The sequence below is a fragment of the Antechinus flavipes genome, chromosome 2 (genome assembly GCF_016432865.1).
Source record: "Antechinus flavipes isolate AdamAnt ecotype Samford, QLD, Australia chromosome 2, AdamAnt_v2, whole genome shotgun sequence".
NCBI lineage: Eukaryota > Metazoa > Chordata > Mammalia > Dasyuromorphia > Dasyuridae > Antechinus > Antechinus flavipes.
The window spans coordinates 675,316,997-675,387,298 of NC_067399.1; the positions used below are offsets into that span (position 1 = coordinate 675,316,997).

Here is a 70,302-nt window from a genome sequence, read left to right on the forward strand (position 1 = left end):
CAAGAATTCACCAGCTGTAAGTGCAGGTGGGGAAAAGTGAGATTCGAGGGTTAAGACAAGAGGAAAAAATGCAAGAAAAGGGAGAAAGAATAAGCTGGGAGCGAGGCAATGAGGAACAAAGATGGGGACTGCCCCACATGGTCAGCGCCAATTTGCTATTCATCCAGGATGAACTGGTCCAGGTCCAGGGTTGCCCTCTCAAAGCCCTGGAATCTGGGAGTAATGGTGGTATGGAAAACTCAGGGTTAGGGATCCTGCCTTTGTCTTATTGGGAGGGAGGCAAATCAATCTAAGAACCAGTAAAGATGTCTGTCCAGAAGGAGTTCTAAGTGGTCTGGATCGAGGTTCTCAACTAGATGCCCCATATCACCAAGATCTCCAGCTCCAACTGCCCATCACCTCCCTGCCTTGGCTACCACCAGCATGGAGGGACTTGGATGCTACTCCATTCAACCAGCATTTATTAAGCACCCACTATGTGTAAAGCCCAGAGAAACCCTTGCTAAGTGTGAGACACTGTGCTAAGTGATGGGGATGCAGTGCCTACTTTCCCTTGGAGATTTGCCTCAAGGAAAGCAGCTCCCCAGCTTCCTCATCATATGAAGGGGAGAGAATTGAGTGATGAACCATTAAAATTGTCTCAGCACAAGTCCACAGTAGGACCAGAGCCCTCTAGAGTTGGAGGGAACCTCGGAGGCCAGCTGGCCTGCACCTCCCCAGCTTTACCCCTACCTGGACACCTGTAACTGGTCCTGAGTTAGACAGGAGGTAAGCATGAGGTAAGCATGGGCCTTAGATCATCCAACTGGGATCAACGAACGGCCACCAGGGCCGATCCCAGCCTCGTCTTTGAGACTGTCCCGACAGCCTCTCCCAAGCTCTGAGCAAAACTTTCCAGCTCCGCTCACTGTCCTCCCAGCGCCTTTAATGCTGGATTCCATGCTCTCCTCTGGTCTGGTCCTCCAGTCTTCCAGACTAGAAGTGGCCATCCTAGAGCCCCCCCAGTCCCCTCAGGGGCTGAGATTGAAGCCAGGACCCCAGACTTCAAGTCTGCTTCTCCCCCCTCTCACCAGCTCGGTCTCTCCATCCAGGCAAAGCTTTCTTTCTGCCTCCCAGAATGCCTCCCACCCCTGCAGACCTCCAACAGCCCACTCACTTCCTGCCCAGGATCCCAGGCCAAAGGATCTATTTTGAATAAGCATTTCTTGGGTCTAAGTAAGCAATAGACTGTTCCGTTCAGCCTGGCCTCTCCCGGATTACTCACCCCTCAAATTAATCCCTAGGAGGCTAGGGGAGCAAACGCTATCTTTTGGGGAGAGCCTTGCTTGCATTGATTGGAGAAAGGGAAATGAACTTTGGAAAGGGTAATTCAAGGTAAAGGGAATCTTCATGGGAGAGTTTTTCGGGGCACTAAAGTAGCTGGCCTAGCTGAGTCCTAGCTTTAGAAGGGATTGGGAAGAGGGGAACAGGAGGTGCAGGGCTCCAAGAAGGACTCCAGCTACCTGTATGTGGTTCACACCCCAAGAAGTTGGACTGAAGGAACTGAGAACTCTGCAAAATGAGATAACTCGCTTCAGGTGTTGGAAAGGTTCTTGTGGGGGGGACAGATGTCACTTGCTCCAGATAGCAGAAGCAGGGACAAGGAGGGATGGTTACAGAGAGGGGGACTTCCACCGAATGACTGTGAAAACTTCCTGATGAGAGCTCTGGCCTTCGCCATAGGAAGGGGGGAGTCGTCATTTCTGGTAGCACAATGCGTTCCATCACAGGGGCAACCAAGTGACACAATGGATAGAATGCCAAGCCTGGCGTCAGGAAGACTGATCTTGGTGAGTCCAAATACCCCGTGCAAGTTACTTGAATTGGAGAAGGAAATGACAAAGCAATGTTCAAATTTCAAAGAAAATTCCAAATGGAGACATGAAGACTCAACCATGGCTGAAACAAGTAAACTATGACAATTCCAATTATATTCCAGGATTTCACAATCCAGCTATTTTCCACTTGATGAGTATCCCCTCTATTTCAAATTCTTTGCTATGACAAAAAGGAATTAGTACAGATAAGTTCCTTCCCTTTCTCCTTGATCTCTTTGGGATACAGAATTAGTATTGGTATTGCTAGGTCAAAGAGTATACATGCTTTTAGAGCCCTCTGGACATAATTCCAAATGTTTCTCCAGAAAATTCGCAATTTCACCAACAATGTATGAGTATCCCAATTTGTCCATCCCCTCCTGCATTTGTCATTTTCTTTTTCTGTCATATTAGCCAATCTGATAGGTGTGAGGTGGTACCTCAGGGTTGTTTTCATTTGCATTTCTCTAATCAATAGCAATTTTAGAGAATCGTTTATATGGCCACTGATAGCTTTAATTTCTTCTACTGCTCATATCATTTAACTATTTATCAACTGGGGAATGGTTTATATTTTTATAAATTTGACTCAGTTCCCTACATATTTGAGAAAGGAAGGAAAATAAAAGGAATATTGTGTGGTATGAAACATCCCACAGACCCCAGAGAAGATATGAGAAGATATCTCGCTTTTTTGCAGAGATGAGGTGCCATGGGTCTGAAATATGACAAACCCTGTCAGACTCTCATGACCCCAATTGAGTTGAGTGGAATTTACTTGTTTATTTGTTTGTTTTGCTAAAATGCTTCTCCCTCCTTATCCTTCTTCTGTAACCTTTATTATAAGAAGAGGCTATCTAAGTAGAGAAGGGCAGAAAAATCTATTCGTAAATGAATATGATATAAAAACAAGACATAACTGATTTAAAAAAAAAGTTTATAAATAATCTTTTTTAAAGTTTCTGTCATAGTTGCCCAAGTGAAAGGAGATGGATTTGGGGCTTGCTCTAGGGGCCTGGCAGTAGAATGGAAGCCCTCATCCCAAATTGGTACTGCCTGCCTCCCTCCCCATTTATCTTATATTTGTTTTGAATTGGTTCAGTAACTACAGAGAAGTTCATGTTGCTTGTTCAGTCATGTCTGATCTTCATGACCCCATTTAGGTTTTTCTTGGCAAAGATCCTGGTTTGCCATTTCTTTCTCCAGCCCATTTTACAGATAAGTAATCTGAGGCAAACAAGTGACTTGTTCAAGGTCATAAAGTGAATATCTAAGGCTGGATTTAAATTCAGGAAAAGGAGCCTTCCTGACTCCAGGCCTGTCACATCAATCCACTGCAGCACTATCTAATGACACACACACAAGAATAGAAGTCCCTTAAAAGCAGGCCTTCTTTCATTCCTTGTCCTTGTCTCTCCAGTACCAAGAACACCATAAATGTCTTTTGATTGATTGTCAAGAATGACTATAAAATGATAGGAATTGAAGTTACCAGGAAAATCGGAAACCCCGAGTCCAAGCTTCTCCTCTTTCATTTGGGGAAACTGGATGGGACTCATCCAAAGCTAGATCCAGACAGGAAGGAGCAGATAGGACCCCGCCTCCCAGTTCATGACTCTCCACATCACCATAGCTGATGGACGCTCAGGAGAGACGTAGTTGGATTTAGGGATTGCACCAGAATGGGACAAGGAAGAGAAGGCAGGGATTGCAGGATTCTGAGCCTGAGCAGCCATGATGACTGGAGAAATGGAGCAGCCTAAAGCGGGGCAGACAAAGTAATGATGAGTCCAGTTTTAGTCATATTTAAGGAGGAGTGGAAGATCCCACAGATCTGCCTAACAGGTGGGTGGAGATGCAGAGAAAGAGACAGGGTTTGAGAAACAGCCAAGGAGAGGTGACATCTGAGTGAGAGAAGATGAGGCTACAAGGGAAAGAGGAGAGAGTGGAACCAAAAGACAAAGCCTGGGCCTTCCTGCAAGCACAGATTTAGGGAGTGAGAGACTAAGTAGAGAAGCCAGAGAAGTAGGAGGAAAATCAAAATAATGCTAAGAAATGAGAGGTGTTCCCAAGAGCCAAGAGATGAGAGACATTTCTAAGAGATGAGAAAAGTTCCCAGAGGAGAAGAAAGGCAACTATGACAAACACCAAAGAGAAAAAAGCTAAGGGATAAGAGAAAAAGACACTGAGTTTGGTCATCTGGAGATCTCAGGGAAGCTGGGGGAAAAGATCCAAAATCAGACTGCAAGAGGATGAGAAGTATATGGGAGATAAGCAGGTCATGAAGGCATGAGACCGTCAGAGGACCTGGGTTCAAATCCCACCTCTGATCTTGTTGGCCAGATTCTTTCACCGCTCTGCTCTCAGTTTCTTTATCTATAAAAGGAGGGAATTGAACTAGATGGTCCCTGAAGGAGCTTCCAGCTCTGTCAGTGATTCCAAGTCAGCCACATCTGGCAGCAAAGGAGAGAAAAATAGACCTGAAGCTCAGCCAGGACGAAGGGAGAGCTTGGTTTGTACTACAGACAGGGAAGACCTGAATGTGTCAGTAAGGAGAGTAGTGGGCACTTGGGTTCTATGAGTGTCTAGGAATCCAAGAGGTTATGATAAGAGAATGGGAAAATCTTACCCGCAGACTGCTTCCCCAGTCTCCTGGAAATCACAGAATTTCAGAGTTGGAAAGGACCTAAGCCATCATGGGAGTATTGTCATGGTAGAATGCCAGCCTTTGAGTCAGAAAGACTTGAGTTTGAGTTTTGCCTCAGACACTTACTAGCTGTGCTGCCCTAGACAAGCCACTTAAACCCTTTGGTCTGTTTCTTCATCTAGGTATCTGGATGGAACAATAATAGTAATAGCACTTACCTCTCTTTGCTTGTTTTAAGGCTCGGAATAGATGACATCTGTAGATATAGACCTCACAATGCTATGGTGCAAATTGTGAACAAGATTTCACTCTGATAATCCAACTCACGGCCATCCAGCCTTCGCTTGGAGATCTCAAGGAAGGAGAACCCCATGCCTCCCAAGGTCCCCCTTTCCCCTTTCCACATTTGCTTCCCTATATTTTGTTCCCCTGTGCTTACATCCTATCCTTTGGTTCCAAATAGAACAAATGAATCTTTCCTCAGAATGGGACAACCTTAAAATCCTTGAAGCCTCCTGCCTTAGCCTTTGATCCTTTCTGTGTCTCCCTTTCAGCTTTCTCATCTTTCCTCAGAGGCCTCTACCAATGACATTCTCACCTCTGAATTTAAAAGGGTGGGCAGTGGGCAAAGAATGGGAGGCAGCAGGGGCAAATCCAAGAGCGGGGCTGTCCTAAATCATAGAGGATTCCCATGAGTGACCTGTCACTCAATCAGGGGGACCCTTCCCCTTTCCCCCAAGTCTTTTGCTTAGAGGGTGGAGGGAAATACTGGCTGTTGAAAGTCTGGTTTTCTATACCCTAACTAAACCTGCTTGTGTGTGTCTGCAGCAGCATCTGCATCCCAGATGTGAATCTACCATTGATCTCTCCTGAATGGCTGCTTGCCCCCATGATGCATCTTTAATTAGAACAGGCAAGAGAAAATCAGTAATGAAAATACTTTATTTCAGGTATCAGTCTGACTTCAGGTGGTAGAAACATATATATTAGATACATATTCTATGTTATAGAATAAAATGAAATTTTCATTTTCATTAAATTTTCACCATGTGCCAGGCTTTGGGAAATACAACTTCAAAAACAAATAGTCCCTGCCCACAAAGAACTTAGACTCTAATGTAATATTACATTATATATCGGGCCGGGAACCAGGGAATTCATGAGATTGTGAATGGAGTCACTAGGAGGGACCTGGGTCATTTGGAGGAATGGGATCTTCCATCTTCTTACTGCTCTCAGAGTGAGGTGGGAAGGTAAGGAGAAGGGGGCAAAGAAAGGGTACTCTAGGGGTACCATGACCTGACCATGAGTGAAGAGCAGATTAATACTTCACACTATTCAGACACAGTAATAACGGAGGGCGTTAGGGAAATATAGGCACTATGCAAAGGAAAATGACATCTATTTGCAAGAAAAAGCTACTAGTTGATGAGATTCACAGATACTGAATGGCAGCTCCAGAGATGAGGCTTTTTCATCCCATTGCCAACAAACTTTCCTGGGCACTGAGTTCGCTTACAGACTCTCCCCTGGAAGAAATCTCGGAACCTATCTAGTCCAATGCAATTCTGAACAGCAAACCCCATCGATTGATCCACCGATTGAGCGATAGATTGATTGATAATCAACTATTAGATGTCTATATGTCAGACACAGGGCTGGATAATGGGAATCCAAATTCAAAAATGAAGCCATCCCTGCCCTCAAAGAGTTTCTATTATATTGAATCGTCTTTTAGCCTGTACTTGAAGATCTCCAGTGTTGGCCCATCCATCCCCTCCAGCACGCTGCTCCTGATCCTTTCCTGGGAAAGTTTTCCTCATGGTCAACCCCTGCCTCCACAAAACACCCTGGCATAGAGCCCTCTGGAGAAAGGAACTCGCCTCTTTCCAGACCATTCCAGTTTTACATAGGATGGAAGGGGAAAAGCATTTATTAAGCATTTACTGTATGCCAGGCACTGTGCTAAATGCTTCACAAATATAGTGAGGTAAGTGCTATTATTATTCTCATCATCCCTACTTGAGGAAACCGAGGCAGGCAGAAGTGAAGTGACTTGATAAAGGTCACACAGATGGGAAGTGTCTGAAGCTAGATTTGAGAGTTCAAACCTCCTTGGGGGCCTTGGGGATCCTGGGAGCAGCAGCTGCTTCCACGGGTAGTACATTAGGAGATGTCTTTGCACCTCAAGACTAATAGAAACCCCTCTGCCAGCGCCTTCCCTCGCCTTCCGGTGCCCGGTGCCGGGGCCACGTCAGACGAGCGTAGTCCCTCGTTCCCATGGCAGCGTTTCATCCTCCCACCCCGCCCCCGGCGCCCCGGTTCTCTCCCCACGGAGCTCGGGTCCCTGCAGGCTGCCCTTTGAAGTCGCAGAGCTCAGCCATCAGCTCTTTCTTCGCTCCCGTCACACACCCCCACACGGCGCTGCTCCTTTCCCAGCCTCCCCGGCTCCTCTCCTCTCGGTTTCTCCTGCAATCCAACCCCCCACGCCGTCCCACAGCCTTCCCTCCTCGCACACCTTGGCTCTCCCCGAGATCCTTTGCTTCCCGCACGACAGATCCGGTCCCCCGGGCCTCTGTGCCGTGGAACGGCGGGCCAAGGAGCCAGGGCTAGGTCAGGACTGGGGGAGTGGAAAGCTCACGCTTCGGGGCGCGCTCCTCAGCAGCGGGCCCAGAGACCGGCCGAACTGGCCCCGGCCGGCCTCCGCCGCCTCCCCGGGACCAAGCTTCTCTGGCTTCCCGGCCTGGGCTGTCTCAGCCTTGAACTTTGCAACACAAGTCTCAGGCAGGAGCCACGGAGACTCTGGGGCCCTCGCAGAAGTCATCACAGCGTTGAAGGCCCCTGCAAACATTTGGTGCTCGATAAATGGGAACAGAGGGAGGAGGGACCTCAGAGAACATCAAGGCAGCCCCCCTCCCTCCTCATTTCACAGATGAAGAAATAGTCCCAGAGAAGGGAAGTGACTTTCCAGGGTCACAGGGATTTGAAGACAAATTTTCCTGACTCCAAGCCTAGCAGCCATCCACTGTGTCATGCTGACTCTCAGGATGAAATAGTGACATTTACAGATATATAATGGCAGAGTTAGAAGGGACCTTAGTCCAACACTTTTATTTGACAGATGAACAAATTTAACTCTGGACAATTTAAGTGACTTTTCTAAGGTCATTCAGCCAGCTAGTGACAGAGCCAACAAGCAAACCCTGATCTCCTGAATCCTGGTCCAGCATTTATTTTGTCCCATATTTCACTGCCTTAGTTTAGCACTCTGACTGGATTTTATGCTTGAGAATAAATGGATAGATGGATGGAATAGAAAGAGAAATGAAAGAGAAAGAAAGGAAAGGAAGGAAGGAAGGAAGGAAGGAAGGAAGGAAGGAAGGAAGGAAGGAAGGAAGGAAGGAAGAAAGAAAGAAAGAAAGAAAAGAAAGAAAGAAAGAAAGAAAGAAAGAAAGAAAGAAAGAAAGAAAGAAAGAAAGAAAGAAAGAAAGAAAGAAAGAAAAAGAAAGAGAGGGAGGGAGGGAGGGAGAAAGGGAGGGAGGAAGGAAGGAAGGAAGGAAGGAAGGAAAGAAAGAAGGAAGGAAGGAAGGAAGGAAAGAAAGAAAGAAAAGAAAGAAAGAAAGAAGGAAGGAAGGAAGGAAGGAAGGAAGGAAGGAAGGAAGGAAGGAAGGAAGAAGGAAGGAAGGAAGGAAGGAAGAAGGAAGGAAGGAAGGAAAGGAGGAAAGAAGGAAAGGAGGAAAGGAGGAAAGAAAGATGAAAGGAGGAAGGAGGAAAAAGAAAGAAAGGAAAACAAATAGATGAATAGACAGGTGGATAGATAGATAATAGAGACAGACGGATGGATAAGATAAATGAATGAGTAGACAGATGGATAGGATGGATAGATAAATGAATAGATAAATGGATAAATAGATGGAATAGATAATATAAACAGAAAGATAGACAGTCTGTAGAGAGATGGATGAATGGCTAGATGGATAGATAGACTGACACACAAATAGAAGAACAGAGACAAACAGAATGATAGGTTAGAGGATGGGAAAGAGAAAGATATGAACATACAGCTCAGGGGCTAGGGCTGCTAAAACAGGAAATAAATGTGTACGTGAGGATTCCCATTTCATGAAACAGTTTAGGTTTTCCTATGTCCCCAAAGGACTGGATTCCTTGGAGCTAAAAAGATGAAGGACTGGCCCTTCTCAAACCTGCAGCACACGCTTCATAGTCATAGGCTCCTTGTTTTCCCATTTGACATGACACAGGGATCAAGGGAGTTGGAGTTGGAGAATCTGGCTTTGAATCCCAGCTCTGGGGTGACCCTGGCTAAGTCAGAGCCTCTTGGGCTCTCAGTTCTGTCCGGAAAATGAAGCGAGGCCCCACTCTAAGGTCTCCATCAGCACTCAGGCCGGAATGGTCCCATGTTCGGCCCCTCCCCTCCTCAGGGAGCACGGGGAAGCGGCCAGGCTGAGCCCACCTCCTCCACCTTCCCAGGCAGCCTTCATCCCCAACGCTGCTCGCGGTTCTTCAGATCGAGCTCCTCTGGTGCATTTAAAATGCGTCCGGCGGGTTTTCTTTCCGCTGGTGACGAACACTGTCCTGTCAGCCGAGGCCGGCTCTCCCTTTCCCCGCAGCCCCGCGCTACCAGACAGTTCCTCCGAGGCTGGGCCGGCGCCGACCGCCGGGGCTGAGCTGCCCCCAATATTCACCCTTCCTGCTATCGGCTTCTGCGCAGCCCGCAGAAGGTGTCGGGGGGCACAGGCGCTTCCGTAAAGGCATCCGCTCCATCACCCCGAGAAAGCTTTCTTCCTGCCCCTCCCCCAAGAAAAATCAAAACTACTTCCCTGAGACTGCTCGCTCCCCCCTTGCCTGTGGGCAGGCATCCCGCAAGCACCAGCTCCATTCCGGCTGCCCCGTTGCTTAGCAGACAGCATCCTCCTCTCTCCACTCTTCCCCCCTTCTCTCCCTCCTGTTTTACCAGAGAGCTGAATGCCTCAGCTGCAAGGGCTCCCGGAATCTTCTAATCTAACTCCCTCTCCTCTGACAGAGAGAGAAACTGAGGCACTCAGAGGGGGAGATACTTGCCCACATCCAGACAGCACATAAGGAGCGGACGTACCCCCACCTCAAGAAACCAAGCACATAAAACAAGCGTCATTCTGTCCGTTTTGCTTTGGGAGGGCTTGTTTCGTTTTTGTTTCGTCTCGTTGAAAAAAATCAGAAACACAAACATCACATCGGACGGTACAGTATAAATACAGATTCTAGTGCAAAGGAAGGAAAAATAGAAACTTTTTCTCGGCTCATTCACTGTCCAGCAGAATCAGCGCCACAGATTATAAATAGACGAGGCAGACGGATGCTCTACGAAGCCCCTTCTGGAAGCGGGCGAGCCCGGCTCAGCGATCCCTTCTAGTACGGGGCCCAGGTGGTCCCGGGTTCGACCTCCGCGGAGCGACCTCCGACAAGGAGCAGCAGCTCAGGCCGTCCCGGGTACCGGGTTCCAATCCTCAGAGGATTGGCGTTCAAGGTCAAGTCTACACCGTTCTCTCGGCTTAGTTAGACACTGATATTTACAGAGAGATTTCTTTTTTTATATATGTGCATCTCGAGCTCTATATATAACCTTGCATCCTTCTCGTTGGAAATGAATGCGCTCAGGCTGTCAGAATACCCGACATCCCAACTCTCGGAGCTTCTAACTAGGCAACATCTCTCCCTCACAGCGGGACCCTCCGGTTTGTTCACCTGCCCCCCCGGGGAGGGCTCAGTTCCACGGGCCCGGGGTCGGGGCGTTTCCCGCGGAGAAGCCCGAGTTCAGGGTCCCCAGTAACTTATCCCAGTGGGTGAAATAGGGGGCGTAGTTGCAATTGATCTTCCTGTGGTGCATGTCGTGGTGGGACACCCCGCCGTACCAGCCGTAGGGCACCAGGCGGTGAGTGGACCAGGGGAAGTCGTAGCCGCAGTGGTCCTCCACGGACAGCCAGATGTTGACCACGTTGAAGATCATGGTGGTGAGGGGGTGGCAGCCCAGCAGCGTGGGGTTCAGGGAGCTGAAGAAGCCCAGGAAGGAGAGCTCCCAGACGCTCAGGTACTGCGTGGCCAGCGCGAAGGGCGCCGTGTTCTTGTGGTGGACCTTGTGGAAGGTCTGGTAGAGCCAGGGCACCTTGTGGTGCAGCACGTGCCAGACGAAGAACTCGGCATCGAAGAGCAGCAGGCACGCCGTCACGTGGGACAGGAGCTCGCAGAGGCCCGGGGCCGCGGCCGGCCAGCTGGGCGGGCCCCAGTGCCAGCGGAGCACGGTCACCGGGAGGATGAAGACGACGTGCTGGTAGAGCGTGTGCAGCAGGCAGAGCAGGAGCTGGCCCGCCGACGGGTAGAAGTTCGGGTGGATCTTGTACTTCCTCAGCGCGGGCGCGCGGGCGCCCACCAAGTCCAGGACCACGAAGGGCAGGCAGAAGGCGGTGTAGGTGGCGCCGGAGAACAGCACCGGGAAGAAGGGAGACTGCAGCAGCCCCTCTCGGGCCCTGACCACGTCCCACAGGGGCTGCAGCAGGCGCACGGGGGAAGCGTCCAGAGCCCGGTACCCGGGCAGCTCCGCGCTGCCGTTGCTCATGCTGAGCCCCGCCATGAGGGGGGAGGAAACGGCAGGGCCGGGCCGGGCCGCGCTGGACCGGACCGGACTGGAGGGGACCGAGCCGAGCCGAGCCGAGCTGCCGAGCCTGTCTGGGCTGTCTGGGAGCTAGCTCTCTCCGTTAAGAAGCGCTCCTGGTCCCTCCCATCCATGATGTCACTTGCTCTCACTTTTCCTACCTCACTGCTGAGAGTGGGGGTGGGGGACGAGGGGGAGGCAAGGAGGAGGGAAGAGGGGGAGGACTTTTTCCCTAATTTTTACAAAAGCAACAGGCCTCCCGCTTGGCACATCCTCTCAGAGTCCCAAGGGCTCCCTCAAGGGTTGGAGAGGTGCCTGAACAAGGCAGAAATGCGAAGCGGAGGGGGGAGACAAATGATAGCCATGTGCTCACCGCTGAGAAGCGATGGGGACAGGGAGAGAACGAGCCTTGGAATACGCCGGCAGGGCCCTGGATGGCAGCCTCCTCCGGAGCCCGGTCTCCAGCTGGCCACAGAGCTCGGGATGACGGGGATTTGTCCGCCACGCGCTTTGGCCAGTTCCTCCTCGGAGCTGGGAACAGCTAAGAGACGCAGGCAGAGCAGCTGTTCCTCCACTCCAATGGCTGCGCTGGCTCTGCCTCTCTGAGTTCTCATCTCTGGAGAATCCAGCTTCCTTGAGTGCTCTTCTCCAATCCAGTCTCTCTGAGCACCTCTCCAATCCGGCCTCCCTGAGTACCCCTCTGCAATCCAGCCTCCCTGAGTGCCCCTCTCCAATCCAGCCTCCCTGAGTGCTCCTCTGCAATCCAGCCTCCCTGAGTGCCCCTCTGCAATCCAGCCTCCCTGAGCACCTCTCCAATCCAGCCTCCCTGAGTGCCCCTCTCCAATCCAGCCTCCCTGAGTGCCCCTCTGCAATCCAGCCTCCCTGAGCGCCCCTCTCCAGTCCCTCAGAACAGCCCCTCAGCTTCGTTACCAAATGAATTTTCCACGATTTTGGCTAGAGCCAAGCTCGAGGAGATGCAGCACTTCTGCAAAAGGAAGGGGGATTCTCGGACCCCTGCCCGCAAAAGAATCTGGCCAGCTTGTTTGGCAAACAGAGGAAAAAGTCTAGAGGGGAATCGGGGGTTTGGCTGAGGCACTCACCTGTTGCACCGCATCCCGGGAATGGAGGCGAGCCAACAAATATTGGCGGAGCATCCAGTATGTGCCGGACAAAGAAGTGAAAACCATCCCTGCCTTTGATGAGGGAGAGGGGCGGCGGGGAGTGGGGGAGGGAAAAGGGACACGGAGGAGACGCGAAATATAAGTAAACGGATTGTTATTTACATTTTTACATTTGCATAGAGAAATCGGTGGCCTTGATGGAGTAATCACCCTGGATGCCGATTTGGAACTGTGTGAGAAAAGGGGACTTAACCATTCCTTATCTTTGACTATCCCACACTATCCCACCAGGAGGCATGAAGCTCAAAGGAATATAATATAGAAACGAGAGTCCCGCATATTTCTAAATATTAAAAAAAAAAAAAAAAAAAACAGGAGAGGCAGCTAGGTGGTGCAGGGAATAGAGCACCAGCCCTGAAGTCCAGAGGACCTGAGTTCTAATCCGATCTCAGACACTTAAGACTTCCTAGCTGTGTCACTCTGGGCAAGTCATTTAACTCCAATTGCCTCAGCCAAAACACACACACGAACACAAATAAAATAAAATTAAATTAAATTAAAAAACAGGAAAACCAAGTAGGCACCCACTAATCAGAGAAAGACAGAATAAACTGAAAGACAGAGGCAGGGGAGTATTATTGCTATTAGAAATGATGACTGGGGAGTTCAAAGAAACATGAGATTTCAATGAACTGATGAGGGATAAAGTAAGCTGGATCAAAACATAAGTAAATATATATGTATATATATACACATATATTTACGCATATATACAGTGATTGCAACAATATAAATGAGTAGACTGAGAAACTAATTGTGATCCTGGAGAACAGATAATAAAAAGAACCCTGCCTCCTCTCAGTAGGGAAGCCATGGACTACAGGGGCAGAAGAGTGGTCACATCATCAGCTAATCACTGCATTGGGTGTTTACACTTAGCTGTTATTTCTCCGTTGCTAAGGAGAGCTTTTAAGAAGAGAAGAAAGGGAATATTTCCAGGATGTAAAAACATCACTTTAAAACCAAAAACCAAAGTCAACCAGTTCACTTCATTTGGAATTGAGAATCAGGTTTGGCACTGGAAAAACCATCAAAGCAAGTTCTGGACTGAATCCTTGTGCTCTTAATAGCAACCCACAATAGAATCCCTCCCCAGGGTCCAGAACGCTCCAAAAACAAAGTGGTTCCATAGTCATAATTTGCATGGATGGAAGTGTTAGCCTGAGACAGGGTCCCAGACTATGGTTAGCGATGAGGAAGGTGCAAGTCAGTGCCCTCAGAGACAGACTATTTTTCCAGTTTGATCCCAGGACAGGTTTTTCCCCAAGGCTCGAGGCTACCACTCAGTGGTGCCTCCCAGAATTGCCATCTGATTAGAGCAGCTTTGGTATTGCTCAAGAAGTTCAGGCTGCCCTGTAGCCTCACCCACAACTGCAGGGAGGGAGTCTCAGGAAGTCGGTCAGTCAAGAAATGGTTATTAAGAGCCCGCGCTGGGCCAGGCTCTGAGGATGCCAAAAGAGGCAGAAGATAATCCCACTCTCCATCTAACAGAGCAGAAAATAAGTAAACACATCTGTACAAACAAGTTCTATGCAGGATGAATAGGAAATAAGTGAGAGAAGGCACTAGAGGGAAAGCTTCCAGTGAAAGGTGGGATTTTGACTAGGAACTAAAGAGGAAGAGCATTCTAGGCATGGGAGGCAATCAGAAAAAAAAAAACCTAGAACCAAAAAATGAAGTCGTCTTGTTCATTGAACAATCAGGAGGTCAGTGTCAGTGAATTGAAGAATACATGGAGGGGTGTAAGGTGTAAGCAGACTGGAGAGGAAGGAGGGAGGTTATAAAGGCTTTGAATGACAAGCAGAGGGTTTTGTATTTGATCCAGGAAGTAATAGGGAGTCACTGGAGTTTCTTGAGTAGGGCACTGCAATGACACAGTCAGATCTACTCTTTGGGAAACTCACTTTAGTGACTGAATGGAGGATGGACTAGAGTGAGAAGAAACTTGAGGAGGGCTGATGCCCCCAGCATCTATTACAATAGTCCAGGTAAGTGGTGCTGAGGGCCTGCACTAGAGTAGGAACAGTGTCAGAGGAGAGAAGGGGGTGTATTCAGGAGATGATATTTCAAAGATGAAAGTGACAGGTTGGGATCACATTGGACGTGAAGGGTGACACAGTGAGGGATTCAGGATGATTCTGAGGCTGTGGAGTCTAAGGGACTTGGGAGGATGGTGGCACCCTGTACCCTAACAGGGAAGGTCAGAAGTGAGGGCAGTTTAGAAAGAAAGATAATGAGCTCTTTTTGAGAAATATGGAGTTTAAAATGGTGACATTTGAAAGGCACTTGAAGATGCAAGAGTGGAGGTCAATCTAAGGGAGGAGGTGGAGGGAAGGAGGGGAAAAGTTGAAACAGGTTTTTGCAAAGATCAATGTTGAAAAATTACCCATGAATATGTTTTGTATATAAAAAGCCATAAAAAAAGATTACATTTATACTCTTTCTTAGCAGCTTTTTCCCATTGTGGTCTTATATTGAACTTGCAGTTTACTAAAACCTCTTTATTCTGATGAACTCTATATCCCCCTGAAATTGTAAAGTTGGTTTTTATTGGTTTTTCAAATATAAGATTGCATTTATTCTTATTTTTAAAAAAAGACTGGAAGTCAGCAGAGAGCTTAGGGCAGGAGAAGTAAATTTGTCAGCATAGAAATGATGACTAAATCCATGGGAGCTCATGAGAATTAAGCTTAGAACTGAAATTAGGGTCAGTCTATGACCAAAACTTGGAGGTGTAAGAGCACTTAAAATTAAGTTTCCACAGAACTATTAAGTTTCAACTCTCCAAATCCCTGAGCAGATAAATTTCCACGGAATATTATAAGCCTTGCAATAATGAGTATCACTCTGATGAGTGATGATGAGTATACATACACACACACACACACACACACACACACACACACACACACACACACACATAGCTTTTTATTGACAAAGCATATGCATGGATAATTTTTCAACATTGACCCTTCCAAATACTTCTGTTCCAACTTTTCCTCTCCTTCCCCCCACCCCCTCCCCTAGATGGCAGGTAGTCCCATACATGTTAAATATGTTAAAGTATATGTTAAATACAATATATGTGTACCTATTTATACAGTTCTCTTGTTGCACAAGAAAAATCAGATTTAGAAAGAAGTTTTAAAAATAACCTGGGAAGAAAAACAAAACTGCAAACAAGCAACAACAGAAAGAGTGCAAATGCTATGTTGTGGTTCACACTCACTTCCCAGTGTTCTTTCGCTGGGTGTAGCTGGTTCTGTTCATCACTGATCAGTTGGAACTGAATTGGATCCTCTCGTTGCCGAAGGTAACCACTTCCATCAGAATTGATCCTCATACAGTATTATTGTTGAAATGGATAATGATCTCCTAGTCCTGCTCATTTCACTCAGCCTTAGTTCATGTAAGTCTCTCCAGGCCTTTCTGAAATCTTCCTGCTGGTCATTTCTTATAGAACAATAATATTCCATAACATTCATATGCCACAATTTACTCAGCCATTCTCCAATTGATGGGCATCCATTCGTTTTCCAGTTTCTAGCCACTACAAAAAGGGCTGCCACAAACATTTTGGCACATACAGGTCCTTTCCCTGCTTTAATATCTCTTTGGGGTATAAGCTCAGTAGTAACACTTCTGGATCAAAGGGTATGCACAGTTTGATAACTTTTTGAGTATAGTTCCAAATTGCTCTCCAGACTGGGATCGATTCACAACTCCATCAACAATGTGTCAGTGTCCCAGTTTTCCCACATTCCCTCCAACATTCATCATTATCTTTTCCTGTCATCTTAACCAATCCGAGAGGTGTGTGGTAGTATCTCAGAGTTGTCTTAATTTGCATTTCTCTGATCAGTAATGATTTAGAACACCCTTTCATATGAATAGAAATAGTTTCTATTTCATCATCTGAAAATTGTTCATATCATTTGATCATTTATCAATTGGAGAATGACTTGATTTCTTATAAATTAGAGGCAATTCTCTATGTATTTTGGATATGAGGCCTTTATCAGAACCCTTAACTATAAAAATTTCCCCCTGTTTATTGCTTCCCTTCTAATCTTGCCTGCATTGGTTTTGTTTGTACAAAAGATTTTTAATTTGAGATAATCAAAGTTTTCTATTTTGTGCTCAGTAATGATCTCTAGTTCTTCTTTGGTCACAAATTCCCTTCCTTCTTCACAGGTCTGAGAGGTAAACTATCCTATGTTCTTCTAATTTATTTATAATCTCATTCTTTATGCCAAAATCATGAACCCACTTTGATCTTATCTTGGTGTACGGTGTTAAGGGTGAGTCAACGCCTAGTTTCTGCCATACTATTTTCCAGTTTTCCCAACAGTTTTTGTCAAATAGTGAATTCTTATCCCAAGAGCTGGGGTCTTTGAGTTTGTCAAACACTAGATCGCTATAGTTATTGACTCTTTTGTTCTGTGAACCTAACCTATTCCACTGATCAACTAGTCTATTTTTTTGGCTCCAAGTTTTTGATAAAGATGTCTAGGCTAGAAGCTGGTTTAAATTGATCAGATTCAAAGACCTGGAAAAGGCTTTCTTTACTGTGTTTAATAAGTCTCATTTATATAAGCTGACACTCCCCACATAGAATTGGAGCCTCATTAACACAACATGGGATGTACAATGAGGGAGGGGAACATGTTTAGGAGTAGCATGTAAGAAATGATGTAACCCTAAGAGAAACTAACCAATCCATTCTTTGCAGGGAGGGTATTGCGATGAGCTAATAGTATAAAGCTTTTCTGCTTCTATATCTAGTTCTTCCTCTTCCCATTAGAAGGGCAGAGCCCATTTCTGGCCAGAAATGTCTGATTCCTCTGACTTTCTCTGTCAATAAACTTTCTTTATTAACTGACTTTCAGAGTTGACCTGTTTCTAAATGGGGATGGGGAAGAGGAGTCTGATGGGAACTGAAAACATCTGCATGTCAATGTGGCTTTATTCAGTCTGGCATGAAATGTTACTGATTCACATCTTATGACCATCTATGTTGATCAATGAACCAGTGCAGTAGGAGGAGAGGAATAATCTTTCTGGGATTTTTAATAATTTCTGAAATTATTCACTTTTATATTCTCCTGATACTTACATATCTCTTTGTTGACCCCTTCTTCCATTATGAGACTAAGTTTCTTAAAGGCAGGATTTAGCATAATTATGTTTCTAGTCTGTTTTTCTTATCATCTTGGTACAGGTTTGGAAAGCCAGAGGACCTGGGTTTATTCACTTTTATTCAAAACATTAAAGACCTAAAAAGTGCTGAGTTCTATGCTCTATGCTCTGGACAGTCACAAAAGGAAAGCCATGGGCCCCATGCCAAGCATGGGTGGGGAGATGCAGAGTTGAGTGAGTGTCATGTAAGGGAAGGAGTAGGAAGGGTAATTCCAGAGGCCTGAGTGTGAATCCCAACAAACAGGTTCATGGATTCTACGAATAGAAGGAACCTCAGTGGGCATCTTGTCCATCTGTCCTTGAACAAGAATCCCCTCTAGGACTTACCCAAACAAAAGGCTATCCAGGCTATCCAGCCCTTGCTTAAAGACCTTTACATATATAAAGCAGCCTGGGTTCCCTAAGTCTTCTACATCCCTTCTACCAGTTCTCATATGGTATAAGGTCCTTCCTCATTTTGGTTTCCTCCACTGGACACTCTTCAAGTCATCAAAGTCCTTCCTAAAGACCAGAACTGAAGACAAGACCCTAAAATTGACAGGATCAAGATAGGGAATACAGTAATGGTAAATCCTATTATTCTAGATCCTATTTTTTTTGATGCACTCTGTGATTGCCTTTATTTTTAAAACTTGCCAGGTCATCCCATTAGCTCACATTTAATCTACAGCCCACTTAGCTCCCAATCTTTGTCTCTCCACCTTGCATTTGTGAAATTGGGTTGTAGAACCCGCGGCTTTCCACTTATTTCTATTAAATTTCAGCCTCTTCATTTCAGTCAATCCATCAATCAATAGTCAGTAAGGGCCTACTACTGCATACCAAAGCAACTGGCCCATGATGAGCTGTTTGAATTTTACCCTGTCCATCCAGTTCATTTTGTCCCTCCCCCAGAAAATATGCCAACTGGGTGTTTAAGCAGCACAACAATAAAATGGTCAAGGTGTAAGACCAAGGACAGGTCTCTGGGGACCCCCGCTAGAGAGCATCTTCTAAGTTGTCATTAGTAGTGAACACTTAAACCATTAAGCCATTACATCATGTCTCGAATTGGCCTTTTACTTAGTTCTGAAGATGGCCAAGTATAGTCTGTCTTCAGCTTTCCCTCAAAAAGGGTGACCAGAAGAGACTTTGCCAAATGATTTGCTGAGATTTAGGCAAATTCCATCAACAGCAGCAATCCCCTCGATCTCCAAAATGGGACTGCATTTGCTTAGCCTGTAAAATGAGGTGAGGGGTCTAAAGCAGGACTTAGCATCATGGACCCCAATGGCAAACTGGTTAAACCTAGGGCTCCTTCTCACAAAAAGATTTTAATTGCAAAGCATGTTGAAATATAGTCATCAAAATATATTTTAAGAATAAATCCCTGGACCCTGGATTGAGAAGCACTGGATTAAATGATCACTCAGGTCTCCTTCAGATATAAATCTAATTTAACTCTTTACAAACTGCTAACTCATTAGAGTTGATAGATTATTGATCTGATCTTACAAGAAGATGTTTTGGGCCAGAACCTGAAACAAGGTACTGAGTAGAACTAATTGATACAATGCTTGTGTTCACACCTTTACTCATTGGAGTTCACAAATAGGGGAGATTCACAAAGTTAACTATGTAACTTTGTGAATTCACACCTCCCTTGAAGCTCTTAGGACCAGAGAGCACTATGGGAGAAAACCCATACTCCCTCTCTCTCATATCCCACAATTCCTCTCTCTCTCATATAAAAGAAACAGAGGCTCTCGGACAGATTTCAGCGGAATTCCATGAAGAGTGGAGCTGGCTGGTGGCTGAAGAAAGCAGAGGCAGAAGCAAAGGACAATCTGCAAGAGCTCTTGGAACCAAGCAGAGAGATAGGCCTCAACTAACCAGGCTATTTTGGAAGGAGAAAATAAACGTTTGTACTTTTATCACCTGGCTGTATTTGGGGTAATTATTGATCTGAACTGATACTAAGGCTGCCTCCAGAAAATCTCTTCGAGAAACCTTCTCCCCCAGAAAGAACTATCATATATTTTAAAGAAGAACAAGAACACTACACCATTCAACACGCCACATTAAATGCATCCTATGAGCAAGTCACTGTCCGAGGTGCTGGGCTGACAAAGTGGTCTCAACCTCCAGAAGTTTATGTTGGACTGTGAGATAAAACATGGCAGCAACCTCATTCAGGCCTCCCAACAGCCTGGTGAGTAGGTATTCTCATTTTACAGATTAAACCATACCCAGGAGAGGTGAAATGATTCACTAAGATTACCTATCTAGCGAGCAACTGAGGCAACTGAACTCAGGTCATCCAGACCTGAATCCCCTTCACTAAGATATATACTCATATTCAAACGGATCCGTGGTCATAGCAGTATATGTCTCCCCGCATCCCACAGTTTTGCCACCAGGCCCCCAGCCCTGACTGCCCATCCTGCCCAGGACAAGCGGTCACCGAAAGTCAGAAGCAGCAGCAAGATCAGCCTTTCCTACAACCCTTGGCCTTATAGAGTAGGATCTAGTTGAGCTCCACGCTGAAAACAGCCAACGATCATCACTGGACTTCCTTCCCTGGCTTAAAAGCTGCTGAATTTCATCCGTAAGTAACAGGAGAGGTCAGCGTAGAGCCAACTGGACTCGTGTGCCTGCTTGTGGTGCCAGTCCATTGAGCAATGGTGGGGAGTAGGAGTGAGTTCTGGCTCTGCAGAGTGGCCACAAGACCATGTGTAGCTTTATGGGAGAATGGAAGGGCTCTGAACATCCCACCTACACCCCCATGCCAGGCTTCCCAAGACCCCCAGCAGAGGATGAACGCCATCATCTCATCCTTTCCTCTAAATTTCTTCCCATGGACAGACCAAGAAGCTTTGAAAACAAAGTCTACACTGCCCCCGTGTGGCCAACCAGCAGCCTGGCTCCCAACCTCAGGATTTCATCATTCCTGCTCATTGAACTGCATTTCCATGCATGACCAGAGCAGCAAACCTTAGCCTGGGGCTGGTGGGGGGACAGGGGATAGGAAGATAGACCTGCTGGTTGGATTCATGCAAGATGGGTATCAGAACTAAGGCATCCAGTACCTCTGCGAGGATGCCTTGGTTTCCCCTCCTCCACCAGCCCCAGAATAAAAGCCAGGGCTGAGAGGGATCACAGAAAGCTCCAGATAAGAACCTGCAGCTGCCCATCTCATAGCTCTGTGACCAGAGGCCACAGGAAGTCCAGTCCCTCCAGGAGCTCGTCCATGAGATAATTACGGGGGAGGGACTTCTACTATTTCAGGATCTAAAATTTAGCTCCAGTTCACCCCCATTTTACAGATGAGAAAACTGAAGCCAAGCCATTGGTGCTCAATGACACAAAAGTAGTAGATGCCAAATGTAGAATTTGAACCCAAGTACTCTGATCACTGACCCATGCTACTTCTCATTATCTCTGCTCTTTTCAATCAGGTCACCTCACTGAGTTCAAAGGTTTCCAAAGGCCCAGAAGCATATATTGGATTTAACATATATTTTACCATGTTTAACATATATTGAATGACTTGCTATCTAGGGGATAGGGTAGGAGGAAGGGGGAAATTGGAACACAAGGTTTTGAAAGGGTTAATGTCGAAAAATTATCCATGCATAGCTTTTAAAAATTAAAAAACTTTAATAAAATAAAAATAAATGTTTTACCCCAAATATCCCAGAGAAAACCAAAAACATTTTGCCCAATTTTGAATCCTGTTCCAGATTTCTAATAACTGTTCCCATTTCTATATTTTCCCATCATTCAACCTTAGGAGGAAAGTAACAAAATATCATTTGCCCCATCTTACAAATGAGAAAACTGCATCTCAAAAGGGAAGGGACTTAGCCAGGCTGACACTGCTGATATTCATTGAAGACAGAAAGGAAACCCCGGTAATCCAGTAGTCAGTTTTAGTGTTAATTTAAAAATCTGCCTCTAGTACCAGTCTTTGAAGCAGAGAGAATGACTGGGGGATGAGGAGACACTAACCCTGAACCCTGGGTTCAAATGCCCCTCTGATGTTCACTACTTTGTGTGATTCCCTGGGTCTCCAGTTCCTCATCTATTAATTGAGTGGATTAGATCAGTGATTCTCAAAGTGAGATCCCGAGAATCTGGGAGTCTCTGAAACCCTTTCAGAGGGTCTACAAATTCAAAATTAGTTTTTATTTCTAATATGATAGATAGCAATAAATATAACCCAATTAGACCAAAACTTTTCGATCAGATCCTCAATCATTTTTAATAGTTTAAAGATCCTGAGAACAAGTTTGGAGACACTTGACTAGATCTTTCTGATGACAAGACTCAAGCTGAGTAGGAAAAAATACACATTTAATGATCCAGAATAATCTAGAGTCAATTTAATGAGTAACTGGAAGGAGCTACCATCCTAGCAGAGAAAAAGAAATGTGTTCCTTTAGAAACATCATGTCTTCAGGAGTATTGGGGGAGTTAAATAAGAAATAGGGGTGGATTGGATTGATTCTGAGGGTTTGAGGAGGCGAAAGAGGGGAGGGTTAGAAATGCAATAAGGTAGGAAGGAGGATAACTTGTTCTTTCTTACAAATGGGGTGAATGAGAAGAACTACTAGGGGAACAGGCATTTGATGAACCCCTCTGAAAGAGAGGAAGGAGGATTGAACATGAATATACTCACAGCCTGAGAAACTTAATAGGAAACCAAGCAGGAATGGGGAAGAAGGGTTAGTGTTAAGAGACTGGGGAATAAATAAGTACCAGCAAAACAAACTTTCTAATCCTGAGGCAGGAAATTTAAAAAGGGCAGGGGAAGGAAAACAATGACTTAGGCTGTCCAGGGCTTCCTACCTGTCACTGGGGAAATGGATGAACAAGTTATCATAGAGGGAATATAATGAAATATTGTACCCTAAGAAATGGGGATAGAAAACTAGACAGAGAATCTTGGGAAGCAGAAACTGATGAGAATGAAATTAGGAGAACCAGGGTAACAAAGAATAAAAGGACAGCAACATTGTAAAGCTTTGAAAGCCTTTCCAACCTGATCAAAGCAATGGCCAGCAGACCTGTGAGGTGATGGATACAAAGTGGAAAAACATACATCTTTAAGAAGGCCATTTATTTCCTTTATTTTCCTCGATTATCCTAATTTGTTACAAGGTTTCTTTTTTCTCTAGGTGTCTCTGTGTGTAGTTGGGGGAGAAAGTGGCTTAACAATAGAAATATCCCCCAAAAGGCCTTTGAAATAAAAAATAAATAAATTTAAAAGACAGAAGAGAGCAGACTTTTTTTTTTTTCAATCTACACAGAAGTGATCAGAAGTAAGCACAGATGAGCAGGATAGTTGGAGAGCATGGAACTTATCTTATACTTCTTTTTTTTCCAAAGCCAGTATTATAAAATTCATTTTCAGATCCAGTTCTCTTTGTGTATTCTGCAGTGGGTTTAGAAATGTTCATTTTTTTGGAAACTTCAGAATAAAACCCCCGGGAGGGGTTCCTATGTGGCTAAAAGTTGCCTCATTCCAGCATGGAGGCAGGGAGGGGCTGCCATGGCCACCATACCTCAAACACTCACCTCCAAGCCCTTCCTCCCTCATTTGCCACTCCTTTGGAGCCCCGGCATAGAGGGGAGACAGCTGTCCAGCAGTCCTACCTTCAGGTAATGGTTCAAAGAACCTGCAGTCCTTCCTCTGGTCTCCTCTCCCTCCCTCCAGGATCCCCTCACAAAGCTAGAGGCCTATAGATCAGGCCAAATCTGGAATCTAAACTCTCACTTTCCAATACCTCTTGAGTGCTCAGGTCCTCAGGAGTACAAGTAATTATTAAGAGTAATAACTTAAGGGCAGCAGAGAACAAGGAAGCAAAGGAAAGATGGACACTCGTGAATAGAATCTCTTCTATTATTATATACGCTTTCTTGAAATGGAAATTTGTTGTTATATATTTTGAATCCTCCCTAATGTTCTAGACATGGTGTCCTGTTTATTTCCTCTTTCTGTATTTTTCTATTCTATTTTTTTTTTCTTATTTGGTATTCAGTTCCATTTTTTTAAAAGGGAAGAAAGAAAGAAAAAAGAGTAACAACTCAGAGAATGACATGCAGCGTCATAAATAGATCAATGAATCTGGAGGAAGGAATCCTCCTTCTGATGCTTGGTAGCTTTGTGACCATAGACTGATTGTATGATCGTGGCATTAGGCAGCTTATTGGAGTCAGGAAGATCAGCCTCATACTTTACTAGCTGTGTGTTCCTGGACAGGTGACTTAACCTGTCTCAGTTTCCCCAAAGGTAAAATGGGAATAACAGCACCTACCTCACAAAGTCATTGTAAGGATCAAACAAGTTAATTTTAAAAATACTTAGCAGAGAGCCTGGTATACAATAGGTGCTTCATAAGTGTTTTTATTACATTCACGGCTCCATAAAAGATCATGATGTCCTGAAATCCTATACCCTTGAGTTATAGATGAATAAACTGAGACCTAAAGAGTTTAAGGGATTGTCCACAGTCACACAGCTAGTAGACATTTGAACCCCTATCTTCCTGCCTCTAAACCTAGCCATTTTCTGCTCCGTCAAGTTCCTGGTTCCAACAATATCTTCCCTGCCCTCACTATCCACCACAACCCTCTGCCTCTCTTTCAGGACATTTAAAGTAATCTAAGATAATTGTCCTCTCCCCCAGGTCATTTTGCTGGGCTTGCAATCCACTGAAAACCCCAGGTCTTCTTTTACAAGAACATCTGCTTTCCCCATATACTCCCAATGCTGGATGTGAACATTTCCCTTTTTTTAAGAAACAGGAAGAAAGGGAGCAGCAGCAAAGGAGAAACTAGAGAAGGCAGTGTTTTCTAAATATTTATATTTATTATAAATATTTATATTTATATTTATAAATATTTCTCTCCCTCCCCGACCCTTGCTGAAAAAAAAAGACAACTTCTGTATGACTGTATAGGTCATTCAATTTTATTGGATATATATTCTTCAACTTGAAACATGCCAGTAACAAAATAACCTTTGCACATGTGGGGGTCCTCCCAACATAACCCAGAATCCCTAAATTCTAGCCTAGTCTCTAATTCAAGGAGGAAATTATGTCAGGAGTATCAACACCCCCTGCTCTGGTTACCCACAAAGACACAAATGTGTGGAAATCAGAAACAGTCAAAGCATCCAGACCGCTAAAATGACAAGATTCAAAGGCTAGGACTCCCTGAGTTTAAGGAGATGAATTCTCGTGGTCATTTTGAAAGGAAAAAGAAAGCAAAAGCCAACAGCGGCTGCTTCCAGGCTACACTGAGCTCCTTTCTTGGGGAGCAGGTGGGGGAATGAGGTAGGGGTGAGTGTTGCTCAGGCTTTCACCAAAACATTGAAATGTGGGGCACCTTCTTCACAGCATCTGGGTCTCTTAACCAGCAGAGCCCCAAAGCTTCAGACTCTAGGGTTTTAGGTACAAGCAGTTTTCAAGCTATTTAAGCAAATCACTTTTAAGTTAGTGCAGGCATTCAAGGCTCCTCAGACACTTGCCCACTTGGTTAGGAAATAGGAGCCGGGGAGCTCACTGCTTGTTTGTTTAAAAGGGGAGGAGAGATGGTTACCCAACAGAATCAGAGCTAGAACGTAAGGCGGCCTTCAAGATCTCTTCCCTGATTTGAGAGATAAGTAAACTGAGATCCCAAGGCTTGCCCTGTGTCACATAGCCAACAAAAGACAGAGGTTTACAGGTCTATTGACTTAAAGAAAAAGCAGGTAAGTGATCCCAGCAAGCCCAGGCTCATACAACTAGCCAGAATCAGCAATGGCTGTGGAAGCCAGTCCGAAGTCCAGCCCTCTGCTTCGTGGCTCATGTCGTCTCTCTTGAAAAATCTGATGGTTACCCATGGAAGACTTGGTTGGGTGGGGGGCTGTGGGGTCAGGAGGGTGGAGACAAGGAGAGGACTATCTAAGCTTTGGAAGGCCCTCCCACTGAAAGAGTCCACAATTTGTTCTGTTTGGCTCGGAGGCTGCACCAGGAACAGGGGGTGCAGAGAAGTAGATCGAGGCTTGGGGGCACACAAGAGCCGTCTCTCCTTACAAATATAAGGGAGGATAAAATGTGGCTCTCGCCCTCAGTTTTTCCGGTGTTAAAGGATCTCTCATCAGAGATCCAGGACTTTAGGGTGGCAAGATCTGGCAGAATCTGTCCCCGGTGACAGCCTCTAAACTGTCTAGATAAACAACCCAGGTGGGGGGCTCTGGGAATCTTCACCACAGCCTGTGAAGTTTTAAAAATGCTAAAAGAGCTTTGGGTTAATAGCTTCCCCGTCTTTAAAATGGGGGGAAATCAACCCCCCGGAGCTCAGATACTCGGACTCTGAGGGATGCGAGTCAGACTATCTTTCCTTGCCTTGCCACCCCTGGAGAGCTCAAAGGCCAAAGGCCCGGGACAAAGTGTGGGCTAGGCCAGAGACAGAACAAGGCAGAGAAGGGCCCTTTAACCTGCTCGTACAAAAAGCTTTAGGAAAGTGCAAAACGACTAGAGAGAACAACAAAATGACCGCCAGGGCCCTCAGCCAAGGGCCCGAACAGCAACTGCCCGGGGCACCTCATTCATACTTCTTCATCAGGTCCAGGATCTCATTATAGAGCCTCACAGGGGCGTCCAGGCCCCAGATGAAATCCAAATGTTCGTACTCCGGAATATTCTTGTGGTACACGAGATTGGTGATCTGAGTCACTAAGAGGCCCATGTCTTTGGGGTCCGCCAGCGAGTCCCGACTCCCGCTCCAAAGGGCTGTTGGAACCAGCATGTCCTTAATTTGGTAGAAAGGAGGCTCAGTCTGGGGGAAAAAGCCAAAGAGAGCCCATTTTTAAGTCACTGATTGTTTTTAAAGCTACAATAAACCAAGAACCACATGATTTTAATTTAGTTTGGTCAAAAATGAGGGAGAGGCAGCAATGAAGTGATTCAAAACGATTCCAGTAAACTTGGGACGGGAAAGGCCACTCGTATCTAAAGAGAGAACGATGGAGATCCCTTTGGGTCTGATTATTTTTGCACAGCATAATAAATATAGATTGTGTGTGTTTGGTTTGTATCAGATTGCTCACTGTCTTAGGAAAATGGGAGAGAAAGGAAGCAGGGAGAGAGGGAAGGAGGGAAAAAGGGAGGGAGGGAAAAAATGTGGAACAAAATATTATAAGGATGGATGTTAGAAGCCATCTTTGTGTGCTTTTGGAAACATAAAATACTACTAGGGAAGAAAAAAAGCTTCAATTAATAATTGGGATCTGCTGACTTCATTTCCACTGGAAAAATCCGAGCCCAAAATGGAGGTACAAAGTTCACCCCCACCACAGTCTGTTGTGGGGCAGGGGGGGGAGATAAAAAGGAAGGGGAACCTCAGCTGGCACTTCTGATGTACATGTGATGAGCAAAGAAAAGTGGCCTCCAACTACTCCACCCACTTCCTACTGGTGTCTCAGACAGTGTCCTATCCTCCCCACCCACCCACCAAGGAACCTCCGAGGTCATCGGATCATCAGAGCTCCAGCCCCCTTACCTGATTATAATGAAAGTAATTCTTATCTCGACTTCCCCAGTCATAGGCTTTAAACTCTCCGGATTTGACAGCCTAAACATTCAGAATTTAACATAAAAGGTTAGAAAGGGTTCCCTGAGGCATCAGATGTCAGAATGGCAACACAACAAGCATTTATCAAACACCTACTATGTGCCCCCCTGGAAAAACAAAGGCAAAAGCTAAAGAGGGTCTGTCCTCCGAGCCAATGAATGGTCTCCCCCAGCCCCCAGAAGCCACCTCACCAAAAGGAACTTGCCCCCTGCAGCGCCTTCCTCTGATTGGTCAGTTCCATTTTCTAGACTCCCTCAGGCCAGCGTGTTCACTCCCCCATTCCTCTCCAAGCTTCCCTCCAGACTCTTCTGTATTTTGCTCCCTCTGCTAGATACTCCTCCCTCCTCCCTGACTCTCATCTCTCTTTTATATTTGTCTAAGCTCCTTGAAGGCAGGGATGGGCTTTCTTTTTGCTCCAATTGCTTAAGCACAATGTCTGGCACACAGAAGTCACTTAATAAATGCTCGCTGACCTCGCTGCAACATTGCTCTATTTCCATTCCTGATGATCTCCCCACATAGAACCTCCCTTGGTAGCAAAGAGCGACAATGTGCCGAGGGCATGCACAGGCCACGTTCTGCACTCCTGGCCCCCCACCTATTCTAGAGACAAAATGGCTCGCAGCATTTAACCTAAATCCAGCATTTACTGCTGCTCCTTTTTAACGGCTTCCTTCAGAATTAAATACCCCAGTTCTGTTCCTGTTTGCAGTCAGGTCTCTGTGTTTTTCTTCAGTCAAACCGTGTATTCCCACAAATCACTGGGACTCGTTCCAAATGAGCCACTGTGGAAATTCTGCCTGCACACGCCCAGGAGCTGAAGTCTTGGCCAGAATCATGGTCCCAGGGGCTGGGGGGTCAGCCTCATTTGTTGGCCCCACCTCCTTTACACTATCCGAGGCTGTTCTGCCACCTCTAAAGTATCACATCTAGCTCACAATCCTCAGGAGAATCTAAGACATTATGACAAAGGCTCAAGACCTCCGGATTATCCCCCTGAAGCTGCCCCCAGCAGGGCCCCAGAGCCCAGGAAACCCCCAATTCCAGCCTCCGTGTGCCAGGGAAAGGCCAGCAGCAGCCAGGGATGGCCAGAAGCCCCACACCGGGCATCCAGCCTGCGCCACCGAGGCTGGAGTGGAACTGTACTCCAAGCCCACTCCTCTGGGAACTATGGCCAGTGACGCCACCAGAGGGCGTCAGGGAAAAGCAGCATTCCCAGCTCTGCAGAAACAGGGAAAAACACTAAGTGCAGGAGCAGGGTCAGGCACACTGGTCAACCCGGCCACCGTAGGGGCTGCTTTGCTAAACGCACTTTGCTGTGGGCAAGGGTTCTATGGAGGTAGGGGACAAACCACTGGGGATATTCAAAAGTGTATCAATTATTATATAATATTAAACAATATTATTTCATTATTAAATAATATTAAATTATTAAATAAATTTATTAAATTATTTAACATTAAATATTAAATAAAATTAAATATTAATCTGTGTTCATCGAAATTATTTTCAAGTTTATATTCCCTACTCCTGTCCCTCCAAAAATGCTCTCAAGACCCAGGGGGCTCAGCAGGCACATTTCAACCCAGGAAGAAATTTCTTAAGGAAAGCGCATAGATAGAAAATACAATAAAGCCGGTGGAGGGTGGAGATCAGGGTGGGAAGCCATAATGAAAGTGATCTCAGAGCAAGCTGGGCTTTTCAGGAGGTAATAATGGGGACTGCCCCTGTGCTTGCTTTCTCAACCAGGAAGAGGTTAAAGGGAGGGAGAGAGAGAATTTGGGGCTTGACTTTTTTTTAAGTGAAGTTAAAACTTGTTTTTCCGTGTAATTGGGCAAAAATAAAATTTACATTAAAAAAAGGGAACACAAGAAACTTAGAGAAAAGTGATTTGTGTGGATTTATACAGAGCGAAATAAACAGTGGAAATAGATCCCAGGTTAGACACGAAAAGTCAGAGGGAGGAAGCTGGTATCATGTATTGGGAACTAAAGAGGGTCTGCTTTTCTGCACTGGGGATCATCTAAAGGAGATACACGCGGAGGGGAAACAAAGGAAAGAAACTTTGTGTACAGTGATCACCCCGATGTAAACATCAGAGGCCTAAAAGCCAACTCAGAGCAGAAATGATAGTGAAAGTTATGGAGTCTTCCTCCTTGTGTAGGGAGGAGGGGGCAGCCAGCAGAAAATAGAACACTGGGATACAAAGTTTCAGGCTCACGCTCTTTTCCCATCGACTTTTTTTTGACAACAACAAAAAAAAAATGAGGAGTCAGTCTTGGGACTGGGATGGAAAGTGACTGAGCTGGAGACTCAGAAGATTAAAACTAATTGTTTAAAGTGTTTTCTAAAAAATCCTCCCTAAGGCGGCTCCAGGCGCAGCCGATCTTGACCTCCCGAGAAAGGCCGGGGGGTGAGTTTCCTGGTGAAGGACAACAGCAAAAGGACAAAGTGGGGGGTGGGAAACTCGTGTCCCCAGGCTACAGAGCACTCTAGTCAGGAGAGCAATGGGGGGAGCGCTGAGCACTGTGGGAAAATCCTTCTCCTCTGCAGTCCCCCAAGGTTTCAGGTAGCCAAGTCCTAGCCGAGTTACAGAACAAGCCCCAAGAATATGACCTTCCACCTTGTCCTGCTCTTGGTCGGGGGTCAGTCTGCAGGGTCCGGCAGGGAGTGAGGGAAAGGATTTTCTCTCAGGACTCTGGGACCCCCGGTGGCCGTGGGCGCCCCCCATCTTCTCTCAGCTATTAGTCCAGTGACAATAGAGCGCCGTGCATATCGAGCTAACCTTGGCAAGACTCCTTGCCCATAACTCATGGCAAGGGGGGCAGGGGCAAGCGCCCCTGTTATTGCTCTTGCCCACAGTCCCCCACAAAGAAGCTGTAGAGCTGGGGTTCGAGCCAAGTTTGCCAATGAGAAGTCCAGCATTCGTTCCACTGGGCTTCACTGCCCCTCCAACATAATCCAACAAGCATTTATTAAGCACCTGCTGTGTGGAAGGCACAGACCCAGGTATGAGAGACCAGTAGGCTCCTCCAACATAATCCAACAAGCATTTATTAAGCACCCGCTGTGTGGAAGGCACAGACCCAGGTATGAGAGACCATTAGGCTCCCCTAACATAATCCAACAAGCATTTATTAAGCACCTGCTGTGTGGAAGGCACAGACCGGGAATGAGAGACAAACAAAAACCAGTCCCTGCTCTCAAAGGACCCCCTTCTCCCGGGGCACACACACGTGCATAGGTGAGCACATCCCTGGTTCTTTGAAGAGGGGGCTGAGAGGCCAGCACTGCGTAGGAACCCGAGGAGGGAGGCGGAGGGAGAGCCTCTGGCGTCTCCTCCTTATGTGACAGAGAAAGAAACTGAGGCACAGGCAGACAGTGACCCTGACTCCGGCCCCCCTCCATGCAAGCCGCCAGCTCCCACACCTGCGCCTACCTGGCTCCAGTGCAACATGTTCTGCACCGACGTCCCGGCCGGATTGTGCGTGCTGTACACGTCCACTCGGGACTGCGCAGAGAAAGGCAGAGTGAGAGCGCGCCCGGCCCCAGGTGTCCCAGCCCCTGACACCCCAGCCCCAGGCGCCTAGGATCCTAAGGGGCGGGTCTGGGGTTGGAAGCCAGGGCCCGGGGCTCCCCCTACCCCCCCACCCCTCCCTTCCATGTTCACTGACACTGAGCCCAACATGCGGCTCCTTGTGATGTTAAAGGCAGAAGGGAATCTCTGAGTCAGCACGAGAACCAGTCAGGTAAAGGGCCCCAGGCCCTCTCCTCCCCCACCCCCCTCCCCAGTGCAAAGGGGGGGGTTCAGCCCCAACTAAATCATTGGGGGGGGCGATTATATGGGGGAAGGAGAAAGGGAGGGAGGGAGGAAGAAAGGAAAGAAGGAAGGAAGGGAAGGAGAAAGGGAGGGAAGGAGGGAAGGAGGTACAGAGGAAGGAAGGGAGAGAGAGAGAGGGAGGAAGAGAGGGAGAGGGGACCCAAAGGAGGGAGGGAGGGAGGAGGAGGGAGGGGGAGCATGCCGGGCGGCTGGCGGGGGCCCAGGTACCATGTTGAGGTTGCGCTCATTGAAGCCGCAGATGACGAAGAGCAGGTTCCCGCAGAGCTCCTTGAGGAGGGTGTGTGAGCACACGTGGGTCCCCAGCCACTTCAAAACCCAGTTCTGGGGCAGAAACTCGTTCACCCCAAATATGTCCTGCACAGAAACAGCGGGCGCCCTTTCAGGAGGCCCCGGGGACCGGGAGGAGCTCTGCTTCAGGCCGGGGTGGGCAGGGACCAGGAGGGGAAACTGGGACCCCGAGGGGGAGCGGGGTGGGGAGATGGCCCTGTAGTCAGAGGCAGGGGCAGAATTCGAACTCAGATCCTGTAACGCCAAGCCCCCGGCTCTTGCTTCCCCAAGCCGAGCCTCTCCTGCCGATTCCGGGGCCTCTGGGAAGCATCTTTCCCACAGACAGACAGCTGGAATTATCTCGGCCCTAAGTAGGAAGGGGGAAGCTTGGGGAGGGACTGCTCAGCCCACAAACACCCCAGGGGCAGTTCTACAGACCCAAAAATCCCGGCTCACCCAGGAAGTGGCCCCAGCTCTGCCAGGAGCCACTGAGCCATCCCTTCTGCAGAGGAGCGCCCTGGGATACAGCCCAGTACGCCCCAGATACAGCCCAGTGTGCCCCGGATACAGCCCAGCGCACCCCAGGCTGGTTGCACTATGGCCGGTTGTTAGAAAGTTCCTTCAGGGAGTGAGCCACAGCGGCCCGCTCCCAGGCAGGGGAGCCAGGATGCCCCCCCCCAGATCTCTGGAGACCCCAGCCGGACCCCGGCCGGACCCCGGCTTTCCCATCCACACCATTCGTCTTGGTCTTCTCTGCATGGTGTTAAGTAGTCCCCATTACTCACAGAGAATAACCATCCATGGAAAATAAGCTCCCAGCCCCCACGGCCCCGGCTGGGTCCTCTCCAGTGGGAGCAGCCACAGGCCCAGGGCAGAGCGACGAGGGCTCCCAGGAGGAAGCGGGGACAGTTTGAGCCCCCGCGGCCCTGCAAGCTCTCGGCCTCCGCTGCTCAGCCCCCCTCCCGGGGGCTTCTCCCCCCACCATGAGGGCACTGGGCTCACTGACCCCCCTCGGGGTCTCCTACCTTGAAGAGCAGATCTGGGAAGTTTCCCAGCTTGGCCATGGGGCTCGTGCTGAACTTGACGGTGGCCACGGGAGCCAGCGCAAAAAACATCTTGATCTTCTTGGCCAGCTGGGGCAGGCGGGAGAAGGCGACGAAGGCTGGGGGAGGGGACAGAACAGGGCCTCAGTGAGCCCCAACCCGCGCGCCCCCTTCCTCTCCCCACCCCCGGGAAAGGGCTGCAGTTAGAGCCTCCGAGAGGCACGAAGGGCCCCGGGCCTCCAAGCCCTCCAAGCCCTCCAGGAGCCACATCCAGCAGGACACGTGAGGCCGGGCCCGCGCCGCTATTGACCCAGGGCGGGGATTCTGGCTCTGGGGCCTCGAGAGCTTGTCAAGTGCGTGTTCTCAAGGAGCCTCGAGAGCAGCTGGAGGAGGCTCCGGCCGGGCGCCCACCCGGCCCTTCCTGCCCAGCACAGAGGGCCCGGCCCCGGGCTGCAGGGGTCGGGGCTCAGCCTGCAGAACCCAGCAGCCCCCTCCCCCTCGCCCCCGCCGGACCCCAGGCTTCCCTGACTGAAGGGCGGCCCCTCTCCCGGCCCGGCCCGTCTCCTCAGTAATGGGAGAAGCAAGCAGACGGCCAGAGAGGGAGACGGCCCTGGCCCTGAGCTCGCTGCCTGGCGGAGGTCAAGACGAGCTAAGTGCTTTACAAGCCTCAAAGAGCTACAGCAACGCAGGCGTCTGCTCAGTTTGTGTCACTGTTCGCCAGAGAAAATGGGAGAGGAAGGGACCGAGGGGGCGCCCGTCTGCCTCCGGCTAGTGAGGAAGTCCTTCCCCAGCAACCCCCTGAGATCAGAGGTCAGGGCCCCGTAGCTGAGCTTCCTTGTCTGACTAACAAGGTCCGGCGTGAGCTTGTCTCCTCCCCCCACAGACATGCACCCATGTGAGTGCACACACATGGACACCTGCACCCTTCCTTTCCTCCTTTCCTCCTTCTTTCCTTCTTTCCTTCCTTCCTTCTTTCCTTCTCTTCCTCCTTTCTTCCCTCCTTCCTTCCTTCCTTTCCTCCTTCCTTCCTTCCTTCCTTCCTTCCTTCTTTCCTTCCCTTCTTCCTTCCTTTCCTCTTTCCTTTCTTCCTTCCTTTTTTTCCTTCCTTCCTTCCTTCCTTCCTTCCTTCCCTTCCTCTTTTCTTCTCTCCTTCCTTCCTTCCTTCCCTCCACCCCTGCACAGACATACACACATGGACACCCGCATGCACACATGTTGTGCACATACACGTGTGTCCCTTCCCACACATGCACAGACACCCAGACATGCACACAGATCCACACGCACGCACACAGCAGGACGCCCACGAGCCCAGCTGCCCTCAGGGAAGGCTGTTCTCCGAGTGGAGCCCCATCACCAGGAGGGCCGGACTCCTGGGACCTACCGATGGTGGTGCCTTGGGAATGGCCAACATAATAGATCTGCTCTTGACCGGTCTTGTTCAGGATAAAGTCGACCACGGCGGGCAGGTCGTGGGTCGCCATCTCATCAAAGCTGCAACGTAAAAAGAGAATGTCCCCAGAGGAATCCCACCAATCCCTGCGCCTCCTGGAGGACGCGGGAGGAGCCGGAGCTGGGAGGACCCCCAGGGGTCAGCGAGTCCAGCTCCCTCACTGTCCAGAAAAAGAAACTGAGTCCCAGAGAGTTAAGGGAAACTGAGTCAGCGTCACCCGGCTCAGAGGAGCTGGACATGAAGCAGATCTTGACTCCAAGCCCAGAGTCCTCAACTTAGATGTGAACAGGCAATTCGCATTTCACATTAATTACGCAAATGCGTAATTCTGTGCCACTGGAAACCACCCCGACATTAAATATTTTCTCACTCGCTCCTCACAATCTACTTGGGCCATGTAGTTATTATCCCCATTTCCCCAATGAGAAAACTGAGTCAGAGAGGGGATGGGACCCGCCGATGTCCTACAGCCATTGAGGCTCTGGGGGAGGATCTGCCCTCCACGTTTAACCCTTTCTGTGGCCGCACCATCTGCTTCAAGAAAACTGGCGGTGGGAGGTGGGAGGCAGTCACTGTGCTTTGTAGGGTTCCTTGGTTTTTTAATTTAAATTGATCGAAACACTTCTCGATCACTGATTATGCGCAAGACACTGTTGCTATCACGAAGGTACAAGTACGAGTCCAACATAAGAAGGCGGCGAAGGGCTTTTAAACAACGAGAGCATTTTCAGGATAGTTTTAAATGCTTTAGCCGGGAGTTCAGCCCGTTTCATAACGTGTCAGTGATGGTTTTAGACATTAAATAGCATTTAATAAATAAGTAGTCAATAGTGCCTATGTTTTGAGAAACTGTGCCGGCCCAAAAAATGGGGGCTTAAAGATAGGATTCAAGGATTCTTGATTTGACCTTGATGTAGATGTTGTTCCAATGGAGCTTCCCAATGCTCCCCTCTGGGGGGTTCGGCAGGTATTTCTACCCTTACTTCCCAGATGGGGAAACTGAGGCCCAGAGCAGACACAACCTGTCCCAAGTCCCAGCGCTGGGAACAGATTCAAACTTACAGATCAGGTGCTAACTCCCACACGCCTCGTGTTCTGCACCGAAGAAACAGCAGCTGTTGCCATCAACCCACAAGTCTGGCCCACGGCATGGAGCAGTCACTAGGGGAGGTCAGGGCCCAGCTCCGACTGCCCCCCTCTCCCCGCTTCGTCTTCACCCACCTGAAAGCCCAGAACTTGTCCTGGTAAACAGAAAGCGTCTTATGTCTGCGGGACCAGGTGTTCCCCCGGCTGTTCCCCAGCCACACGTCGTAGCCGGCGTCGGCCAGGATGAAGCCCAGGCTGCTGTTGTCCAGATTCGTGACCCAGTTGCTCCCGTCGGCCAGCAGACCGTGCTGTAGGAACACCGCCTGCCGGGGTCCTGGGGGACAGAGCGCACGTGGTGAGCCAGGCCCGAGCCTGGGGACGGTCACGAGGGGAGACACTCAGGAAGCCCCCAGTCCTAGTTCCCACCTTCTGCGGCTCAGGGGCTGCTGGGTGGTCGGCCCACCCAGAGATGGGACTAAGGGGGCCGGAAGCTATCGGCAGGGAGCAGGCTGTCGGGGCGCTCCAGCCTGGCAAAGGCCTCCTCCTGTATCCCAGGATTCTCTATCCACCTAACCACGACCCCTCCCATGAATCTGAGAGCACTTTTTCTGCTTCCTTTATTTTCCTTTTCCCGTGTGTTTTATTTTGCAACATGGCTAATAGGAAAACGTACTGCACGATCCCACCTGTAAAATCAACCTCATATTGCCTGCCTTCTCAATGGAGGGGGGAGGGCAGAGAGGGAGAAAACTGGAACTCAAACAAATGTTTTAAATGAATGCTAAAAATCATTTTTTAATTAAAAAAAAAAAAAAAAGACCACTAGGACAGCTAGATGGTGTAGTGGGTAGTGCACCAGCCCTGAAGTCAGGAAGACCTGAGTTCAAATCTGACCTCAGACACTTAATACTTCCTGGCTGTGGGGCCCCAACTGCCTCAGCAAAAAAATAAATAAATAGTCCACCGCTGGCAGGAGGAGAGGGAAAAGAGACATCAAGAACTTACAAAGGAAAGGAAACTTGGGAGTTTCATTTTGTTTCTGTTTCTCTGCCGAGGAGAATGATCTTTGGACACGAACAGAACAAAAAGTGACTGATAGGAAACTAACACCCAAGATAAGGAGGTAGTAAAAGGGCCTAACTGCCCTTTGGGAGCGTAGGTCCCACGGTCGAGATGAACAACCAAACGTAAGGGATTATGAGCCACCGAAAAAGCAGAGCTCAAGTGAAAAAGGAGGTGGCCGGGGCCTGGAAAAGGGAAGCATCCCGATTTTCAAAAAAGGAAGGAGAATCAGTCGGAAGGTCGGTCTTTCCTCGGCAAAAGGTTAAAGTGGATTATTACTAAAGGGACGGTTAGCGAATGTCCAGAAAGGGAAGCAGTGATCCCAGGCCTGCCGGCCCTCAGCAGACACAAGCCGTACCAGGACCGAGTTTCTGGAAGGCAGGTCAGGAAACAGTCCGTAGGAGGTTTGTGTCGATCTCGGCAACATTTTGCAGGAAGTATTTAATAGTATTCTAGGACAAAACATGGGCCAAATGCAGAACAATCAGGCAAACTGGAAATGGATTAGAAGTCCGGTGCAAGTGATCAGAATCACCTTGGAAACATAGAGGAATGGCAGACTAACAGCCAGTGTGGGCTCAAAGCCAATTTCTGGCGCATCCTGTCCGGGGACCCTGAGCCCTCACTCAAGCGCCTCCCTCGCCTCCCTCGCCTCCCTCGCCTCCCTCGCCTCCCGTCCACGGGACCCTGAGCCCTCACTCAAGCCCCTCCCTCACCTCCCGTCCGCGGGACCCTGAGCCCTCACTCAAGCGCCTCCCTCACCTCCCTCGCCTCCCGTCCGCGGGACCCTGAGCCCTCACTCAAGCGCCTCCCTCACCGCTTCTATCACAGAGCAGGCGGCAGACTAGGTTTCCCCAACAGACATTCCTCATGCCCATGAAATCACAAAGTAGGTCTGTTACGTCTCAGAAGGGGATCCCAGGATTCTCTGCTTCACATTGTCACCAACGCCGTAAGTAAAAGCACAGGGGGCATCCTTCCCAGGTGTGCATGGGACCCAGGCCCGTGAGGGGAGCCCGGGGCCTCTCTGACACAGTCCCAAACTGCCTTGGCAGGCCAGAGAACTGCACCAGATTTCTCCTGGCTTTAAATAAGCAACCCCACCAATGCGATCCCATGGCTGTAAGCCGGCAGCCTCCAGGACGAGCCTGAGACAATCTGAATAGCAGCTTCAAAAGCTCAGGAGGGGCCGCCCTGTTCTGGAACCCCCAAAGGCAGAGCTAGAAGTGGATCCCAGTCCAGAGCCCAGCTTTGGCTTTAGAGCAGACAGACAACTTCCCACTGGCACCATCTCAAGGTGTACCGGGGCCAGAAGACGACAGGACCTTGGACAGAGCCTGTATTGGATAATGGTTCTTGGACTTGAGGCCTGGAGAATTTTAGTTTGAGCCTGGGGGTTGGGGGTGGGGGGTGGGGGGGTGGCAGAGCCAACTCTGAGGACTCTGCCTTCCGGGTACTTCTGCCCAGGTTTTACTGGCGGCACAGCTGTGAGGCAGCTCGGGCACAGCGGAGAGTGCTGGGTCTGCCGTTGGGGAGACCTGAATTCAAGTCCATCCCTAGACACTTTCTAGCTAGGTGATCCCATTCCACCTCTGCCTGACTCAGTTAGCTTCCGTGTACCTCACAGGATTGCTGAAAGGATCTTATCTGCACTTAGCACTTAATAAAAAGCTTATTTCTTCCCTCCCATTCAGATGACTAGTCCAATCCTTTATTTGGCAGAAGGGGAAACTGAGGCTCACGGTCACCCCTGTAGTAAGTAGCAGCGTCTCCACACGGGGCACTCTTTCCTCTGTCTCCTGGGCAAGCTATCCTTGCAACATCTGGCAGCCCCACCAATGAGGGGACAGAACTTCAGGCAGGGCCAAGGGGATCAAGGGAGAAGAACCAGGATCAGTCAACAAGGATGACCCGAAGTCAGCCTAGGAGACCAAGTTCCACTGCTCAGCTCACCCCCTGGCCCAAAGTCTGGAGCTTAACAATGTTAGTTGACTGACTGGTTGATGGATTTAACAACTGTTCCAGGGGCCACAGTTCAGTTGATTGAAACTGAGTAAACTCATGGGGCCTGCCAAGAACCAAGCTCACCAGCATTTCTTGGAGCATAAAACTGAGGAAACTTAACAGATCAAAAACTGGTCTGTTAAAAACAAGTGAGATGTTAACCACAGAGAAGTCAAGGAATTTTTTTTTTTTTTTGCCAAAAGGAATGAAAAAGAGCTAAACTAAAAAGATGCAACCTTTCATTTTACAGAGGAAGAAACAGACCAAGAGGAGGGAAGTACTTGATAGAGAAGGCCACATGTTGTTATAATAATAACAATGATAATAATATCATGGTTTAAGGTTCCCACACTACATTCTCTAGGGGACAGAGAGTAGAAGTATCATTATACCCATTTTACAAAATTGAGGTTGCGAGCTTGTCAATCATGTCTCCTGACTCATTCATTCATTCAACATTTATTAAGTGCCTACTTTGTAACAGGTACTGATAATAAAAAGACTGAAATGAAATAATTCCTGCCTTCAAGGAGTTTACCTTCTGCCTGGGAGGGAAGTGGGGAGAGGAGCTTAATAAATTCTCCTTGGATTAGATGGTCATTGAAGGACTTGTTTAGCTAAGCGCCCTTTTAAAGGATGGGTTAAAAGTCTTTGGGGATTCAAAAGGCCTGCTACAAAGGCCAAAAAATGAGCCATAATCCAGCCCTTCGTGGGAGGAGAGAAAGTGCCTTTCACAATGAAATCGCAGGGAAGCTTCCATTTCTCGAACAATGAAGAAATGGGAACCATAGATTAAAAAAAAAAAAAAAAGCTGCATCTAAGAGCTAAAGTTTTTTAATCCTCAGAAAAGCTGTTAAAAAGCTGTCAATCTCATTATCTCACAAGGATGACCTCTGCTGTGACTCTAGCTTCCTGCTGTGCTCCTTTCTGAAATCCTAGGAAATTTCATCACTTCTTCCCACCACAGGGACAGACTGGCAAACAAACTCCTAATATGGGAGAAATCTGGCTGCTTTGAGAACTTCCCACAAGTCTCTGAGCGAGTTCTAAATGCTATCCAGTTCTTTTCAGAATATGGTTTCAATCCTAAATCCTGATAAGGACAATACTAAAAAAAAAAAAAGAAAGAAAGAAAGAAAGAAAAAAAGAAAAAGAAAGGAAAAAGAAAAGAAAAAAGAAAATTTTAGGTCAATTTCCTGAAAAGAAAGAGCTACAAAAAGAGTAAACTGAACTATCAGAAGTGGAACATTTTAAAAAATCTTTATCATAACCGTAGGTAATTCATTCCAATAACGAAAGGCTGTATTACTCAGTCTTAGAAAAACTGTCATACTAATTTTAAAAAGCATATTAAATATATTTAACATATATAGGACTGCTTGCCATCTTGGGGGGGGGGGGTTAGAGGGAGGGAGGGGAAAAAACGAAACATAAGCGAGTGCAAGGGATAATGTTGTAAAAAATTACCCTGGCATGGATTCTGTCAATACAAAGTTATTATTAAATAAAATAAAATTTTTTTTAAAAAGCATATTAAAAACCACAGGATTTTAACAACAGATATAGAAAAGGTCTTTGGTAAAATAATACTATCCGTCATGATTAGAGAAAAAACCAAAATAGAATCAGAATAAGTAGATTTTTCCTCAACATGATTAAAAAGTTTGAAAATCAGCATTAATTGCATGCAGTAGGGGAACATTAGAAACACTGTCACTCAGAATGACTATTCTCTAATAGTTCTAAAGATTAAAAGGCTTAATGTAGCAAAGGGAGAAAACAAGATTATTTAAAAGGATGAAAGTGTTTACTGAATTCAACTATTTATGTAGAAGATTAGTCTTAACACAAAATTAACTGAGGCAATGAGTGAGTTCAACTAAGTTTACAGGCTAAAAAATAAGCTTAACAAAAATTGTTATTATTTAATCAACCAACAAAAGTCAAGAAAACATTATTTAAAAAAAAACCTCTTCACTGATAACAAAAAATATCATTAAATATTTGGAAAATAATTTGAACTTAAGAGTGACCAGTAAAAAAGAGTCATTATAAAAATAAATGGATAAAAGGGGGTGGAGGGAAGACCTAAATAATTAGAAGGAAAGCAATGTCCAAGATTAAGCTGAAATAATATAGTAAAAATGGCGATACTTTCTAAATATAGTTATATGTTTGAGGTTGTACCAATAAAAATCACAATATCTGTAGGATTATTGTTCTAGAGCTGAAAAGAAACTCAGAAACCATATAGCCCAACTCACATTTTAACAGATGAAGAAACTGAGGCAAACAAAGTCACATAGCTAGTGAGTGCCCGAGGTTGAATTTAGGTCCTCCTGACTCCAGGCTGCCATATTCCAGACTTCAAAGCATATTACGAGGTAAGTCTCCTTTAGACAATTTCACACTGGCCCCCCCAAAATACAGAAAGTCTTTGTAGAAGAGAAACCCCAAAATAGAATCCAGTAATAATTCGTTTCTTGCCTACAAAGAGCTGGTAAATCATTAAATCTCTCTAGCCCCCCGCCCCTTACCTCTTTTATGAGCTAAAGGGATTTGTACTAAAAGACTCGTAAGGTTCTTTCCAGATCTAAACCTAGGACCCTTGGGAGAACCCGGCACAGCTAACCCAGGGAGAGAAGGCTCCCAGAGGACCCGAGAGCAGGGTTTGAGTGTCTGAAAGGCTGCGGAGGCCAGCGGGATTTGGCCTCCCAGGTAACAGCAGGAGCAGCGAACCAGGAGGCAGCTTCAGGAATGGCTCATCCTGGGTCAGGCTTAAAGGCTTATGTGACACTCTACTGCAAACTCACTGGGAATCGGGTGCACGAGTGGCCTCCCGTTGTATTCTGGGGAACGAATGAAGGGATGATTTCGGGGAGGCTGAGTGGTCGAGACTGTCCGAGGGGAGACCCCGGGATCCGGGAGGAGCGCTAACATCCCCCCCTGTGTCCCCTCTCTGGCAGCTGGAAGCTTTCCCAAGCACAAAGAGGTGCCTCGGAAGCTCCTCCCGCCCAGGGGCCTCCGGGCTAATGCCAGTGACTGCTGTCTGGGGAGGGCACGACGGGGAGCCGATGGGCTCCGGGAACCTCCCACCCCGAGCCTGCGCTCCCTCCCTGCCAGCCCTCCTCATCCAGCTCCTTCCCGGAGTGGAGCAGGGCGGCCGCCTTGTGCCCAGAGGCCGGAGGCAGCTTCCCACCTAGTCTCCCGGGAGGAGATCCAGGCAGATATTGGCCCGACCCCAGCCCCGGAGCCCCGGCCTCCCCCTGCCAGGCCCAGCCCCTGAGCTGCACCCAGAAGCCCTTTCAGAAGGCAGCCGTCTGGGGGCCTGGCTCTGCAGGGGATCCAGGGGTAACTGGGGACCTGGGACTCAGTGACCTTATCTGTCCAATGGGAACATTGCTTCCCAGGGCCCTGGTGAGGACCAAGCAAGCTGGCAAGGGCTTTCATTGGGGTTGTTGCTTGTCCGTATTCTCCAGTCGCCGTCTGTGCACGAACGGGAGCCTCTCAGCCTCGCTGCCTCCTCCAGGGCCGGCCCCACCCCGATCCATTCGGCCGTGTGATCCTGGCCAAGTCACTCAGCCCCTCCTAACTCGGCTCCAGGTGGCTCTCTAAGGGGGGCCTCCCTGGCCGCTCCCTTTGGGGGCGAAATCATCCCAATGATCACAATTGTTAGTGTGATGAGAACTCCCACGGACAAAGTACTTTAAAGGTTTGCTCAGTGAGCTGGAGCCTGTCTCATGGGTCAGAGTCTGCCTCAGGCCCTTCCCAGACAACCCCAGAAAAGCTGTTCCTCGGTATTCCTATCTGTCAAACGGGGACAATAGCACAATTCTCAAGGAGACCCCCATGCATGCAACCTTTGCCTGGAGCCCTCCAATGATGGGGAGATCACTACCTGCAAAGGCCAGGGGACACTCTCATAGGGTCAGGGGGAGGGAGACCTCTAGTTCCAAAGGATCAGGGGACCCCCCACCTCCAAAGTGACCCATTTCACTTGGGGACAACAAAGTCAGAGGGAAGCAGAGCCAAGCAGTTACATGCACGTTTCTTCTTCTTTTTTTTTAACCAAATAATACAAAATGGAGACTCCGTTTCATAGAGAATCCTCTTTCTGCGTTCTGTTGAGTAAAAGAAAATGTTCTCTTTTTTTTTGGGGGGGGGAGGTTGAAGTTCAGAATATAACTTTAATTGCAGTTCCTTTCTACCCCAGGGGGAGGGCAGAATAATCAGGACCTGACTTGAGAAGCTCAAATATACTGTCAGAGGCAACAGGGGGAGCAGTGGGTAGAGCACCAGCCCTGAAGCAGGAGGACCTGAGTTTAAATCTAGTCTCAGACACATAACACTTCCTAGCTGTCCCAAGTGGGCACAGAGTGTGCTTTGACAGCAGCCACGCTGGTGACCAGCAGCTGATCGAACTTCTGTTCTCTGAAAGGCCACAGGTTTGCCCTTTGTCAGTCAAGTGGAAGAGTCCAGCCCTCAACGCGCTTCCTCTTCCCATCCACAGAAAGGGGCCTGGTGCTCCTGCTGACAGTCAGGAGGCCGGTTTGCTCAATCGCTTGTCTGTAACCTGGCCCCTTGGAGGACTGGGCGCCACCCTCTGAAATCACCCTCAGCATCACCCTTCCACCCTCGGCATCATCCGTCTGCCCTCACTGCCATCCTTCCTCAGCACCAACCTTCCTCCCTCAGAGCCACCCTTCTACCCTCATCATCCTTCTACCCTCGGCACCATCTTTCTGCCCTCCGTCCCATCTTTCTGCCCTCACTCCCATCCTTCTGCCCTCACCCCCATCCTTCCACCCTCAGTGACCCCCTTCTTCCCTCTGCTCCTCTCCTCCCCATCCAGCCCCTGCTTGGAAACCTCCAAGGACGGGGAACTCACCACTGGCCCAAGCAGCCCAGGCCACTTTTGGCAACCCTGAGTATTAGCAAGTATCTTCCTGATATTCCACCTAAGTCGGCATCTTTGTGAACTGCACCCCCTGCTTCTGGTCAAGGGGTCAAGGTACCTGGATCAAGCCAAACAAAGCTAATGCCTCCTTCAAGTACTGAAGGTAAATATCAGGTCCCCCACCTGGAAGCCCCCCGACCTTCTCCAGGGCCTCCTTTCTCTTCATCTCCTATTCCTCCACTGGGAACCGAAGGGGCTGCCCTCGACTATCTCGGAGTCCCAAAGGACCCTCCCTCCCACACTTCTGGGCAAGGGCTGAGGCGGGGTTTGTTTCAAGCCTCCCCAGAGGCCCAGGAGCTCTGCAAGCAAGGCAGAGAAGCAGAGGCTGGAGGGCCTTGGGCCTCTTCCGTGGCTCGGGCCTGATCCCAGAGCCGTCCCCCAGCCAACGAGGGCTCCCTGGCACTTTGTACGAAGCACAATCCAGATCTCTCTGAGGTAAATCAAACGCTGTGGAGGCTTTGGCTGGGGTAGATGAGGAACTGGGGAAAATATGGGGCCGAACAGCCCCCCACTGACCCCCCCTGCCAGCAGCCCCTGCTTTGTTCATCCCCCACCCTAGGCAAACACCAAGCCCCCCCCCCCCTTCTAATGGCAGGAAGCAAAGCGGAATTAAGAAGCCTCTTGAAGTAGAGGAAAGTGCAAAGCTGGCTTAAAGCTTAACAAAAAATCATAAGAACAAGATCTTCCATCACTTCCTGGGAAAGAAATGGAAGCAGCCACAGATTTTATATCCTTGGGCTCGGTGATCACCCCCAGGAGGCTAAAAGGCGCTTTGCTGACTGAAAGCTCTGGCCCATCCGGACATTAAAGAAGCAGCGATGTCACGCTCCGTCCATGTCAAAGCCGTGGCCGCCGGAAGTGGCCCAAGGAGAGCCGAGCACGGAATAACTGCTGCTCTGGGATTGTGGAGCCGGAGAAGACTTGGGAGAGTCCCTCAGACACTGAGGAGATCGAATCAGCCCTGACTGAAAATTAGCCCAGACTATTCACAGAAGGTCAAATACCAAAAGAGAAGCTTAAATATTCTGGCCACACGATGAGAAATGGGAACTCATTCTGACACTGGGAAAGACTGAAGCAAAAAGGGGACAGGACAGTAGAGGAGGAGAGGGAGGGGACAGATGGTGTCGTGGAAGCCTGGACAGATGGGAGATGATGAGGGACAGAGGAGCTGGGGACTCAGAGGCTACTGGACACGACTGAACAGGACCTTCCCCCCGAGACCCCAAGTCAGCACTGATGTTCCTTCCTTCCACCAGGACCGTCTTCCTCCTTTGCTTTTCCCTTAAAACAGGAAGCAATTATAACCCGGCTTCATGAGAGCCACATGGCCAGAACTTTTCTGGGGTCTCAGGTTGAAAAATCATGACAAAAGGATGACATTATAATATTCCAACTGCAGTCAGTCTCAGGAGCTGGCTCTATCCCAGAGGCGGCCCTTCCTCACTCATTCACTGATTTGATAAGCACTTATTAGACACCTACTAGGCCCAAAAGCACTGTCCTCACTGGGATATCGGGCAAAATGACCCAGTCCCTGCCCTCAGGCAGCTTCTGTCCCATTGGAGAGACACAAGGGGCAACATCATCAGGAACCCAACAACATCAGCAAAAAGAAACACTGCCAAAATCCAGGCATGATGTCCACCAAGTAATCCCAAGGCATTCCCCTTGGAGAGCTCCGTACCTTTCTCCCCTCCGTTCTTCCTGCCGTGTGGGATTCGGTTAACGCCCAGGATGTAGCCATCATCGGTCACTACGTCGTACTCCTCGCTGGGAAAGCCCCAGTGGGAGATAATTTCACTCTGTAAGGAGAAAAACCAAATGGTGAGTCAGGGAGAAATCCTGAGGACAGCCAAGGAATACCGGGGGGGTGGCGGGGAGGGGGGCAGGACATTAACATTCATCACACTCGACAGCTGGCAATATCTTTCAGATTATTAAGTGAGACTCGGCGCTCTCAGGATCATTCACAGGGACGGGGCCAAAGAACAACTCCAAACAGTGCTCTTCCAACCCCACCCACCCTAAATGGCTGTCCAGGGACCCAAACCAACTTTCATCTGTTATAGACGTGGGTCCCCCGTTCACCTTCCAACATGGCCAAGATGGTGGCGGGTTTGGTTTGGAGGCTTGAGCAGGGGAGGGGGGCGGGTAGTGACCGATATAAACTGAACACCCCGGGACTTCTTTTTCCTCAGGAACAAACTGTTCTGACTCAGAATTGCCAAATCTCCCCCTGCCCTAATATCCTAGACTCTTCCTCCCCATCTCACAGCCCCAAATGGTTGTTAACAATCCCATAGATCCATTCAAAAGCTGAGGGAGAGAAGGGACTGCAGCCAAGAGGAAAGAAGTCAATGACCTATTCCTTTCCTTGTGACCTCTGTTCCAGCATCTGTATGAACATACTATCGATTGTTTCCCAGGCACTCGAGTGGAGGGTCTCCCCCTCTCCGCCCCCTCCGCCACTCAGGGGCCACACTCCCCACCCACCCCACCGCCCCACCACCACACTCCCAACAGCCCCATGAGTTATTCGGGCCGCTACTTCTCCTTTTCACAACCCATGGCTTCCTCAATTAGAGGAGCAAAAGGGGAACAGGGAGAACAAAAGTGAACCCAATCAATCCTATCAAAAGCCTTGGTAAAGAGCATGGAGTGGGAGAGAAGGTTAAAAATGGAAATGAAGAAGAAAAACTAAAACCGGTGACCAGAGAGCCTGACCCGACTCAGCAAAATGACCCCCTGGCTCACAGCAATGTCAGAAATGACAAATCCCACTCGCTCCCCCTACGAGCCATGAACTTCCCCTCGAACGCAATCCGAAAGCACTTATTTAGTAAGTAATCACCATGTGTCAGGTGGTGGGGAATTTTAAAAAAAATGATAAGCAGACTCTGTCTTCAAGGGGATTTGCCTTGTACCGGGAGGATGAAACATGGGAATGAAATAACATGGGAAGAAACAAGCAGGCCTGGACAAAGATCCAAAGGTGGGAGATGGAAGTCTGATCAGGGGAACAAGAGGCAAAGCAGCTTGGCTGGAACATCCAGGGTATCAGGGAAATAATGTGAAATAAGTCTGTCAAGGCTGGCTGGAGGGAGAGTGAGAAGGCTTTGACCACCAAGTAATAAGGCTTTAAAGAGCCCGCCATGATGGATGCTCAAGGACTAGGAGCACAGAGGTTACTCCCATCTATGAAAAGAAGGCTGAAAAAGCCTCATATTTGGTCAGCAAAACATAGACAGCAAAGTCTATGCCAGCAAAGGGGGTCCCCACATTGATGAATTTCTCCATTTCTGCATGTGCTGGCTGCTTCCGAGTGGTCACCTTAGAAGAATGGACACTTATTCCAAAACGCCAAAACCTCTCCAAAGTTCCTCTTTAGGAGACCCCACAAATCAATCACACCGGACTATCAACCTAACTACTTCACGAATCCGGCTCACTGGTTGAGCACAAGTGAGATGCCCCGAAGGAGACCACCCACTGTACTCACCAAACTGGCCTGAAAAGGGCATTTAGGACACTGAAAAAGAGGGGGCAGTGTGGTCCAGTAGGAAGAGAAACAATTCTAAAATCGGAGGCCCCCAAGTTCAAATCCTGCTTGTGGGACCTTGGGGGAAGTACTCTCCCTAAGTCTCAGTTTCTTCAGTCAGACTAGATGGACTCAGAGGTTCCTTCCAGGCTCTAGCTCTGAAACCTTGAAATCCGTGGGTGTGACAGATAAGCTCTCACATGTTGATCTGAACTATCAGGCACGAGGCTTTTTAATCATCTGGAGTTGTAACAACTTTGCGGCCTAGGCCAAACGTAGACAAAATGGACCTGGAAAAAACCACCACCCTCCCACATTCAGTGAGGTGGAGAAAGTCCAGGGGCTGGAGGAGGGGGTATATTTTCTGGCCAATGAGAAGAAGGGATGGGGAAAGGAATTACTTAATGTTGAATGATCATTCTTGCTGAACTGAAGGAGAAAGCAAGAAAAAGGAAGGGAGAAGGGGAGAAAAAAGAAGGAAAGAAAGGGGGAGAAAGAGAAGAAAAGAGAAACAGAGAGACAGTGACAACGACAGAGAGAGGAAAAGAAAGAGGGAAAGAGAGGAAGAGAAAAAGAGAAAGAAAGAAAGAGAGGAGGGAGGGAGGGAGAGAAAGAAAGAGAGAGAAGAAATGAAAGAGAAGGAAGAGAAGAAGAGGAGAGATGAAGAAGAGAAAAAAGAAAATGAGGAGGAGGAAGAGATAAGATGGAAGAAAAAAGAGGAAGAGAAATGAAGAAGGAGGGAGAAGAGAGAAGAGAAAGAGGAAAGGAAGGGAGGAGAGATGGGAAAGGTATAAAAAGAAAGAAAGAAAAGTAGGAAGGAAAGAGGACAGAGAAAGAAAAACAAAGGAGATGGGGCTGGAGACAACATTTTAAAGATCAGGACAAAAGAAAGATTGGGAGGCAGAAGCAAGTATGAGCTGAATCCCAAAAGCAAGTTCTCAGAGAGACATCAGCAGGCCCTCAGAAGCAGGTCCCCAGAAGCAACCCTCAGAAGCAGGCCCCTAGACTTTTTTCTCCCAAGCATTTCCCAAGTCTTTTTAGAGGAAACTCACAATATTCATGTTCACTTCCGGATCCACATGTCTCTTCCTCCAGGAGTGTTCCTCTGAATGCACCGAGCCAAGGACCACACAGACCACCACGCCAAAGAGCCACGTCTGCATTCTGTACAGAAGGATTTTTCTGTTAACGAGGGAGCACCGTCAGCATAATGATCAGACTTGCCCCTCAAGAACAGTAGAGAAAATTGACCGAGGGATGGGGAGAACGAGGGAGGGGAAGCCCTGGGTATACTCTCAGATTCGGCAGACTTATTGGTTGATTTTGCTTAAGATCATCCCAGCTATTAGTAGTCAGGTTTAAGATCTTAATGACTAGACCCATAGCTTATCAAAGCTTTTGCCTTCTCCCCAGCCCCGGCATTGGATTCACTGCACACAGCAGGAGTTTAATAACTGCCTGCTGTTCTGAAATCGATTACAATCCTCTTTAAAAACAAAACAAAAAAAAAAAATCACCAAAAGTCATTTTTATGGCAACTGATTAAAGAAAAAAAAGTCTATCTTTATGACTAAGCAAATGGGGGAAAGAGGAGGAAAGGGGAAAGGAGAAATGAAAGCAGAAGAGGCCTCCCTCGGGCCCAACAACATCTGACCAAATGACCAAGCGTTCCCCCACCCCCATCTCTCATAACCTTTGCCCTGTCTGTTATCCAAACCGAGGCCCTGTTTAACTTCCTTCCTAGAAAGCCTGAGTAGGCAATCGTGGGGGCTTCAAAAACAGTTAAGGTTAATCTATTCTCCCCGGACACATATTCTCTCAGTATCTCTGCCTTGCTATCTTTGTCTCTCTGCTGTTCTCTTTCTCTTCCCCTCTCCTTCTTTCTTTCTCTCTCCTACTTTCTGTCTCTGTCCCTCTCTCTTCCCTTTGCTCCTTCTGTCTGTCACCTGTCTCTCTGTCCACATGTATCTCTGTCTCTCTCTCTCTCTGTCTCTCTGTGTCTGTGTCTGTGTCTCTGTCTCTGTCTCTCTCTCTCTCTCATTCACCTCTTTCCTCCTCTCTATTTCTTTGTCTCTCTCTGTCTCTATCTCTCTTAGATTTTGAACCTCTTTCTCCCCAGTTGCCTTAGCTCCAGCCTCCCCTCCCTCCTGATCCCTCTCAATGACATGTCTGCTTTTCTCCAGGGAAAATGTCACCTGGCAAGAGAACCTGGAGAAGAAAAGTGAGCAGGAGCCTCCAGCTTTGACCTCCCACCTCTACCCAAGACCAGGTGACTTTCTCTTCCAGTGACCCCACATTGAAGCTCAGACCTCGGAGGCTGAGGCACTTTTGAAGCAGCCTTTGCACTCAGATCTTGCTTTTGCCACTTCCCCACCCCCTCACCTATGTGACTTCCACAATTTCTCAGGGCCTCAGTTTCCCAATTTGGACCAGCTGACTTCTGCCTTCCTACCCAGACCCCTGTAAGTCCCTGCTGCCTGCAGACCATCTAGTCTAAGCCCCTTATTTGAAAGATCTGAAGTGGAAGCCCAGGGAAGCTGGGTTACCGGCAGACATGGGATTTGAACTCAGGTCCATTTACTCCTTGTCTTCTCTTCCCACTGTTCACAATCCCCCCTCACATATATAGGGAGTGTCAAGAATGTTACCAGAAACCAGTCCTGCTCTTGGTGCCCTAGTCCCCTCCCCTCCCCCAATTAGCAAACATTTACCGGGGGATGCTGGGTCACTTTGTTCAGAGCAGGGGCTATTTCGGCCTTTCTTTGCGCCCCAGAACTTAGCTGTGGGCTTCTTAGTAAGGCTCCTAAATGCTAGCCCCCTTGTCCCACTGCCCACTTGCCACCGGGAACACATAGAATTAGGAAAACTCTTTTGAGGAATTTACTTTCAATTAGAAGCCAATAAACTCCAGCTAAGACTCAACTTGGAAAAGGGAAAAGAGGGAGCTGGAGGGAGACAAGCCGAAAGCTGCTCCCTTAGGGAACTCTGCAGCCTTGCCTCCTCCCCTCCAGAACCTCCGTCCCCCGTCTCAGGCGCCCTCCACAAGCCCAGCTTCCCAACCGAAGCCCTTCCCAAGAGCTCCGAGACAAGCGAATCTCAGGAAGCTTTCACCGTCCACGCAGGAAAGTGAACGGGGGAAAGGCGAGAATACACGGGGGCAAAGGGAGGACAACCGGAGGGGCAGCCCACCGTGCTTGCACACTCACTCTCTCTCTCACACACACTCACATTCACACACACACTCACACTCACACAGAGCCCCGGGAGAATCCGGTGCCCAGGTCCAAGCTTTCGTTTTCTAGGGGAAACTGAGGCCGCGGAACGCTCGGGGCTTCGCCCTTCCGATGCAAGGGCTTCGAGCTGGGAAAGATTCCGGACAGCCCCATTTTACAGCTGGGGAAGCTGAGCCAGAGGGAAGGGAGAAGGTCCCCCAAGTAAGCCGGCGGGGAGGTCCCGGGACAGGGGGGTCTCGTGCCCCACCCCAGGCCCGGAGCCCCGCACCCGCGGACCCGCAGCCCGCCCAGGCCGCCCTCCCCGGGCTCCGGCCGAGCGCCGCTGCCAAGCCCACTCACCTGAAGCGCGCTCGGGGCCGAACTGGCGCGCGTGGCGAGGGTTCGGACAGAGCTGGACCAGGGAGGGAGGGACGCGAGGCTCGCAGCCTTGCCCAGCCGCTCGGACCCGCTCAGGCTACCGCGGGCTGCCAATCAGGAGCGGCGGCGCGGGGGAAGTGGCCTGGAGCTCCTCCTAGCACCGGGCTCCGCGGCCCGTGACTCGCTCCTTTCGCCGGGCGCAGCCCCCAGCGTGCTCCGTCAGCCCGCGGCAGCTGGGGCGGGGCCTAGCAGGGAACCTCCCAGGCTCCTCGGCACCGGGGGACACCCAGAGACAGCCCGGGCCGGCCCTTTGTGGAAAGTGGCCGGGGACTTCAGATGGCCAGACCCCGGAGCCCTTAGAACGCTGGGGCCTGGATGAGCCGAGCGCCGGAACACCGAGTGTCACATCACTCGAGGAACGTGGGCTGTCTGAGAGCGAAGGGTTTTAGAACGTTGGACAGTGCTGGGAGCTGGAGAAGGAGTGTCTGAGCTGGAGGGGCTTTAGAACCCTGGGTGTGAGAGCGAGGGACTCTAGAACGTGAAGATGTCTGAGATGGGGGAGGAAAAGAAGGAGTGAGCGGCTCTAGAACATTAGGATATCTGAGACTGAGGGGCTTTAGAACGTGAGGATGTCTGAGATGGGAGGGCTTTAGAATTCTGGGTGTGAGATGGAAGTGATGAGGGCTGTCCCTGCCAGCAGCCAGTGCTGGATGGGGCCCAGTGCCGGATGGGACCCAGTAGGGAAGGCCATCTCTCCCGCTTCAGGACCCAAGTGAGAGCGTTATTTTGTGCTGACAGAATTCCCTTCCACTGACCAGCCCCCTGAACTGATCCCCAGGGTTACTTCATACAGTTCAGCCAAAGACATCGGTCCAAGGCTAGCTTGTGTGAATAGGACAGCGACCGGGACCACCAGCTGATTGACTAGTGCTTATATTAACGTTCATTTAGCTCCTGTCCCAGAAGAGCCCCTGCCTTTCCCCTTGCAAATGGCTACTTCCCCTTTGAAGCTTAAGCCTCTCTTACAGCAACAAAAAGGCTCTGTCCCTGACTTGAGGGGCCTGGGCCTACTCTGCTGGGGGGCTCCCCGTCTTCACGACGAGAACCTCATCAGAGGCTTTAGCATGCTGAGCGGGTCTAAGACCGAGGGACTTTAAAATGCTGGACAGAAGCTGGCAGAGGAAGCAGGAAATCTCCCTCCAACCAGCCACAGGAGAGCACCCCTCAAACAAATCCTGGAAGAGGAGAACAGGCAGAAAGAGGAAGTGGAATCATCTTTGAGCTCCCTTGGGAACCCACAGAAAAGCTCTGACTCCCTCGGAGAAAAGGGATGTTCGGTCAAGGACGGGATGAGCCCAGCGAACCAGAGGCAAGGCCGGCCTTAGCAGAACAGCCAGACTGAGCCCCAGTGCAGGGAAGCCCAGGGGCCTCAGCCCAAGGATTGGGCAAACTCCCAGAACCGCCATTAGCTTCAGGATGGCCCCGGGCAACCTCCCAGTGCTTCAGGGTGGGCCAGCCAACACTACCGGTGCCAAGCAAATAGAAGCCAAGCCTATTAGTGTCCAAGCCAACAGGCGACCGTTCGCTCACCTCCCCCTGCTTCAGAGTATTTCCAGGGACACGCAGACATCCCACCAGCCCCAGTGCGCCCAGCACCAGGACTCCGGGCAGCACTAGGGAAGCTCTCCTCAGCCAAGCCAAGATCCCAGACAACTTTCACTTTTTCTTTTTTATAGGTTCTTTTTCTCTGGATCTGTTTCTTCTTTCACAATGATGGCTAATACAGAAATGTTGTTTTTCCTGTTCTTGAAGACTTCCATAAAATCCAGAAAGCAACGCGGTGACTTGCAAGTAAATCGGATTTAAGTGAGAGAGGGCATGAAAAGTCACCGGCTTCACTTTCTCCTGTGGAGCCATCTGGCTCATGTATAATCTAGATAAAAATGTAATGTCTGGCCTAGCTTTCTTGAACAAGCCTTTGAACATGATGAGGTGAGATCTTTCAAGACAGTTATGAAAATCGAGTAAGGCTTCATTTGAGTAGGCCTGAAGGACTTTGAAGATTGAGTCAAGGGCATACTTAAGTCCCCTTCCTGCTATCCTTCTATAACATCAGTGTCTCCCTATTTCAGTCAAATATGGGCAACTATGTACTTATTGGTCAAGTTCAATTTCTTGGGTAGTTCCTGAATTTAGAATGTAAGATCCTCAGCCAATAAGGATGAGGGTCCGTGATGGGAGGGGGGATTTGTATTAGGGATTAAAAATGTAGACCCTGCCCTCACCCACCCCACTCCCTCCCACCCCCCGAGGGTGCTTCCTCCCTTCGATTGTCTGCTGGAAAGGAGGGACGCCCAATTCTCAGGAAAACATATAATAAACTTTGCTTTGATTCTAGAGATCTCTCCAGCTTTTTTTTTTTTTTTATTAAATGGTGACTCCTCACCATTTCTGAACCACACACCTTGATCTCAGCAGGATAATCACCATGAGAAAAGTCAGGAATAAAGTCCAAAGTCTTTATTGTCCCCTTCACCCTCTGTGTCTATCATCGTCTGACCCAGTCTCCTCTGCCAGCATTCTGCCGGTCTGCCCGTCTGATCTTAGAGCCAGAAGCAGGAGAGCCACCCCAAGGAAGGTCAAAAATAGAATGTCCATCTTCCAGTCCTTAGCCCTTATTTATCTTCTTGTAATTACATCATTACAGCATACTGAGTATGTGGGAACTAGAGAACCACAACATCACCGTGCTGAGTACTAAGTATATATGGGAACTGGGGAGCCATTATCTCATCGACTCCACTGAGTTAACACCTTGTTTCAAGTCTACTTCTCTAAAGTTCTGCCCTCTACATGAAAATGCTTACCATTTGCAGAAAAGGAAAGGTGAGGAGGATGGAGAGAGGAAAAAAAATTGAACCCAAAATCTTGTTAAAAAAAAAAAAAATGAATGTTGAAAATTGTCTTGACATGAAATTGGGGGGGGAGGGAATATTATTTTTAAAAATTTAAGAACATTGGACAATATTGGTAGCTTTAGAACTTGGAATGTGCCTGGGATAGAGGGGAAAGGATTTAGAACTGTCAGCATGAGTAGAACATAGATTGTCAAAAGAGAAGGGACCTCACAATCCAGAACAGTAGGACCTAAAATATAAGGTGAATTGTCAAAGAAGAAAAAATTCTTAAACAGCGTCAGAACAGAAAATGCCTGAGCTGGGAAGGAGCTTAGAATGTCAGGGGGGAGGGAAAATAGACTATTCAAGTAGACTTCCCAGCTGTGGAACTCCTGGGCAAGTCACTTAATCCAATTTGCCTCAGTTTCCTCATCTGGGAAACGAACTAGAGAAGGAAATGGGAAAGCACTAGAGTATTTTTTGCCAAGAAAACTCCAAATGGAGTCATAGAGCATAAGCCACGATTGGACAGCAAATCAACATAAATAGAACATTTTCTGGTTAGACATTCTATGGTAAGAGTTAAAGGGACTTGGAAACACAGGAGGTTAGAACTTCCATAAAAACAGGAGGATCGTGGAAACATAGGACATTATAGTTGGGAAAGGAGAAAAGCATCAGTGCTCCGAAGACCATAGGACCCTGGCTCTTGATTCCAGTGCCTTTCTTCTCAGATATTTTTCATTTCTCTTGCACATGGCTTGGGTTGACCTATTAGATTACAGGTTGTCTCTACCATTAGAGCACAATCTCCTTGAGAGCAGGAACTGACTTTTGCTTCTTTTTATATCCCTAGCATTTACCACAGAGCCTAGAACACAATAGGTGCTTAATAAATGTTGATTGGATTGAATTGAATTAAGGAGTCTCTGAAACCACCTAGTCTGGTCTCCTGTTTTTTTTTGCAGTTAAGAAACTAACTTTCAGTTACTTGTCCAAGGTAACAAACTGTCAGAGTTAGGTCTTGATCCCCAGATTCTTGGCTAAAGAAAACTTTAAATAGCAAGTCAAGCACCACCCACCCCCATTTGACAGATGAGGAAACTGAGACCAGGAGGATTTACCCATAGTCTCACAAGTAGGAAGCAGCAGGACCAGGATTACAGCCCAGGGTTTCTGGGGCATCCCTGCCTCCTGGCTTCCTTCAAGTCCAGCCAAAATCCCACCTTCTACCAGAAGCCTTTTCAATGCTAGCGCATTCCCTCTGTTAATGATCTGCAATTTATTCTGGCGGCTGCTCTCTCTGTTGTTGCCGTCCAGTTATTTCAGTCACGCTGACTCTTTGCAAAGATCCTGGAGTGGCTAGCCCTTCCTTCAGCAGTCCATTCGACAGATGGGGAAACTGAGGCAAAGAGAGTGAAGTGACTTGCCCAGAGTGACCCAGCGAGGCCGGCGCTCTATCCACTAGGGTGCCATCTAGCTGCCCTCGGCAAAACCTCCAAAATAGCTTTTTCTGCTCCCTCTTCGGACTTAAGCATACACCAGTTTAGGCAAAACAAATACATACTTCTATAGATCAGGCATAATTATCAACCAATCAACAAACATTTTTAAAAGCCCCACTTTGTGCCACCTGGGCTCAAACACAGACACCAGAGGTAATAATGTCCTCCTATGAGCTCCTTTGTCCCAGGGGTTGTCAGGCAGAACAAATGAGACCAAATTTGCAAAGGGCTTTACAAACCTTGTAATACTGTATAAACACCCTTATTATCTGGGCACAGAAACAAAAGTGAAAAAGTCTCAGCCTTCCAAGCCATTGGGGTACAACGTGTGCACCTGATGCTCGCTCCCTTTATGATGACAGGCAGATCACTCAACTTCTTGTGGCCTCAGTTTCCCTATCTGTAAAATTAGGAAGTTGCTTCAGAGGTCCCTCTGAACTATAACGCTATAACCCTACAATAACAGGCAATGGGTACATTTTGGACCACCTAAGATGGCACTGGCCAAATGGAAGACATTAGGGGATGGCTTTGGGGAGACTCTAGGGAGGGAGCAAACACCCTCTGTTGGTGGGTGGGGAGCAGCATTTCCCCCCATTGGCTACATACTGAAAATGGCCTGCATTCATAACGCATCCTGATTCCTTGTCTGAGAATAAAGTGACTGAGACAGGCTCAAAGGCCTGGGACAAAGGCCAGGAAGATGCCTGCCCGGCAGGACTCTGGACTTGAACTTGGTGACCCTGATGCTATATGGGTCCTGAGCTAAGCTGGGAGTTTCGCCCCTTTCCCCTCCCCAGAGGTGAAACGGTAGGTGAGGAAGGTAGAGATTGTGCCCCTGCGGTGCGGGAGAAATGTTCCTTTGTTAGTTTTTGCCGTGCCTTTGAAGAAAATAGCCAACCGTAGGTAGGTAAATGGAACTGGGGCGCTAGTTCCTGGGCCCTTAAAATGACAGGTAACGTGGCAGGCCTGGCTTTGACAGGGTGGGACCCAAGTCAGCCCTAGCCTACTTTGTGCTTATGTCACTGGAGAGGAAGACATCAAATAGCATCTTGTGCCCAAGGTGGTACCTGAGTGAGGTCTCAGAGAGAAAACTGTGGCCTCTCACCTCGGGCTGGACACGCCCTGACTGGGACTTGCCCCATTCCAGATGAGCACTAAGGGTTCCCTCCCCTCCTCCTCCCTCACTGATGAGATCAAGGGTCTAAATATACCAAAAACATGCCTCAAGCTCCAATGGGCTCCAAGCTCTCAGTCACCAGTGACTCTCCCATGGCTACGTAACCATGGACAAGCCATTTGTCCCTCCCCCCAGCCTCAGTTCTCCTATCTGTAAAATAGGGATAATAATTCCTACAGACAACAGGTTACCAACCCTAAAACCTATAGAAGCCGGAGCGCTAAGTACGATTTAGCAGGGGCTGTGACTGCTATTCGGAGAGAGATGCCCAGCCAAGGAAAGAAGCTAGTGGCAGCTGAAAAGGAAGAGTGGGGACCCAGGAGCCGGGTGGGTGGCACAGGGATAGCAAGCTGAAAGACTTCCTGGGGAAGAGTAATGCCCCCTCCAAATGGTGACAACAATGGACAAAGCCCCAGTCACCGTTTCCTAGTTATAGTTTTGGCCATCCATGGGACAGTCTGATGGACCGGAGAAAAAGTCACATTGAGTCAGAAGTTTAAGCAGTTTCTTGTACATTCTAGTCATATCACCTCACAACAATGATAACAATAAGACGCGTCATTTATGTAGTGCTCTATTATCTCACAGGAGCCTCAGCAGCTTTACAAGGTGGGGGGTATCGTGCCCATTTTACAGAGGAAGGGAGGGAAGCCCTGAGAAGCTTCCCCACAGACCCACAGGGAGTGAGTACCCTGGATTTTCCTGATGTCGGGTCTGCTCCTTTCTGACCCTCCCACCAGCTCCAGAAAAGAGAAGTGGGGCCAACTTTACAGCTGGGCAGCACCATGGACAGAGGGCTGAGCTTGAAGGCCAGAAGGCCAAAAGGCCAAATTCTGCCTGAGGCTCTCAAAGCAGGGTGACCTTGGGCAGGTCACTGAAACTCCACCCAGCCTCACCTTCTCATCTGTAAAAGGAGGGAGTGAGCCTGCTCGCTCCGTGGGGGACCTTCGGAGTTCCCCCCAGCCCAGCAGTCTCTCTCCCACTGATCTCTCCCAGAGATGGTGGAAGCAGCCTTGGAGTCAACCATCGGCTTCTCTCCATGGAGGAGCATGGAGTGTTCCTGACTGTAGTCACTCCTTTACTGCTTCTCCCTCTTCCCCTCCTTCTTTTTCCTTCCCTCCCCCTTCCCTTCCTTCCTTTCCTCCTTTCTTTTTGTTTTTTGCTTTCTTTGCAGCCACACTTAACCCAGTGCCTGGCACAGAGGAAGTGCTTACTTACTTGCTGACATTGATAAAACAAAAATTACTTGAATGAAAAAAAACAATAAAAAAAGAAGAGAAGGGAGCAGAGTAAGGGGAAGAGAAAGGGTAAAGAAAGAGGCAAACGGGCAGCCCTGAAGCTCGTGAGACCCACGAATCCCTGGGTTCAATGCAGAGGATTCTCTCCCGCATCTGACTTCTAACCCTCATTGGGGACCCTGAGACACCCAATGTAATTACACCCCATTATAGAGGCCGACTCCCCAGGTGCCTCAGATATTACCGAGGAAAACTTTATTAAAAGGAGGAAACAACACAGGTCCTGCCCCGTTAAGCAACTGACAGTTTAGTAACAATTCACGAGTCTGTGATTTCATCACTGCGGGTATTCTCTGAACCAAAGTCAGTCATGATCCATCCATCCCTTAGGAGGGGTCTTTGAGAGCTTCTGTGGCCAAAACCCACCCCCTTTATCGGTGAAATCAAAGTCTGGTCCAAAAGGGAAGGAGAAGAAGGAAAAAGAGGAGCAGGAAAAGGAAGTTAGAAAGTAAGAAATGAAGGAATGAAAGGAAAGAGATGGAGGCTAGAAAGAGAAAAGTAAGAGTGAAGAAAAACAAAAAGAAGAAAGCTGAATGGAAAAAGAAAAGGAAAAAGAATCAGAGCCAGGAGACTTTACATTAGTACTTGAACTAGGCAGAGTCATAACTAATAATGGCTTTCCCTGGGACGAGCCTTTGAAGGGGAGACCATGGATATGGGATACCCCATAGACTTTCAGAAGTAGCCACTTTACCATCTCGTTGTTTCCTTTTTACAAGGAAGATTTAAATGAGACCAGAGGTGGGATTCTACCTAGAAGTGACTGTGATGTCAAAACAAAAGCTGGAAATTAAGTTTTCTTTAAGTTCACTACAGGCCAGGTGGCTCTTCTCATAACCTCAGCTTAGCGCATCTGGCCTTCAAGGCCTTGGAGGCTGGCATGGGGGGGAGGGGTGTTCTCTACCTGGGTTCCTGCTCCTATGCCTGGAGCCTGAGGGCCAGCAACTCGAGGTCCAACATCCCCACCTAGTGGATGTGAAGGCAACCCACCTTCGGACTAGTCTTTTTTCTTCATTTAAAAAATGTAATTTTTTTAAAAAGATTTTTCTTGACAGCTGCTGCTTTTTACCCCAGTCGTTTCCCACATATCACTGCCTCCCTTGTAAGCCCAGTAAACAAAGGCCCACCCACCGTCCTACAACGTCTCCAACAGGCCTCTCCCACAACCCAGTTTCATCACCAGTGACCAAGAGTGACCAATGACCAATGACCGAGAGCGGCCAGTGTGCTGGAGCAGAGCTGGGATGTCTCCTGGAAGGCAGAGTCTTCACCACCTTCTAGGAGCTGGGGGAGGGCAGAGAGGAAGAGGAGATGGAACAATGGATGATCTAGTTCTGCCCAGATGCCCACCTGGGACTGGCACTCCAAGGAATTCCTGCCATTGTGGCACTCAGGGGCATTTGACAGGGAGCCAGTGACCCCCTCAGACACCGCTGCAGAACCATGAAGCACTGGGGCTTACTCTATCGTGTACGACTGATCGTCCCTCCCTCCTTTCCCCTAATCTCCTTTTGGCTTTCAGTTTGGGACGTTTTGTTTCATTCTTTGGCCAAGCTAGGATCTAGGATCTCCACCATATTTGGTGGAAAGGTGAAGAACAGGACACACCAGGAGGCAGAAAGGTCTGGGTATGAGTCACTGCTCTGATTCACTTTGTGACGTTGGACGATCCGCTTCCTCTCTCGCTCTGGACCTTGGCCTTCTTACTGAACGAGTGGGATAGGAAAGTAGGGTTCGATTTAAAGACCGAAAGGACTCCACAGTCACCTGTTACAGGAAGCTGAGGCCCAGAGTAAGTGACCTCCCACTCTAAGTCTTCTGAGCTATGGGTCAATTAAAACCATTTCTAGTCATATGAAAAAGTGCTCCAAATCACTATTGATCAGAGAAATGCAAATTAAGACAACTCTGAGGTACCACCTCCCATCTCTCAGATAGGCTAAGATGACAGGAAAAGATAATGACGAATGTTGGAGGGGATGCGGGAAAACTGGGACACTGATGCATTGTTGGTGGAGTTGTGAAGGGATCCGACCACTCTGGAGAGTAATCTGGAACAAAGCCCAAAGAGGCTAAAATAACTCTGATCCAGCAGTGTCTGTACTAGGTCTGTATCCCAAAGAGATTATAAAAGAGGGAAAAGAACCCATTTGTGCAAAAATGTTTGTGGCTGCCCTTTGTAATGAAACTGAGCGGTTACCCGTCGGCTGGAGAATGGCTGAATGAGTCCTGCTGTATGAATGCTATGGAATATTATCGTTCTATAGGAAACATTCAGAAAGCCTGGAAAGGCTGCTCTGAACTGATGCTGAGTGAAGCGAGCAGGACCACGTTGTACACAGGAACAATGAGACCCATCGCCTGTGGTGGACGTGGCTCTTCTCAACAAGGCGGTGATTCCAGGCAAGTCCAGTAGACGTGGGCTAGGAAATGCTCCCCACGTCCAGAGAAAGAACTGCTCTGAGCGAGACGTTGAAATGCGGAAAACAAAATGTGTGGGATTACCGAAAACTAAAAAAGGCTACACAAACACACTTATCAAAATGGAGCCTGCTGGGTGCTGGGTGCCAGAATGACCAAAACACTTCCTTGTCAATCAACAAGCATTTATTAATCATCTACTGTGTACTTGCACTGCCCTAAGGAGTGGAGATTGGGAACAGGAGGGGAGAACTTTAGGTGAACAGCACTGAGCAAACCAGAGGGACGGGAGAGCTGTGGATAAGGGCTGGTCAGGACTTAGGGGAAGGAAGCTCTCTCCGGCTGCTGGGCCATAAGGACAGGAAATGAGAAGTGTGGGCTTCCGGGTACGGGGAGGCAGGTGAGCCCAGAGGAGGAAGATGAGCAGAAGCAGCACGAGCAGCTTGTGGACACAGGCCAGAGGGCTGCCGGAGGAAGGTGCGATGAAGGGCTGCCGAGGAATAAATAACTCACACTGGGAGGTTGCTCAAACGCTGGGCTGGATAAGGCCATACAGATTCGGAGCCATGTGCCGATGGCACCGGGGTGGGAGCGGAGAAAATGAAGAAATCCATGGCAGCCCAAGGGCCCTCAAGTCACCAAGAAAATGACAGCCTGTGGCTGGGACCAGTCCGCCCAGAAGCCAGCGGTCAGCGCCCGGCCAGCGGTCTGGTCCATCACACCCCGATGGCGCTGATCGTCCGGGCCCTCAGTCTTCCTGATCGTCATCCTTCACGAAGGAGTGCAATGTCAGTCCCCTCGGGAGAGCCTCGGGAGGGGGGGCCGGACACCCCTCCGTCTGGGTCGGCAGCGTTCGCCTCTTGGTCACCGGGCACTCTCTCTGCTTCCGGAGGGGGAGGCACGGGAAAGAGACTCCCGATGCCTGAGGGGAAGTGCTGGAGCAGAATGCCCAGAGCCTTCTCGTAATGCTCCATGGCCAGCTGCTCCTCCTCCTTCTGCTTGGCCAAGAAGCCCAGCAGCCGCCAGCCCTGCAAGGAGGACGGCTTCCGGTCTCCCTGGTGAGCCGCCAACTCGTGCAGCTTGGACATTATTTTCTCATATTCCATGGATTTTTCTTTTATCTTCACACCTTCCAGATAATGGTGGATGGCGACGTCCTCCTGGCCCCGGAAAATCTCCTGGAAGCTCCCATAACGCTGGTGGAGCTGCTGTTTCTCCCCGTCCGTGAGGTGCCCCATCCTCAGCACCTTCTGGAAGATGGCTTCCGCCTTCTCCTGCTGGCCGAGCGCGGCGTACATGGAAGCGAGGTCGGAGTACATGTTGGGGTAGCAGCCGCTCTCCCCCACGGCTTTCTCCAAGTACTCCAGGGCCAGGTTCCTCAGCTCCAGCACCTTCTCTCGGGTCCCAGCGACCTTGGGCTGTTGCAGGAGTTGGTTGGCCAGGGTCCGGTAGCAGCAGCCAATCTGGTGGTAGAGCGAGCTGGTGGGGGGCTGGCGCTCCATCACCTCCTTAAAGACTTCCAGGGCCTTGTCCATGGACCCGCGCTTCCGGTAGAATTTGGCGGCCAGCCGCAAGACGCCCACAGACGGGGCTCCTGCCAAGGCTTCTTCCACTAACTTTTCTCCCTCCGCCTCGTCTTTCATTTTCTGGAGTTTCAAGGCCAGGACCACCTTGAGGTAATCGTTGCCAGGATCCAGCGCGAGGGCCTGCCTCAGGAGGTCCGGAGACTGGTTCTTCCAGGCCCTGGCCTCCTCCTGGACACAGGTGGCAACGGCGCGGCCCACCTGAAGCTCCAGACGGCTCGGATCCCTCTCCAAGGCCCGCTCGAAACAGGCCTTGGCGCGTTCCGCGTGGGGACCGCCGCACTTGAGCCTGGCCCAGCCCTCCTCGCAGTCCATCTCCGGACAGTCGATTCTGTAGGGGCTGGCCAGCCTCCCGCACGTCTGCGCCACCTTGTCCAAGTAGGCCCGCGACTCCTTCCGCCGGCCCAGGCGGTAGTAGAGCCAGGCGTAGCTGCCCCACGTGACCAGGTTCCTGGCGTCGGCCTGGCCCGGGTGCTCCTGCCGCGTCAGCTCCTCCGCTCGCCGGAGGCAGCTCAGGGCCTCCTCGTCGCACCCCTGCAGGTGCTTCAGGTAGGCCAGGAGGTTGTGGCCCGACGCTCCGGTCTGCGGGCAGGAAAACCCCAGCCCGTTCGAGATCTTCTCCTCCAGGTTCTTGAGCGTGGGCTCCTCCTCGAATAAATGCCACGTAAAGGGACAGCTCAGCTGCTTCAGGGCGGCCTCCAGAGAGTCTTTGGGCGCCTCACTGCGGGAGTGGGAAAAAAGAGGGTCACGCTCTGCCAGAGAGCCCACCGGCACTCTGGCTCCCCCCACTGGCACTCTGGCTCCTCCCACCGGCACTCTGGCTCCCCCCACCGGCACTCTGGCTCCCCCCACTGGCACTCTGGCTCCTCCACCGCACTCTGGCTCCCCCCACAGGCACTCTGGCTCCTCCCACCGGCACTCTGGCTCCCCCCACTGGCACTCTGGCTCCCCCCACCGGCACTCTGGCTCCCCCCACCGGCACTCTGGCTCCCCCCACTGGCACTCTGGCTCCCCCCACTGGCACTCTGGCTCCTCCCACCGGCACTCTGGCTCCCCCCACTGGCACTCTGGCTCTCCCACCGGCACTCTGGCTCCCCTCACCGGCACTCTGGCTCCCCCCACTGGCACTCTGGCTCCTCCCACCGGCACTCTGGCTCCCCCCACTGGCACTCTGGCTCCCCCCACAGGCACTCTGCCCCCTCCCACCGGCACTCTGCCCTCCCCCACCGGCACTCTGGCTCCCCCCACCGGCACTCTGGCTCCCCCCACTGGCACTCTGGCTCCTCCCACTGGCACTCTGGCTCCCCCCACCGGCACTCTGGCTCCTCCCACCGGCACTCTGGCTCCCCCCACTGGCACTCTGGCTCCTCCCACTGGCACTCTGGCTCCTCCCACCGGCACTCTGGCTCCCCCCACCGGCACTCTGGCTCCCCCCACTGGCACTCTGGCTCCTCCCACCGGCACTCTGGCTCCCCCCACTGGCACTCTGGCTCCTCCCACCGGCACTCTGGCTCCCCCCACCGGCACTCTGGCTCCCCCCACTGGCACTCTGGCTCCTCCCACCGGCACTCTGGCTCCCCCCACAGGCACTCTGCCCCCTCCCACCGGCACTCTGCCCCTCCCCCACCGCACTCTGGCTCCCCCCACCGGCACTCTGCCCCCCCCCCCCATCGGCACTCTGCTCCCTCCCACCGGCACTCTGGCTCCTCCCACCGGCACTCTGGCTCCCCCCACAGGCACTCTGCCCCCTCCCACCGGCACTCTGCCCTCCCCCACCGGCACTCTGGCTCCCCCCACTGGCACTCTGGCTCCCCCCACAGGCACTCTGCCCCCTCCCACCGGCACTCTGCCCTCCCCCACCGGCACTCTGGCTCCCCCCACCGGCACTCTGCCCCCTCCCACCGGCACTCTGCCCCCTCCCACCGGCACTCTGGCTCCCCCCACCGGCACTCTGCCCCCTCCCACCGGCACTCTGTCCCCCCCCAGGCACTCTGCCCCCTCCCACCGGCACTCTAGCTCCCCCCACCGGCACTCTGCCCTCCCCCACCGGCACTCTGGCTTCCCCCCCCCCCCGCACTCTGTCCCCCCCCAGGCACTCTGTCCCCCCCCAGGCACTCTGGCTCCCCCCACCGGCACTCTGCCCCCTCCCACCGGCGCTCTGGCTCCCCCCCCCCCCCGCACTCTGTCCTCCCCCAGGCACTCTGGCTCCCCCCCGCGCACTCTGTCCCCCCCCAGGCACTCTGCCCCCTCCCACCGGCACTCTAGCTCCCCCCCACCTGCCCACCCACTAACTCTTCCCTAGAATAAGCAAACGAACAACAGCTTTGAATATTGGCTCACTTGAGCCTCGTGCTGGGTGCTATTATTAACTATTTTTCCAAGAGAAGAAACTGAGGCTGAGGGCACTAATAAGTTTCCGACAGAGAATTTGCAGCCGGGTCTTCCCGAACAAAAGATGAACGACAATCAGGACACGATTTCCCGGCTGTGTAATCCTGTTCAAGCCCCGGAATTTCTCTGAACCTCGGTTTTTTCATCCGGAAAATGACGAGATGGGCCAGAATGGTTTGGAAGGTCCCTTCCGGCTCTTCTGGGATCATTTCATGCCTTAAGAGCCATGCATGGCTCCCCGGGATCTAAAGGATGACGCGCAAAGTCCTCTCCCTGCCATTCAGACCGGAAAGCTGGGCCCCCCTCCCTTTGCAAACGTTTCCAGGGCTCCTCACCGCGCTGGTCTCCTCCGAAGGGCCCCAGTACCCGCCCCTGCCCAGCACTCGACTGTCCCTCTCTACTCTGTCAATGAGGGGTAGAAGGAGAACTAGCACTAAAAATGAGTTTGACAAAAGCAGATGAAGGGGGGGGGGGGAGAGGTGACTTTTCCAAGATCACACATCTTCCCAGGGGGATTTAGCATTTGAGCCCCCTTTGTCTGATTCCAGTGACCGGAACCAGTGACCCTGGGGTGATGGATAAGGGAGCTTGAATCATATTCCTATCACTCTTTAAACACTTTCCTCAGGGAACCCAGGGAAAGAAGGTACTTCTAGGATCATTATCCCCATCTTACAGATTAGGAAACTAAGGCTTGGGTGAGAGGGGAGCATCAATCACATTCCTATCACTCTTTAAACACTTCCCTCCCAAAAAACCAGAGAAGGAAGGGATTTCTAGTATCATTAACCTGTTTTGCAAATTAGGAAACTGAGACTTGGGTGAGAAGGGAACGTGAATCACATTCTCATCACTCTTCAAACACTTTTCTCATTAAAATCCAGAGAAGGAAGGCACTTCTAGTGTCATTATCTCCATTTTGCAGATTAGGAAACTGAGGCTTGGGTGATAGGGGAGCGTGAATCACATCCCTTTCACTCTTTAAACACTTTCCTCACAACCACCCAGAGAAGGAAGGCACTTCTAGTATCATTATCCCCATTTTGCAGATTAGGAAACTGAGGCTCGGAGAGAATGAGATGTGCCCAAAGTGGCCCCCTAGAATGGTAACCCTGGTCTCCTGACTCCAGATCCGGAACCTAAGAGAAAACGGGAGCTGGGAGCTTTCATTTCCGAGTGACGGGAGAGCAGATAAACAGCAGCATTTACCTCATGTCTGCAGGCGAGAGCTGGCTGGGCTGGGGCGACTGGAGACCTGGGCTTGCCCGGAGCTGCGGCGGCTGTTGGGAGATCGCTCCCTCTGCCTCTCAGCCTGGGATTTAAATAGATGTTCGCCCCGGGGGAACTTTCGCTTTCTTGGTTTAGTCACAAGAAATGGAAACCGAAAAGAAAACCCGTAGCGATGCCTCAAAGTCAGGAAAAGGAAAAGGAAACCGGCTCTTTCTTCAGCCTGGCTCCGGGGCTCCGCCCCTCCCAAGCCCGGCGCTGCCGAGCCTGCCCATCCCGACTGTGCTGGACCCCCGGCCGCACTGCACGCGCCCCCCCCCCAGGGGTATAACCCCGCGCACAGACCCCTAATCCACACACCTGCTCCTCCCCCATCACCTGCCTAACCTGACTGTGCTGGACCCCCACCAAAAGTACACAGTCCGAGGAGCTTCAGGGTTACTAAAAGAAAAAGGAAAAAGAGCAGCATTAAATTGGGAACCCCCCTCCCTGGTTAGGAACTTTTGCCCAAAAGACAACTTTTCTCTTGCCAGCGATTCCCTGGGACTCCACTGTCCTCGCTACAGCCTCCAAACGGCGGGCTGGAGCCGCCGGCCAGCGCGGCTGTCCCTGGTCCCAGCCTTCCCTCGGCCTGGGGCTCTGCTCCTCAAAGCAGGCCCACCACCAGGCAGAAGCAAACTCTGGCGGGGTCCTCCCCCAATCCTCTTGGAAGAACATCTGTATGGACTTGCTCTTGAGCTTCCGGGGCGCTTCCTTTACCCCAAATCTGTCATCAGGTCTTCGACACAAAAGAGCTTAATTAAGCATTGGTTTAAATCTCTGCTTAAATGTTAAAAAACTAAACATTACAAAATTAATTTAGTGAAAACATGAAAATTAAACCTCAAAAGCAAGAATAACTTAACACTTATCCAAGTGACATAGAAACATTAAACTCAACAGGGAAATAGGGAGTCAGGGAGAAAGGAGGAAGATTTAAGAGCATTTAAAGAAAGGATTTAAGAGGAAGGGAAGTCGTCATAAGCTACCCAAACTTTTCTTTTCCTAGCTGACAAGGAGAAAGAAAAAAATCTTTCTTACATACATATAGGAGAGGCTGATCCCTCAACATGTTCCTGATTTCCAGCTTGTTTCCCAGGAGACTTTAAGGAACTTCTCCCATGAGTGAGATTTAGGGCCTGTCTTCTTTCAGTGAAACCTCACCTTCTTCCATCTCAGGGTTCATTCACTGGGATGTATTTTCTGGGATATTCTTATCTATGGAACTTCTCTGGTTTCTCACCTGGCTGAACTCTAAAAACCTCCTTTTAAGAAGGGAGCTTGGCCCAGAACATCTCCTTTCTTACCTGGCTGCACTAGTGTGGGGCTTCAGACTTTTCCACCATGCCCCCACATCAGGGACCTTCCATGATGTCCTCCCACCTCACTTTTCAGCTCCTTTTGTGTCTTGTCTTTCTCCATCAGAGTATAAATTTTTGAGGGCAGGGATCCTTTTTTGTTTGTTTGTTTGTTTTAAAAAATATCGTATCCTCAGTGTTTGGTAGGAAGGGGTCCAACTCAGGGTAAGCTCCCTTCTTAAAAAATAAAATAAAATAATAGCCAACAAAGCAAGTTCTAGTTCTAAATCTAAAAAAAAAAAAATAGGGGGGAAGATAGGTCTAATTCTAGTCTAGCACATCATTTCTTGGAGGAGAAGAGAGTGACCAGTCTTATGGTCTCTTCTCCCACTCCTTTCTAGGAGGGTATCTCCCTCTCCTCACCTCAAGAGGGCACTCTACTAAGCTGCTGGAGGCTTTTCTCCAAGTGCTCATTTACGGTTGGCCCAAAGGCACAACAAACCTAAGAAAGAAGCTCAGATAGAATACCCAGGGTCCCAAAAAGGTTTACTTTATACCACAGAATCTCACTAATCACAATAGGGCTGGACACCATGGTGGTCAATACCCTCAAATTGTTGCAATAATTAGCTGACAAACACAAACATTTCAGATCTTTTCAAAAATCACACAAAAGATTTTTACTTAACCTTTCTATTAGTATTTGTCTTTCTGAAAAGCAGCTTGAAATTTATCCTGATGGAAAAAAAGCAGTGATTAGAACCTAATGAAGTACTGGATGGTACCTATAAGCTCACCTAGTGAATAGATGATAAATGTAAATCTCCACATTGATATCTATCTCTCAGTCAACTCTCAAAACAAAAATATATCTTTAAAATTGGAGTTTAAGACTAAGTTGGATTTTTACATTTAAAGGTCCTGACAAAGGCCTCATTTCCAAAATATAGAGAGAATTGACTCTATAAGAAATCAAGCCATTCTCCAATTGATAAATGGTCACAGGATATGAACAGACAATTCTCAGACGAAGAAATTGAAACTATTTCTAGTCATATGAAAAGATGCTCCAAGTCATCATTAATCAGAGAAATGCAAATTAAGACAACTCTGAGATACCACTATACATCTGTCAGATTGGCTAAGATGACAGGAAAAAAATAATGATGAATGTTGGAGGGGATGTGGGGAAACTGGGACATTGTTGGTGGAATTGTGAATATATCCAGCCATTCTGGAGAACAATTTGGAACTATGCTCAAAGTTATCAAATTGTACATACTCTTTGATCCAGCAGTGTTACTACTGGGCTTATACCCCAAAGAGGTATTAAAGAAGGGAAAGGGACCTGTATGTGCACGGATGTTTGTGGCAGGTCTCTTTGTAGTGGCCAGAAAGTGGAAACTTAGTGGATGCCCAGCAATTGGAGAATGTCTGAATAAATTGTGGTATATGAGTATTATGGAATATTATTGTTTGGTAAGAAATGACCAGCAGGATGATTTCAGAAAGGCCTGGAGAGATTTACATGAACTGATGCTGAGTGAAATGAGCAGGACCAAGAGATCATTATCTACTTCAACAACAAGACTATATGATGATCAATTCTGATGGACGTGGCCATCTCCAACAATGAGATGAACCAAATCAGTTCCATTTGTTCAGTAATGAATGGAACCAGCTACACCCAGCGAAAGAATTCTGGGACATGAGTATGAATCACTACATAGCATTTCCAATCCCTCTGTTTTTGTCTACTTGCATTTTCGATTTCCTTCTCAAGTTAATTTTATCTTATTTCAAAGTCCCATTCTTCTTGTGCAATAAAAGAACTATATGGACATGTATACTTATTTTGTATTTAATTTATACTTTAATATATTTAACATGTATTGGTCTGCCTGACATCTGGGGGAGGGAGTGGGGGGAAGGAGGGGAAAAGTTGGAACAGAAGGCTTTGCAAGAGTCAATGCTGAAAAATTACCCATGCATATATCGTGTAAATAAAAAACTATTATATGTATACATGACGAAGTTGGTTAAAATGCAATGACTGTATAGGCCATTCCAAATATAACTTTATAATTCAAAATAATCTTATAATACAAATTCCTCATTATGATAAATAAATTTCTCATTACCTCCTCCTCATCAAAAGGCATTTGTAATAGGGGAGGAAATTGTTTTCTTCATAAAGCAATGTCAAAAAATATACTCAATTAAACTTGTCTTATCATAACAGTTCCTAATAATTTAACCAACAATCTTAACCTTTCATTAGTGATAGCTAAATACTTTTAGATGAAACTCCTTACCATAGGCAAGTACTCAGAATATTAATATTTTCAAAGTTTTTTTTTTAAAAACAGTTAAGTTCTTAACATAGCAACATCTAAATTAGAAAGAAGCTGTGATCTTAAAAGTATATCTGTACAACCTCATAAACAAAATTATGGATTTGAAACATAAAATCTATTTTTAGTTAAGGTTTCTCAATTCAGTCAAATGCATTTCCAAATTATTTTGAACACAGAAAACCATTCTGGATAAATTTAAGAACTTAGAGAAACTGATCTATAGATTTCCCATGCTAATTAGCCATGGTAGGTATTTTCATCTCTGTAGCTCTTAGTTTAAGCATTATAGAATTGCTAATCTGTCACCAGTGGAGTTGAAACCAACTGACAACAAATATCTTATTGGATAAAAATAACAAAGAACATGTTTTCTTCAGTATCTATTTTTCTAAGTATGTCTTTTACCAAATTTCCCTTACTTTGACATTAACAATACTTAAAAATACAGAAAAGTTCTATCAACTTGAATTTATTGAATTATGAATATGAATTATCATATATATTAGCTTAGTTTGCTGAGACAAAATATAAGATTCTAAATGAAGGACTAGTTTTTGGCTCAGGCAAAAAAGACCTAAGGGATTAGATCCGATGCTGGCAGGTCTAATTTTCCTAGGCAAAAACCTTTGAGAACTTTCACAGGAATTAATTAAATCATTCTTGATTTGAACAACTTGTGGGCCTTTACAGATCACATTAACCGAAAGTGGATCCCAGATCTAGAGTGAGGTCAACAAGCTGACCCCTTCACTTTACAGATGGGGAAACTGAGGCCCAAGGAGCAGAAATGTCTAGTCCACGGTCAGATAGTTGGCAACAGAGCCACCCTTTAAAGCCAAGCAGCCATCTGTGTAACTTTTCTATCCAGCCTCCTGCACAATAGCTTCAGGTTCAGCTGAATAACATTTACTGAGAAGCTGCCCCAAGAAACCAACATCTGAGTTTTAGGTCCATTTGAGCCATCCTGTTTCCCTCCCCATCAGTGTCACAAGTTTGCCCATCTCCTTCCCAGCTCCGGCCCCTGCCTAGTTCCACGTGACAGTCCCCACACTTGCCCACAATGGGAGGGCAGGAAGTCCAGCTCCAACATTCTTGCTCTTTTAAGCAGCTCCCCACCCAAGGATTCTGTTTTGGCAGTAAATAGCCCGGCTCCTGCCAAGTCGGCAACTCCCAGAGTCCTCTCTGCTCAGGGCCCACAGAGCCAAAGCTGAAGGAAGAATGCCAAAGTACCAACCCCTCTCACCCCACCCCAGGCTTATTTTTCCTTTTCTCCTTTCTCTTCCTCCCTACCCCTCTGTCCTCCAACCACACACACTCACCCACACATTTTTAAACATGTATATCATGTCTACATATACAGTTACATTCTTGAGGTGCTTCCTGTTTCCCTACAGAAAACTTGGCTTTTACCCAAAATCCAACACTCAGTGAGCCTGTGAGCAGAACCCAGATGTCACGTTGCCTAATTCTCTGGGAACGTTCTCCTAAGAGAGCATGGAGGACACTTCCAAGAACGCTGGATTTGGCATAGGATGGCTAGAGTTTACTGACACAGAAGTTGGCTTCTCTAGGACTCAGTTTCCTCATCTGCAAAATGAGCACATAGGATTATATGAACTATAAGCTTCCCTTCCATCAATTTAGCATTGCCAGTAAATGGGGCTGCAGAATAATAAATAATATTCAAAAGCTCCAAAGTGACCGTCTCATTTGACATCAGACATCACAATATTTCACATTTCTACATTATGATATTTCGCATTTCTATGACACTTTGAGACTTGCATATATCATCATCCTGAGAAGATAGTGTTGTTATTAACCCATTTTACAGATTCCAAGTTTGGTGTCCATCCACGCCATCACCTCATAGCCTAGAAAGTGTCAGAGGTAGAAAGATATGAATATGAGGCAACTTGTGTCTGTTCACTGACTCAAGACTACCATGCTCCTCTCCTAAGCACCTACTTATCTGGGAGTTCCCTTGGCTCTTTTTACTTTCTTGCCCTATTTAAAAAAAAAAAAAAGAAAAAGAAAGTAATCAGGGAAGGGGAGAAGAGGGTAGGGGTGGGATTGAGGAACAAGATGGTCTCTTCTTCAGCATTTCCTTCCTAGGTGATTGATTAT

General features: G+C 48.8%; 3 protein-coding genes across 5 annotated transcripts; all 3 read right to left on the reverse strand.

The window, feature by feature from the left end:
* Positions 1 to 8,192: 8,192 nt before the first annotated feature.
* Positions 8,193 to 12,285, reverse strand: CH25H (cholesterol 25-hydroxylase). The gene has a single exon (XM_051982665.1). The coding sequence runs from the start codon at positions 11,129 to 11,131 to the stop codon at positions 10,268 to 10,270; it is 864 nt and encodes a 287-aa protein (XP_051838625.1). The 5' UTR covers positions 11,132 to 12,285; the 3' UTR covers positions 8,193 to 10,267.
* A 12,173-nt stretch (positions 12,286 to 24,458) lies between these two features.
* On the reverse strand, positions 24,459 to 50,121 carry LIPA (lipase A, lysosomal acid type). 3 transcript variants are annotated; one of them, XM_051982667.1, is made up of 10 exons: positions 49,962 to 50,114; positions 47,442 to 47,571; positions 44,536 to 44,653; positions 34,961 to 35,159; positions 33,671 to 33,780; positions 32,269 to 32,405; positions 31,184 to 31,330; positions 30,575 to 30,646; positions 27,064 to 27,135; positions 24,459 to 26,340 (listed from the first exon to the last, which is right to left on the reverse strand). In XM_051982667.1, exons 2-10 carry the CDS (start codon positions 47,550 to 47,552, stop codon positions 26,107 to 26,109), a joined length of 1,200 nt encoding a protein of 399 aa, XP_051838627.1. In that variant the 5' UTR covers positions 47,553 to 47,571; positions 49,962 to 50,114; the 3' UTR covers positions 24,459 to 26,106. The 3 variants fall into 3 exon arrangements, with proteins under 3 accessions (XP_051838627.1, XP_051838626.1, XP_051838628.1); XM_051982666.1 differs by having other exon boundaries at positions 47,442 to 47,553; positions 49,962 to 50,113; XM_051982668.1 differs by lacking the exons at positions 24,459 to 26,340; positions 27,064 to 27,135; positions 30,575 to 30,646 and having other exon boundaries at positions 30,959 to 31,330; positions 47,442 to 47,553; positions 49,962 to 50,121.
* Positions 50,122 to 59,448: 9,327 nt separating this feature from the next.
* Positions 59,449 to 64,817, reverse strand: LOC127552175 (interferon-induced protein with tetratricopeptide repeats 2-like). Its single transcript, XM_051982669.1, has 2 exons — positions 64,464 to 64,817; positions 59,449 to 61,584 (listed from the first exon to the last, which is right to left on the reverse strand). The coding sequence occupies exons 1-2, from the start codon at positions 64,466 to 64,468 to the stop codon at positions 60,045 to 60,047; spliced, it is 1,545 nt and encodes a 514-aa protein (XP_051838629.1). The 5' UTR covers positions 64,469 to 64,817; the 3' UTR covers positions 59,449 to 60,044.
* Positions 64,818 to 70,302: the final 5,485 nt, after the last annotated feature.

Bases quoted from the DNA above. Each gene is read 5' to 3' on its own strand.
- LIPA (XM_051982667.1), bottom strand. From the start codon at position 47,552: ATGCAGACGTGGCTCTTTGGCGTGGTGGTCTGTGTGGTCCTTGGCTCG. The intron at 33,781-34,960 runs GTGGGTGAAGAC...TTTACGTTGCAG, and splicing joins GACAAGTTCTGGGCTTTCAG to CTTTGATGAGATGGCGACCC. The intron at 32,406-33,670 runs GTAGGTCCCAGG...CCCCTCCCCCAG, and splicing joins TTCCCAAGGCACCACCATCG to CCTTCGTCGCCTTCTCCCGC.
- CH25H (XM_051982665.1), bottom strand. From the start codon at position 11,131: ATGGCGGGGCTCAGCATGAGCAACGGCAGCGCGGAGCTGCCCGGGTAC.